We start from the raw sequence: 65,501 nt of genomic DNA on the forward strand, positions 1-65,501 counted from the left end.
TTACTATTTTCTACATTGTAAAATAATAATGAAGACATCAAAACTATGAAATAACACATATGGAATCATGTAGTAAGCAAAAAAGTGTTAAACAAATCTAAATATATTTTAGATTCTTCAAAGTAACCAGCCTTTGCCTTGATGACAGCTTTGCACCCTCTTGGCATTCTCTCAACCAGCTTCACCTGGAATACTTTTCCAACAGTCTTGAAGGAATTCCCACATATGCTGAGCACTTGTTGGCTGCTTTTCCTTCACTCCGCGGTCCAACTCAACCCAAACAATCTCTATTGGGTTGAGGTTGGGTGATTGTGGAGGCCAGGTCATCTGATGCAGCACTCCATCACTCTCCTTATTGGTCAAATAGCCCTTACACGGCCTGGAGGTGTGTTGGATCATTGTCCTGTTGAAAAAACAAATGAGAGTCCTAAGCGCAAACCAGATGGGATGGCGTATCGCTGCAGAATGCTGTGGTAGCCATGCTGGTTAAGTATACCTTGAATTCTAAATAAATCACAGACAGTGTCACCAGCAAAGCTCCCCTACACAATCACACCTCCTCCTCCATGCTTCATGGTGGGAATTACACATGCAGAGATCATCCGTTCACCTACTCTGCGTCTCACAAAGACACGGCGGTTGGAACCAAAAATCTCAAATTTGGACATCAGACCAAAGGACAGATTTCCATCAGTCTAATGTCCATTGCTCATGTTTCTTGGCCCAAGCAAGTCTCCTCTTCTTATTTGTGTCCTTTAGTTGTGGTTTCTTTGCAGCAATTTGACAATGAAGGCCTGATGCATGTAGTATCCTCTGAATAGTTGATGTTGAGATGTCTGTTACTTGAGCATTTATTTGGGCTGCAATTTCTGAGGCTGGTACCTCTAATGAACGTATCCTCTGCTGCAGAGGTAACTCTGCGTCTTCCTTTCCTGTGGCGGTCCTCATAAGAGCCAGTTTCATCATAGTGCTTGATGGTTTTTGCGACTGCACTTGAAGAAATTTTCTAAGTTCTTGACATTTTCCGGATTGACTGACCTTCATGTCTTAAAGTAATGATGGACTGTTGTTTCTATTTGCTTATTTGAGCTGTTCTTGCCATAATATGGACTTGGTATTTTACCAAATGGGGCTATATTCTATATACCATCCGTATCTTGTCACAACACAAACGATTGGCTCAAACGTATTAAGAAGGAAAGAAATTCCACAAATGAACTTTGAACAAGGCACACATGTTAATTGAAATGCATTCCAGGTGACTACCTCAAGAAGCTGGTTGAGTGAATGCCAATAGTCTGCAAAGCTGTCATCAAGGCAAAGGGTGGCTACTTTGAAGAATCTCAAATATAAAATATATTTTGATTTGTTTGGTTACTACATGATTCCATATGTGTCATTTCATTGTTTCGATGTCTTCACTATTATTCTACAATGTAGAAAATAGTAAAAATCAAGAAAAACCCTTGACTGAGTAGGCATGGCCAAACTTTTTACAGGTACTGCACATAATTTCAAACATACACAAAACTATTTACATGTGCTTTCTTTTGATAAAAACAGACCACTATTATTTTCAAAAGTGTATACCGCTTATAGTTTAGAGTCCAAAGAGTATCTCAACCTTGTTTTGATCTAAAGCCATTTTCAATAATTATTCAGTGCCTGAGCACTAAGATGACTAGTTCTTGTCATTTAGATATGAATTGTAATGGATTGAGCACAGAGTCCTCCTCTTAGAAATGGCTCACTAAATGATGAGGTGAGCTTGATACAAATTAATGCTATCTAGGTGGGCAAAGCAAAGGTCAAATGTCAAACCTAAAAGGTCAAATGACATGAAGACTAATCATTGTGCAATACCCAGTCATGGGTGCCATTTTGTCATGGGGTGGCCCCATACTTGGTTTGGGAGGGGGGGTTAGAGGGCAGGTTAAGGTGCAAAGATGAGGGTAATCTCTGACAGGCCAGCTGTCCTTACGTCCCCTTCAAAGGTTAATACTTCAGATGTCCTGCCCCCTCAGGGGTCTGTGCTTCTCTGGCCCTGCCCAGTCACAAAAATACCTGTCTCAGGTCCCCAGGAGAAGTGATGGTGTTACATTGTGGACACAGCTTCTTAGCCCCCTAGGACATAAACACTGCAATTTGAGACTGCTTTGGGCTCAACAAACATCTGTATGAAATTTGTGCGCATTACATTGTGTTGTATGAAAAAATCTAATGGGCTGTAACAATCAGTCAAACTTTATTGTCCCCTGAGGGAAATGTGGGAAGAAAGCAGGGTTAATGTGATAAAAATACAATAGAGTCATGTGTATTATAGCTTTATAGCATTATTTGACAAACATCTTACCAGAGTGCGGAGCCAACACTCCTCACAGTGGGCATGCCAGCACTGGATGGAGGTGAGGGGTGTTGTGTAAGTGTCCTACAGAGAGCGAGAAAAGAGAGGGGAGGGGGGGGGTGGAGACAGAAGATGTAAAGAATGAAAAACGACCCATATGGATGACATTATAGGGCCTCATGCAGCAACACACAGTGAAACAGATTCCACATTGTGTGTTAAATGTATCGATTGCATGAAAGTCTGTTGTCACTAGATGGTGCTAAGTGCCTGTATCTGCTGTGTCAGTGCAGCTGGAGAGGATAGGTGAGACAAGGACCTAGGAGACCTATGATACCTAGCTGTGGGACATTCCGCAACAGGCCAGATTTAATCAAATGTTCAAAATGTTTCTATTTGTTTGCTTTGGGGCTTCGTTTTACCCATACTGAAATTCAACTATTCATAACTATGCTTATTGATAGGTTGAATGAAAAGGTTCTGTGTGGCTCAACTGGTACAGCATGGCACTTGCAACACCAGGGTTGTGGTTTTGATTCCCATGGGGGACCAGCACAACAGTATGTGTCCAGTCTCTACTATAAGACACTCTGGATAATAATGTAAAATTCTTAAAGGATACACTGCAGTATTTCTATTGAATTAGCTTGATTCCCGTGCAACTATCTATACTCACTAGCCCAGTACCAGACCTGTTAGAGTTCTTCCCAACTCCATTGCTCATTGTCAAGGTAAACAATGAAAAGGAGTTGGCATGACAGCACAAACAGACTGGGACTCAGGCTATACACTCACCCTACAGATAAGACAGTTGTGTCGGTCTCCTCTGGACAGCTGCTTCTCTAGGTCCCGTATACGACTTCTTAGTGAATCCAACGTCGTCAGCCCAGAGACCCTGAACATATGCACCACACACACACACACACACACACACACACACACACACAGGAGGGGAGTGAGGGGGACAGGAGAAGAAGATGCCAGAGAGTTAATCATAAATCAAAGACAGATTAAATGATTTGTTGGCCAACATGGACATGGAGCATGACATTTAACTGTACTCACATAGGCAGCATCCACTGTCTCATTCATCATTGGAAGAGGAAGGTGAGCTGAGAGAGTGGAGGGCAAGTAACCCCACACACCACAGGCTCACTACAGGCACACCACAGGCACACCACAGGCTCACTACGGGCTCACTACAGGCTCACCACAGGCACAACGCAGCCACACCACAGGCACACCGCAGCCACACCACAGGCTCACCACAGGCATAAAGAGTCGTCCTGTCTGAGTTGAGCAGGACTTATGCCTAACTCGTTCATTGGTTAACTCTTGAGGTTTCCAGGGTCTCCACCGTGCTAGGTAAATCTGATTCGAGTTTTAATTCAGGATATTGCTGGACCAAAGTTCTAAATACATTTAATCTTGATGTTCTGGTGCCGTTACGGCAATTTCAAGTATTGATTGGGGACTTCTTTTAGGAGGATTGTAACGGTTTTGCTGGGTGATTTGTTATGTCTTACTTGTGCTTCCCATGATAGTTTGTGTATAATGTGTATATTATGTTGCATATACAGGACACATATGCAAAAGAGACCTGGGTCACATAATTAAAATAAATATATAGCTGAGCTTTTTTGTAAATATATGTATAGAGTGCATTCAGAAAGTATTCAGACACCTTGACTTTTTCCACGTTCTGTTACGTTCTAGCCTTATTCTAAAATGGATTAAATAGTTTTATTTTTCTTCATTAATCGACGTTATAGCCTTATTCTAAAATGGATTAAATAGTTTTATTTTTCTTCATTAATCTACACGTAATACCCCATAATGACAAAGCAAAAACATGTTTCTATAAATTTGTGCAAATTTATAAAAAATGTAAACTGAAATATCAGATTAGCATAAATATTCAGACCCTTTACTCAGTACTTTGTTGAAGCACCTTTGGCAGCGATTACAACCTCAAATCTTCTTGTGTATGACACTACAAGCTTGGCACACCTGTATTTGGGGAGTTTCTCCCATTCTTCTCTGCAGATCTTCTCAAGCTCTTTCAGGTTGGATGGGGAGCGTCGCTGCACAGCCATTTTCAGGTCTCTCCAGAGATGCTCGATCGGGTTCAAGTCCGGACTCTGGCTGGGCCACTCAAGGACACTCCGAGACTTGTCCCGAAGCCACTCCGGCATTGTCTTGGCTGTGTGCTTAGGATCGTTATCCTGTTGGAAGGTGAACCTTTGCCCCAGTCTGAGGTCCTGAGCGCTCTGGAGCAGGTTTTCATCAAGGAACTCTGTGGACTTTGTTCCGTTCATCTTCCCTCGATCCTGACTAGTCTCCCTGAAACCGAAAATCATCCCCACAGCATGATGCTGACACCACCATGCTTCACCATAGGGGTGGTGCCAGGTTTCCTCCAGATGTGATGCTTGGCATTCAAGCCAAAGAGTTCAATCTTGGTTTCATCAGACCAGAAAATCTTGTTTTACATAGTCTGGGAGTCGTTTAGGTACCTTTTGGCAAACACCAAGCCGGCTGTCATGTGCCTTTTACTGAGGAGTGGCTTCCGTCTCGGAACTCTACCATGAAGGCCTGACCTGGTGGAGTGCTGCAGAGATGGTTGTCCATCTGGAAGGCTCTCCCATCTTCACAGAGGAACTCTGGAGCTCTGTCATAGTAACCATCGGGTTCTTGGTCAGCTCCCTGACCAAGGCCCTTCTCCCCCGATTGCTCAGTTTGGCCGGGTGGCCAGCTCTAGGAAGAGTCTTGGTGTTTCCAAACTTCTTCCATTTAAGAATGATGGAGCCCCTGTGTTCTTGGGGACCTTCTATGCTGCAGACATTTTTTGGTACCCTTCCCCAGATCTGTGCCTCGACACAATCCTGTCTCGGAGCTCTACAGACAATTCCTTCGACCTCATGGCTTGGTTTTTGCTCTGACATGCACTGTCAACCGTAGGACCTTATATGGACAGGTTTGTGCCTTTCCAAATCATGTCCAATCAAATGAATTTACCACAGGTGGACTCCAATCAAGTTGTAGAAACATTTCAAGGTTGATCAATGGAAACAGGATGGACCTGAACTGTAACAAAATGTGGAAAATGGTTAAGGGGTCTCAATATTTACTGAATGCACTGTGTATATATACTACCATTCAAAAGTTTGGGGTCACTTAGAAATGTCCTCGTTTTTGAAAGAAAAGTGCGTTTGTGGTGATTAAAATATCATAAAATTGATCAGAAATACAATGTAGACATTGTTAATGTTGTAAATGACTATTGTAGGTGGAGACAGCAGATTTCTTATGGAATATTTACATAGGTGTACCAGAGGCCCATTGTTAGCAACCATCACTCCTGTGTTCCAATGGCATGTTGTGTTAGCTAATCAAAGTTTATCATTTTAAAAGGCTAATTGATCATTAGAAAACCCTTTTGCCATTATGTTAGCACAGCTGAAATCTGTTGTACTGGTTAAAGAAGCAATAAAACAGACAGGCGGCTCCGGACAGACGGGCGACTCCGGCGGCTCAGGATAGACGGGAGACTCCGGCGGCTCAGGACAGACGGGAGACTCCGGCGGCTCAGGACAGACGGGAGACTCCGGCGGCTCAGGACAGACGGGAGACTCCGGCGGCTCAGGACAGACGGGAGACTCCGGCGGCTCAGGACAGACGGGAGACTCCGGCGGCTCAGGGCAGGAGGAAGGCTCTGGCAGCACTGGACAGGCGGGAGCACCTGTAGGCAGAAGACAGGGAGACAGCCTGGTGTGGGGGGCTGCCACCGGAGGGCTGGTGCGTGGAGGTGGCACTGGATAGACCGGACCGTGCAGGCACACTGGAGCTCTTGAGCACCGAGCCTGCCCAACCTTACCTGGTTGAATGCTCCCGGTAGCCAGGCCAGTGCAGCGAGGTGGAATAGCCCGCACTGGGCTGTCCTGGCGAACCGGGGACACCATGCGTAAGGCTGGTGCCATGTACGCCGGCACAAGGAGACGCACTGGAGACCAGATGTGTAGAGCCGGCTTCATGGCACCTGGCTCGATGCCCACTCTAGCCCGGCCGATACGAGGAGCTGGAATGTACCGCACCGGGCTATGCACACGCACTGGGGAAACTGTGCGTTCCACCGCATAACACGGTACCTGCCCGGGCCCTCTCGCTCTCCGGTAAGCACGGGAAGTTGCCGCAGGTCTCCTACCTGGCTTCGCCACACTCCCCATGTGCCAACCCCCAAGAAATTTTTGGAGCTGCCTCTCGGGCTTCCAGCCGCTCTGCCCTGATAGCTCCTCATAATGCCGCCTCTCTGCTTTCGCTGCCTCCAGCTCTGCTTTGGGGCGGCGATACTCCCCTGGCTGTTCCCAGGGTCCTTTGCCGTCCAAAATCTCCTCCAAAGTCCTCCAAATGCTGGCCTTCTAGGCAGAGTTGCAAGAAAAAGCAATTTTTTCTACACCTGATGTATTCGGTGCATGTGACAAAAAAAATGGATCTTATTTTATTTTGTTGTTTTTAGTCCTACCCTTCAGCTCCACTCAAACCCTCCCATCAATCTCTTAACACCATCCATTTGTACATATATTTTTGCCATATATTTTTTAACTGTGCTGTGATGTTCTGAACCTTTCCATTCTCATAGTTTTCTACAGATTGTAAATTAAAAGATACAACATTTTCTTAAAGTATTATTATTTTATTGATTGACTATGACATTTCAAATCACCCAGCAGTGCATTTTGTAATTCTTCAGCCATTGCTGGACCTGCGACCAAAAAAAGCTACATAAGGACAGTCCCCAAACAAATTCTCTAATGATTCTGTCTCTTTGCAGCAAAATCGGCAGAGCAGGATGGTTGTATCCCCCATAATATATAACATTCTACTGGTTGCAAGAATTTTGTATAATCATTTTAATTGAAAACATCTACGTTTTGAATCTGGCGTTGTTTAACATATATCAGTTCATAAACCATGTGCCATGGAATCAGTGCCATGTGCCATGGAATCAGTGCCATGGAATCAGTGCCTGGTGCCATGGAATCAGTGCCAGGTGCCATGGAATCAGTGCCAGGTGCCATGGAATCAGTGCCAGGTGCCATGGAATCAGTGCCATGGAATCAGTGCCTGGTGCCATGGAATCAGTGCCAGGTGCCATGGAATCAGTGCCTGGTGCCATGGAATCAGTGCCAGGTGCCATGGAATCAGTGCCAGGTGCCATGGAATCAGTGCCATGGAATCAGTGCCATGGAATCAGTGCCTGGTGCCATGGAATCAGTGCCAGGTGCCATGGAATCAGTGCCTGGTGCCATGGAATCAGTGCCTGGTGCCATGGAATCAGTGCCTGGTGCCATGGAATCAGTGCCTGGTGCCATGGAATCAGTGCCTGGTGCCATGGAATCAGTGCCAGGTGCCATGGAATCAGTGCCAGGTGCCATGGAATCAGTGCCATGGAATCAGTGCCATGGAATCAGTGCCATGGAATCAGTGCCAGGTGCCATGGAATCGGTGCCATGGAATCAGTGCCAGGTGCCATGGATTAGTTGGGAAATCTCTTCAACTTTTTTGCAATCTATATGGCACAGATGTAAATGTGTTGGTCCTTACATGAAACCGGGATACTTTTTTATTCATCACAAATTTCTTTAAACAATTTTGGTCTTTAATGCAGGGCCGACAGACAAGTTCCTTACTTTTTCCCCCTTCCACTTGCATCTTCCATTTTTGCAGTAATGCTGTTGGTTGTAATTTTGGGTAGAGCAGACATTTCCATATATTTGTATTAGCTGAATGTGTGATGTAACTCCACCAGTCATATTTATGATATCATTTACAAAGATTATACTTTTTTTTTTCTCCCCCAAATACATATTTTTTTGATCAATTAGTATATTTGACTTTAACCATAATATTTGTTGTATTATCTGTTCTGTCTTTTCTGTTGGATTAAAATTGAAACTGCAACCAACTTTCTATGGCTTGTGTTAAAAATAGCAATATTTTGGAGATGGTTCCATTTTCAAATCACCAAAAGTGAGAGGTAGTAATCTGAATAAAGGGAAAAAGGCCATTCTTGAATATGGTGTGAGACATTCTTATTAATAATACTATAAAACTGCACAGCGTATGTGATCAGAACTAGATTAAGCATACGACACAATTAAACAGACCAATAACAGCAATAAAACAAACATACCAAAACAAGAGAAACCTATATTCAGCAAGGTGAATCATTTTGATTCTGAACATTCTGCAATTAGTTTGGATTTAAGTATAACTTTTGTATGACTGAAGCCTTTAGTAAGAGGTTTAATGCTTTAATATTTAATCATTTCTGCCCTCCGAATTCATCTTCATTATATAAATAGGCCCGTTAAATTTTGTCTGGCTTGCCGTTCCAAATAAAATTGAATAATTGTTGCTCATATAATTTAAAAAACCAGGTCGCTAGGTGTAGGCATGGCCGTAAGCAAATGGGTAAACTGGGATATGACTAAAGAGTTAATCAGGGCGATTTTTTTCACAAATAGACAGGCATTTTCCTTTCAATGTTAGAAAGATGTTCTCTATTTTTGCAAACTGTCTATTCACATTTACAGTAGTGAGATCCTTTCTTTCTTCCGGGATATGAATACTGAATACGTCCACATCACCGTCAGACCATTTCATTGGTAAACTACACGGTTATGTAAAATATGTATTTTTTTTATGATCCAATACGTAATATAGTAAGTAGTACACGTCATTTGGTTGTAATCCAGAGGTTAGAAAAAGGATCTAGATCCTCCATGAGGCTGTGGAAGGATCCAACACATAATAAAGGGTGTACATTTATCATAATGTGGTTGTAATCCAGAGGTTAGAAAAAGGATCTAGATCCTCCATGAGGCTGTGGAAGGATCCAACACATAATAAAGGGTGTACATTTATCATAATGTGGTTGTAATCCAGAGGTTAGAAAAAGGATCTAGATCCTCCATGAGGCTGTGGAAGGATCCAACACGTAATAAAGGGTGTACATTTATCATAATGTGGTTGTAATCCAGAGGTTAGAAAAAGGATCTAGATCCTCCATGAGGCTGTGGAAGGATCCAACACGTAATAAAGGGTGTACATTTATCATAATGTGGTTGTAATCCAGAGGTTAGAAAAAGGATCTAGATCCTCCATGAGGCTGTGGAAGGATCCAACACGTAATAAAGGGTGTACATTTATCATAATGTGGTTGTAATCCAGAGGTTAGAAAAAGGATCTAGATCCTCCATGAGGCTGTGGAAGGATCCAACACGTAATAAAGGGTGTACATTTATCATAATGTGGTTGTAATCCAGAGGTTAGAAAAAGGATCTAGATCCTCCATGAGGCTGTGGAAGGATCCAAATTGTGGATTTAAAGAAAACATGAATCATCAGCGTCCAATGACACCTTTGTTTTTAAGCCCTGGATTTCTAGCCCCTTGATATTATTGTTGGATCGGATTTTAACAGCTAACATTTAGATGGCAATAATAAATAGATATGCCGATAGTGGACAACCTTGTTTTACTCCTCTTGACAGTTTAATACTTTCTGAGATGTATTCATTATTTAGTATTTTACACCCAGGGTTACTATACTTAACTTTAACCCATTGATTCTCCAAAATTGAAATATTCGGGGCATTATATATAAATTCCAGTCATACTTTATCAAAAACGTTTTCAAAGTCAGTTATGAGTACCAGGCCTGGTTTCCAAGAGTTTTCATAGTGTTCCATTGTTTCCAGTACTTGTCTTACAGTATATTATATCCAATGTATCCAATGTCCATGTAAAAAAAAAACTGTTTGATTAAGAGGAATAATATGCGAAAACACATTTTCAATTATATTTTTGGAAAGGTTTACAGTATCATGAAGTCAATGGTAATGCATAAATATTCAGACCCTTTACTCAGTACTTTGTTGAAGCACCTTTGGCAGCGATTACAACCTCAAATCTTCTTGTGTATGACACTACAAGCTTGGCACACCTGTATTTGGGGAGTTTCTCCCATTCTTCTCTGCAGATCTTCTCAAGCTCTTTCAGGTTGGATGGGGAGCGTCGCTGCACAGCCATTTTCAGGTCTCTCCAGAGATGCTCGATCGGGTTCAAGTCCGGACTCTGGCTGGGCCACTCAAGGACACTCCGAGACTTGTCCCGAAGCCACTCCGGCATTGTCTTGGCTGTGTGCTTAGGATCGTTATCCTGTTGGAAGGTGAACCTTTGCCCCAGTCTGAGGTCCTGAGCGCTCTGGAGCAGGTTTTCATCAAGGAACTCTGTGGACTTTGTTCCGTTCATCTTTCCCTCGATCCTGACTAGTCTCCCTGAAACCGAAAATCATCCCCACAGCATGATGCTGACACCACCATGCTTCACCATAGGGGTGGTGCCAGGTTTCCTCCAGATGTGATGCTTGGCATTCAAGCCAAAGAGTTCAATCTTGGTTTCATCAGACCAGAAAATCTTGTTTTACATAGTCTGGGAGTCGTTTAGGTGCCTTTTGGCAAACACCAAGCCGGCTGTCATGTGCCTTTTACTGAGGAGTGGCTTCCGTCTCGGAACTCTACCATGAAGGCCTGACCTGGTGGAGTGCTGCAGAGATGGTTGTCCATCTGGAAGGCTCTCCCATCTTCACAGAGGAACTCTGGAGCTCTGTCATAGTAACCATCGGGTTCTTGGTCAGCTCCCTGACCAAGGCCCTTCTCCCCCGATTGCTCAGTTTAGCCGGGTGGCCAGCTCTAGGAAGAGTCTTGGTGTTTCCAAACTTCTTCCATTTAAGAATGATGGAGCCCCTGTGTTCTTGGGGACCTTCTATGCTGCAGACATTTTTGGTACCCTTCCCCAGATCTGTGCCTCGACACAATCCTGTCTCGGAGCTCTACAGACAATTCCTTCGACCTCATGGCTTGGTTTTTGCTCTGACATGCACTGTCAACCGTAGGACCTTATATGGACAGGTTTGTGCCTTTCCAAATCATGTCCAATCAAATGAATTTACCACAGGTGGACTCCAATCAAGTTGTAGAAACATTTCAAGGTTGATCAATGGAAACAGGATGTTTTCAACGTTTTCAAAGTCAGTTATGAGTACCAGGCCTGGTTTCCAAGAGTTTTCATAGTGTTCCATTGTTTCCAGTACTTGTCTTACAGTATATTATATCCAATGTATCCAATGTCCATGTAAAAAAAAAACTGTTTGATTAAGAGGAATAATATGCGAAAACACATTTTCAATTATATTTTTGGAAAGGTTTACAGTATCATGAAGTCAATGGTAATGTAGAACATTTTCAACATTTAATTCAGAACTTACATATCAATGTCACTATTTTTACAGGTCCTGTGTAGGGAGGCTATGCTGTTATCCAGTTTGTTGCTCTCTCCGTTGCTAGTGGATGGACTTCCTGTAGCAAAAGAGGACTATAATTTTAGATCAGGACATCCACTCTTAATATCCAATTAATGAAGTATGGCGGCAGGTAGCCTAGCGGTTGGAGCATTGGACAAATAACCAAAAAGGTTGCTGGTTTGAATCCCCGAGCTGACAAGGATGTCGTAGGGCACTCAGTCTGGCTTTCAACTTACTCTTCAAAGTTGTAATGGTAGAATGCACAAGGTGTCATTTCAAAATGTGGGTAGTGTATCATCAGAGAACTATGTATAACTTGTCAGAAATGTCCAGATCAAATAGTCGAAGTCAGTTTATGTTTCTTTAGTTCGTTAGCCTTAGATTTTGTTGTAATGTTTGAGTCACTCAAATATGACATGAATAAACATTAGACATGGCAAAATGTATAGATTTGCAAGAAAATGTGCTTCAAAATTGCAAAATTGTATCTGCACCTCATGACAAAAATGTATAGAATTGCAGGAAATAAGCTTTATAACTGCAAAACTGTCTGTCGCCAACAAGAGAGGTGTGAACCATTTTTGTCATGAACAGTGCTTGTGACTATAGAAATAGACATGGGGCGCGGGATGTTCCCCAATGCCTTGAGGGAAAAAGTTTGGGAACCCCTGTTGTAGGGTGTCTCAAGGTGTCGCAGATTGGACAAATATAAGCACCCCAAAAAATATATTATAGGTACTAAATATTAATTAATTAAAACTCAGTAGCTGTTCTCACCCTCATTTGTCCATTTGGAATGTTCCAGAGTTACTCTGTTGGACAGTGTACCACCACTGAGAAACAAAACCAATGACACAGTTAATGCAGACATTGCTAACCACACAGGCATGACGATTTGTTGTGTAGTGATGGAACACAGAAACAGGCCATGGGACTACAGGGTGTGGTTCGTACTTTAAAACCGCCCCCCTCAGTGTTTCCCCCACCTCCCCAGGATCCTTCCCTGAACAGGGGATGTCTGCCTCCGTACATCTGGATCACCATGTTAAGGAAACATAAGGACTGCATGCAACCATGTACAATTATATAGTACTGCCATATTGGTGGATCCTTACAATGATGTGGAGAACATAGGATTCATGATTAGATCTTATAAAATCTGATATGTTTTAAAGGATACTGTACTCTTCCATACTGCAGAGTGTCATCTCCATCCACGTCCAGGTCAGCGTCACTGTCACCACGGCCTTCCTTAGATGTGCTGCTGCTCACAAACACCGACCCTGAGGACGTCATAACACTTTGTGACTTATATTCATTCAATATACCTTCACTCTCCCCATACCTTCACTCTCCCCATACCTTCACTCTCCCCATACCTTCACTCTCACCTAGAACATTCTCACATAGTGGGCAGTGTTAACTGACTATCGAGTGTTAAGGGCAGATGTTTAAGGCCTTTGAGAGGTGAGACTTTTTTTTGCTAATCTGAGGCCATTGAAAGGTGACACTTCCAAATGTGTGGAGTGATTCGTGTCACCTATGCTGTCAAGCCAACTCATTGTCACTCATTGTCATTGTTTGGCTTGACATGTACCATATGTCTCCCTTTCAAGGGTTGAAAAATTCCCTTAACTTTCTCCAAATTCCCAGGTTTTCCAGACATCCTGGTTGGAAGAAAATAAGATTTCTGGAATACCTGAGCATTTTGGGAAAGTTATAAGAAATGTATAACCCTATCATAATCAAGGCAGAGCTTTGCTGTTGGTAAGGGAAAGCAAAACAGCCTTATAGGTAGGCTAATAGAGTATACTGTGTTTTATGTTCAGGGCCTTTCTAACTGCCACTCAGACACATTATCCACCCCATTGCACCAGATCCAAGACCCAGTCAGAGGGTCTGGTACGGGGGATGTGTTTTACCTTCACACCCTCCCAGTATGGATGTCATCCGTATCCTCCTCCGCTCACTCCACTCCTCCCCCCCCAGGTCCAACAAAATGTCCTGAAAACACACAGACACAGGCAGGATGAAGCCATGCAGCCACGCGCACATACTCACACACACACTTTTCTATGTAAATACATATCTTATAGCCCTTGGTTGTTACTGATGTGTCTCCGAGGCGTAACCTGAGGTACGGTAACCTGAGGTACGGTAACCTGAGGTACGGTAACCTGAGGTACGGTAACCTGAGGTACGGTAACCTGAGGTACGGTAACCTGAGGTACGGTAACCTGAGGTACGGTAACCTGAGGTACGGTAACCTGTAAAAGCAGGCCCTCTCCACATGGACACACTGAGCCTAATGGGCAGAAAACAATACCAGGAGTTTAATCACAGGTGGCCACAACATGCTGTTAACCTCTGATTATTTCAGTAGCCCTGTTTCCAGACCAATCCACCTGCTCTATCCATCATCACTCTCTCTAAGACATCCAGTAGAGTATACAGTATGAGGAATAGCTAGGCTTGCTGTCGTCTACAGTACAATACAACGGCAGTTTCTATTTAGGAACATACCTGGCCCACGTAAGGTCTCCTCCTCTTCAGCTTGCCGATCCTGACTGAAAGAGAACCCACACAAAGAGACGGACAGGGAGCAGAGAGGGTTAGCTAGAATATATCTGTAGAGCTAGGTAATAGCTAGGTAATAGCAATTGGCTGTGCAACTCCCCATTGGGAGTAAATGTACAATACATGGTACTGTAGTGTAGACACAGCCATGCAGTAAGACCCAAAGGAAGGAGTTAAAGTTGAAGGATGTTGCTTCTGCTTTGTGACAATGGGGGTAAATGTGACAGCGTTGTTGGCTACTGTGTATAAAAACAGACCGGAATACACATGAATGCATACACACACAAGCCTGCACACACACAAGCCTGCACACACACACACAAACAAACGTAACACCAACTGTGAACTTTCCATCTTGTCCCTGACTGCATCCTGCCTGTGTTGTCCCTGACTGCATCCTGCCTGTGTTGTCCCTGACTGCATCCTGCCTGTGTTGTCCCTGACTGCATCCTGCCTGTGTTGTCCCTGACTGCATCCTGCCTGTGTTGTCCCTGACTGCATCCTGCCTGTGTTGTCCCTGACTGCATCCTGCCTGTGTTGTCCCTGACTGCATCCTGCCTGTGTTGTCCCTGACTGCATCCTGCCTGTGTTGTCCCTGACTGCATCCTGCCTGTGTTGTCCCTGACTGCATCCTGCCTGTGTTGTTCCTGACTGCATCCTGCCTGTGTTGTCCCTGACTGCATCCTGCCTGTGTTGTCCCTGACTGCATCCTGCCTGTGTTGTTCCTGACTGCATCCTGCCTGTGTTGTCCCTGACTGCATCCTGCCTGTGTTGTCCCTGACTGCATCCTGCCTGTGTTGTTCCTGACTGCATCCTGCCTGTGTTGTTCCTGACTGCATCCTGCCTGTGTTGTTCCTGACTGCATCCTGCCTGTGTTGTTCCTGACTGCATCCTGCCTGTGTTGTTCCTGACTGCATCCTGCCTGTGTTGTTCCTGACTGCATCCTGCCTGTGTTGTTCCTGACTGCATCCTGCCTGTGTTGTTCCTGACTGCATCCTGCCTGTGTTGTTCCTGACTGCATACTGCCTGTGTTGTTCCTGACTGCATCCTGCCTGTGTTGTTCCTGACTGCATCCTGCCTGTGTTGTTCCTGACTGCATCCTGCCTGTGTTGTCCCTGACTGCATCCTGCCTGTGTTGTTCCTGACTGCATCCTGCCTGTGTTGTTCCTGACTGCATACTACCTGTGTTGTTCCTGACTGCATACTACCTGTGTTGTTCCTGACTATATACAGAGGAGAGTGTAGTTTCCTCAACAAAACCAACACTCACTGGAGAGATAGAGGAAGAGGAATGGTATGTTTCGCTACTGCCTACTGGACAAAGCACTGATTCAAGAGTAGCTACTAGGTTATACACGATGTGCAAAGGTAAGATAACACAGGTAATATACAAAGGTAAGATGCACACATACGTTGTGCACAGGAAAGATGCACAGGAAAGATGCACAGGAAAGATGCACAGGAAAGATGCACAGGAAAGATACACAGGAAAGATACACAGGTAAGATACGGCGAACTATCAGCAGACTACAACCTACAAGGTATGAAATAATTTTGTGTCAAATTCATTGATAGGAGGATGTTCTATCATAAAACTAAGTCTGTTCTCCAAAATATATAACGTATAAACTAAATAGTCAGTGAGTGTAGTCTGTGATAATGGGTGGGAAAAGTACTCAATATAAGTATTGGGGTGTACAAGGTCGCCCATATAGTGTCTTGTGTCTCTTACCAATTCTTTGGCAGTCTGGGGTTAGGTGACTTAAAAGAGCGGGTTTGGCGTGGCACCAATCATCGACTGTTAACATATCAAGAGGTTAAAGGTCAAGGGTTAGTAGATCCTCTGCTCATGTGGGTGCTAGGTCAAAAGGTACCGTGCTCTCAGTGACAGGGGTCACAGGGGTCACAGTCAGGCTAGTTTATTTGAATGATCTTCAATGCAGTTGAGGGAGGATAGAAGCTCCCATTTTCATTCCTCCCTTGAAAATGTCCTCCATAATATATCGTAGCTGTAGATAGGCCTTTGAATATAATTTTACAGTCAATTACTCCAATGCAAAAGCAATAACCCAACTAACCCACCCATCTGAACAAACAACAGATCTGTCTTTGAAATCGTATGTATTTCTGAACACATACCATTCAGTCTTGCATGTCTGTTTGTCCTCACACGCAGAAACGTCTGTGGAAAAAGGAGAGTTGAAGGACCTTCAAAGAAGTGTGTGTGTGTGTGTGTGTGTGTGTGTGTGTGTGTCTTTGTAGTGAAGAACCTACCTGGTATCTGTCTGAGTGGGGCTCTTCAGGAGGGCAGGAGAGAAAGGTGGGGGACCCACCCTCACATTTAATGTGCAGTGATAGTGAGAGGGTCTGTGGACAGAGGAGAGGGACAGAGTCAAAGAAAGATGTGTGTGTGTGTGTGTGCGTGTGTGTGTTATTATTTACCTTCGTAGCTCCTAATGGATGGTTCCTCTGCACTGAATTAGTACTGTTGAAAGAGGAAACACTTAAAGGGTGTCAGGAAACTAATACTACAATATTCACACTGTTTATTGTTGTTTAGTGTTGTTTGTTGTTTAGTGTTGTTTAGTGTTGTTATTGATTATTGTTTGTTTTTATTGTTGTCTAGTGTTGTTTAGTGTTGTGTGTGTGTGTGTGTGTGATTTGTAACTGTGTCAGTCTGCTATTCCCCTGCTCAGATCTGTTCTAAACACCTACCTGATTTGTAACTGTGCCAGTCTGCCCATCTCCTGCTCCATGTGCTCCTGTAGCTCACCTGGTGGTAACACAGCATGGCACACTGGACACACTGGGGGCAGGGAGTCATACAGGACATTACCCTTACCTACTGACACAGAGAGGGGCAGGGAGTCATACAGGACATTACCCTTACCTACTGACACAGAGAGGGGCAGGAGAGGACATTACCCTTACCTACTGACACAGAGAGGGGCAGGGAGTCATACAGGACATTACCCTTACCTACTGACACAGAGAGGGGCAGGGAGTCATACAGGACATTACCCTTACCTACTGACACAGAGAGGGGCAGGAGAGTCACTGACACAGAGAGGGGCAGGGAGGACATTACCCTTACCTACTGACACAGAGAGGGGCAGGGAGAGGTACCATAGGGGCAGGGAGTCATACAGGACATTACCCTTACCTACTGACACAGAGAGGGGCAGGGAGTCATACAGGACATTACCCTTACCTACTCATACAGGACATTACCCTTACCTACTGACACAGAGGGGCAGGGAGTCATTACCTACTGACACAGGGGCAGGGTTTCATTAGGACATTGTCTACTGTCAAATAAAGTCATACAGGTTTACCTACTGACACAGAGAGGGGCAGGGAGTCATACAGGACATTACCCTTACCTACTGACACAGAGAGGGGCAGGGAGTCATAGTCAGAGTTTCATTAGAATTGTCTGTGTCAAATAAATATAAGGTTTGCACACACGCACGCACACACACACACACCCCACTCCCCCTCACACTCAGCACCACCCTGTCAGTGAGCCTGCATCATAGCCTGTCAATGGGAACATTAGCCAGGCCCACCCGGCCCATTGGGTTTCCCTTCTGGATTATTGCCATAAGCAGACAGCTAGGATGGGAGGTATGCTAAATAAACATTTCACCAGGTAGATGAGGTCATGTACTCCTGAAAGCCATCAATCACATGTAGAGAAGTAAGACCATCTGTCTACATCATATCTCTCTCTGTATCTCAACACAATCAGACAAGAACCTCATATAGCCAACGATGACGGACTACACAGCATGGTCAATATCAGTGATGTAAAGAGAAATGAATACATTTGACAGGAATAAAAACAAAGGCTCATTAGCCTACTCATCACCATTAAAAACACTGAAACAGTTCAAGTATCACAGGTCTACACTAGCTATTTCTAACCTGAGAGCCTAGGGACCCCGAAGCATGAAGTCTAGTACCCCACTGTCTCTTCTGTCCTCAGGAAGCTATTGTCCAGCACACCAGCCACACTCATAAAGGCCAAGAGACATGCGGTGCAGCATGCTGGGAGCAGGTTGGCATCCCCTCTCACATCAGCAGAGTTATGAGCGACTAATGAGGACTCAAATGGGGACAAAATGGCAGCTAAATAAGACATGGCAGCAAATCGCAAAAAGACGCTCAGTGTCCTTGGGGAAGAGACAGGTCGTTCCGTGTTCCTCGCAGGTTTTTTGCATCCCCCATCGAAGCCTTAATGAGTTTTACCGACACGCATCAAGTGTTCTCGGGCCTTCAGCGCTCCCCGGCCCGAAACACACGGAGTCAGTAAACAATGAAATCTCGGGTCTGAAATTGAATTCATAAGCACATTACCTGGAGAGATAGGTGTCTCTGAATGGCGCCGTGATAAAAGGAATGGGATTAGATTTGCAGGTGGTTTATTGTCCCTGTTTTTAGAACCTCTCTCTGCCCCCGTTTCAGTATCCTGACACCTGTGTCTGGCAGGCCACTACCAGGCAGCCTGCAGTAGTAAGGGCCAGATTCCCAGACCCAGAATGAGTCTTTATCTGTACTAAATGCACTTTTAATGGCTGAGAATTGAATACGAAAGTGTGTCAATGTGTGTGTGTGTGTTTGTGTACATCCTCCCCCTCCTTCTCTCCCCTGCCCAGACACAGATGAACTCTGTCAGCATCAGTCAGCCTCAGCAGCGCTCCAGCCTGGGGGGTCTCACACGAATAACGCGCTAAAGAAGGAATACGACTGGTCTTCTTTAGACTAGTTGAGTATCTGGAGCATCAGCATTTGTGGGTTCGATTACAGGCTCAAAATGGTCAGAAACAAAGAACTTTCTTCTGAAACTCGTCAGTCTATTCTTGTTCTGAGAAATGAAGGCTATTCCATGAGAGAAATTGCAAATAAACTGAAGATCTCGTACAACGCTGTGTACCACTCCCTTTAGAGAACAGCTCAAACTGGCTCTAACCAGAATAGAAAGAGGAGCGGGAGGCCCCGGTGCACAACTGAGCAAGAGGACAAGTACATTAAAGTGTCTAGTTTGACAAACAGATGCCTCACAAGTCCTCAATTGGCAGCTTCAATAAATAGTACCCGCAAAACACCAGTCTCAACGTCAACAGTGAAGAGGTGACTCCGGGATGCTGGCAACTACAGTGTAGAGAATCATTGTACCACTTAAACGCATGTGTATTATCTTTTCCATAATAAAAAATATTGTATTTTCAGCTCTTTAAAACTGGTAAACAAAAACAAAAGTCACAAAAACAAAACTTAAGAACCAGAAGCAAAGAAATAGCAGGTAGCCTAGTGATTAGAGCATTGTGCCAGTAACCGAAAGGTTGCTGGATCAAATCCCTGACCTGGTGAAAATTTGTCGTTCTGCCCCTGATCAAGCCGGTTAACCCACTGTTCCCCAGTAGGCCATCACTGTAAATAAGAATAACTCTCTTGACTAGTTTTAAAAAATGTATATAGTGCACATAGAATAAATATACCACTTTCAATGAGAATGACAGATCTACAACTCTCATTTCTACATGAATTTGTTCAGGTTGCCCAAAAAGTTACTGCAGATTTAATTCTTTAGAATCTAAGACATTGGGGGGAAAGGGGTTGCTTAGCTGAAATATGGAAATGTTTTATGATGGTCATATGGATCATTTAATTATTTCAATTTGAATTTTAGGACCCCTTTAGGTATCAGAAAAGATATATAGAAAACTGATTTGATAACATATAGATTTTGGCTTTCACTACTAAAGCCGATAGAAATGCATTGAATAACACATTCCTCAACAGCAAAAAGTTCAGTCTAATAATGTATCATAAGAAACAAGTTTTGAATTGTCTGTTCTAAATCTAGGAGATATAAAATAAAATAAACTTTAAAACCGGTACTGGTTACCTTCAGACGAGTCCCATGACAGTTGCGGGGGTTGTAGAGTAAAACGGAACACACCTTCGTGTTCGTGACGATCTCCCCTTTCCACAGGGGGGTCATAATAGTATGTCAAACCATTCGGACGCTAGACATTTTCATGAGAAGACTGATTTCCAGGACGTCTCATGGTCTGACAAACACCGCTCTAGCTCTGCCCCCTTTCATTGCAGATGAGGAAGTGCGACACTGGCGGATGTGGTGGATTGAGACGCATCCAATGCAAAAAAACATATCTCTAGCTTCAACTGATGGATTAGTATGGGGATTGTATCTTAGATTGACACACCGGTGCATCAATAAACTCTAGTGGGTTAAATACACTAATGCTCTATTTGAGGGAAATCCTTATTGGTGACGGACAGAACTGTTGATATTGTAGACTATGGGATCCTGTTAGCATAGGAAGTGCTTAAAGTCATACTGTATGTAGGGGATAATAAAACCTCTCTCATATGCCACTCCACCAATACAGAGAAATCAGACAACCACACAAACACATCCTTGAAAACACCATAGTCACCCTGTGGGCTGATGCCAGCACCAATATGACAGGTGCCAGTACTGTAGAGACAAACAGAGCTGAGATGGCTGATGTGACTTTCATAGAATGTCACACGTCACCCTGGGACATTGGGCTTGATGTCACCCTGGGACATTGGGCTTGATGTCACCCTGGGACATTGGGCTTGATGTCACCCTGGGACATTGGGCTTGATGTCACCCTGGGACATTGGGCTTGATGTCACCCTGGGACATTGGGCTTGATGTCACCCTGGGACATTGGGCCAGAAAATGAACAAGGCTATAGGAACACGCTGTAAAGAATAACCTGCCGTAACCGTGGTATAGCTATGATTGACAGACATGGGCATCTGTGTCTTTCTGTATGGCAATCTTGCGATGCTGTCCTCGTTCATCAGTCATCACTCGGCTACTGGAAGGAAGGAAGGGGGGGGAGGGTAGGATTGTGTGGGCTGTAGTTGGCAAGCGTTCAGAGGAGACCTGAGTCATATAAGTCATTGGATCCCACCACACCTGTGCCTGCCCTTTCCAGTCTCCCACAGCAACCTGCTTCCTATTGAAAACATCACATCAAGGATATTAAATGATATTACTCAGCGCTTCTCTTCCAACATGCAGCACAGGCTGTGTCCTATAGTGCACTACCTTCTACCGGAACCGTATGGATCATGGTCAAAAGTAGGGCACTATGTAGGGAATAGGGTGTCATTTAGAACAAATACACACTCTCTGAAGTAGAGGGGGAATAATGTTTTTATTGGGGGAATAATGGCCTATGCTATTTAATGAACAGTACCATAGGCATGTCGCTACTAATTAACATAATAGGCCATGTTGTTACTAATTAACATAATATACCATGTTGCTACTAATACATTAAAATAATAGACCATGTTGCTACTAACACATTAACATAATAGACCATGTTGTTATGCCTACATTAACATAATAGACCATGTTGTTATGCCCACATTAACATAATAGACCATGTTGTTATGCCCACATTAACATAATAGACCATGTTGTTATGCCCACATTAACATAATAGACCATGTTGTTATGCCTACATTAACATAATAGACCATGTTGTTATGCCTACATTAACATAATAGACCATGTTACATTAACATATGCATGTTGTTATGCCCACATTAACATAATAGACCATGTTGTTATGCCACATTAACATAATAGACCAACATATGTTGTTATGCCTACATTAACATAATAGACCATGTTGTTATGCCTACATTAACATAATAGACCATGTTGTTATTCCTACATTAACATAATAGACCATGTTGTTTGTTATGCCTACATTAACATAATAGACCATGTTGTTATGCCTACATTAACATAATAGACCATGTTGTTATTCCTACATTAACATAATAGACCATGTTATGCCTACATTAACATAATAGACCATGTTGTTATGCCTACATTAACATAATAGACCATGTTGTTATTCCTACATTAACATAATAGACCATGTTGTTATGCCTACATTAACATAATAGACCATGTTGTTATGCCTACATTAACATAATAGACCATGTTGTTATTCCTACATTAACATAATAGACCATGTTGTTATGCCTACATTAACATAATAGACCATGTTGTTATGCCTACATTAACATAATAGACCATGTTGTTATTCCTACATTAACATAATAGACCATGTTTTTATTCCTACATTAACATAATAGACCATGTTGTTACTAACACATTAGCATAATAGACCGTCATAACAACATGGCCTAATAGATCTGCTGAGGAGAGTCACTTCCCTTCTCCGTGATTTTTAAAAGTCTGGTCGTTTTTATTTTTACATCATTTTTATTCATCTCAGAATTCCCCGGGAATACAGTACAAAACAAAACCCTTCCGTAACTGGACAATTACCGTCATACACACATCCTCCGAGTCCCAAATGGCAACCTACACCCTATTTAGTTGACTACATTTGACCAGAACCCCGTGGGCCCTAGTTCCCAGTTTCACCTCACACTGCCCAATCCATTGTGCATAATGTCCTAAGGATACCCCACCACCACACTTACTCACTGCCTTGAATCAATGTCTCATCAGGACTGTAATGATTATTCATTGATTAATAAAGGCTGTATTAAGTAATTGTTGAAGGGCCTTATGTCTACATTGTACATTAGAAGTGCACATGGAGGACCGCAGATGGAAGTCACAGTAAGGAACCAAACAATAGCAAGTAAAACTGTGTTTGTGTGTTTATACTGTAGGCCTACAAGGTCAAGTGTGTGTGTGTGTGTGTGTGTGTGTGTGTATGTGCGCACGGGTGCATATGTTGTGGGTGTGGAAATGCATCTAAGCAACTTTTTGCTTTGAGCTGAGCAGCTGTGTTCCCTTTTTCAACTTGAATTCGACCTCAAATCAGACCTCAAATTGACTCATTGTGAACCACCTCAGCCCCATAGCCCTTCTCTGATGACGCCAGATCAATAATAAGGCCTTTTGACCACGGGTCAATCGGAACAAAGACCTCCAACCAATATTACAAATTCTCTCTCTTCTCTGTCTCTCCCTCATCTCTGTCTGTCTCTCTCCCCATCTCTCTTCTCTGTCTCTCCCCCTCATCTCCGTCTTTCTCGGTTTGTCTGTCTGTCTGTCTCACTCTTCTCTGTCCCTCTCTTCTGTCCCTCTCTTCTCTGTCTCATGTCTGTCTGTCTGTCTCTCTCTCTCTCTCTCTCCTCCGTCTCTCCCTCATCTCTGTCTGTCTCTCTCCCCATCTCTCTTCTCTGTCTCTCCCTCTCATCTCCGTCTTTCTCGGTTTGTCTGTCTGTCTGTCTCACTCTTCTCTGTCTCCCTCTTCTCTGTCCCCCTCTTCTCTGTCCCCCTCTTCTCTGTCTCATGTCTGTCTGTCTGTCGCTCTCTCTCTGTGTCTGTCTCTCTCCCCATCTCTCTTCTCTGTCTCTCCCTCATCTCGGTCTGTCTGTCTGTCTCTCTCTTCTCTGTCTCTCCCTCTCATCTCCGTCTTTCTCGGTTTGTCTGTCTCTCACTCTTCTCTGTCCCTCTCTTCTCTGTCTCATCTCTGTGTCTCTCTCCCCATCTCTCTTCTCTGTCTCTCCCTCATCTCGGTCTGTCTGTCTCTCTCATCACTGTCTTTGTCTGTCTGTCTGTCTGTCTCTCTCTGTCTCTCATTGGTGTCTTTCTGTCTTTGTCTTTCTTTCTCTCTCTGTCTCTCCCTCTCATTGCTGTCTCTCTCTCTCATTGCTGTCTCTCTCTCTCTGTCTGTCGGTCTCTCTGTCTTTCTCTCTGCATGTCCATGTCTCTCTCTCGCTCTCCTTTTATCTTCTTCATTACAGGTCACTTTAGTTCCATCAGCTGTGTCCACGGCCGTGCACGTCCTTAGCCAATCATTTCTCTCTATCCATAAATGAGGACAGTGACCGCCATGTCTCAACCGCCAGGCTCTCCTCTTAGACCATGTTCACCCTGAAGGCAATGAATTAATTCTGCCTCTAGTCTTCTAACTGTAATCAATCTAGCCTCATTGAAATACAGGCTTAATGATGTTTGAAACCGATCTAGAAACCAGTAAAAAAAGGGAAAGGACAGTGTCAGTTGGGTTCGTTACCACAGCCAGAAAGTTAGAAAGCTACCAATCACATGAGGCAGTGTGATGTGTGATGACGCTTATGGTTTGTGGGAAACAACCAATCATACGAGGGAGTTGGATGACGCGCATGCCGACCAGATTGCAGGGGCCGTCGAGAGACATGCTTTTCTTTTATCTAGTGATCCATCAATGTTTTGGTTATTTCCTAGATGTAATATAACCAACCGTTCTAAATGCAGTGGTAATCAGATGTCTTATTCAAACTCAGACTGCAAGCTTATCATGATGTTTGCCCTTAGTCAAAGTTACTCCACTATCTGCATTGTTTACAAAATGGCATGTAGGTAAACAAATTAACACAAATCCACAAGTAAAATGTACAGTTTCACAGATTGGTATTTATTTATTATGGGTGGATTACTACAGTCATGTATTTATCTAATACAACATAGCCTTGCAGTTCACCTTTTTGGTATTTATTAAAATAACAACTGACTGGACTTACAGTATATGGAACTTTCTAGACACCCAAAGCTCTTCACAGTGCAAGGGGTAACTCACCAGCCTAACACCACTCTATAGAGGGGAAACTCACCAGCCTAACACCACTCTATAGAGGGTTAACTCACCAGCCTAACACCACTCTATAGAGGGTTAACTCACCAGCCTAACACCACTCTATAGAGGGTTAACTCACCAGCCTAACACCACTCTATAGAGGGTTAACTCACCAGCCTAACACCACTCTATAGAGGGTTAACTCACCAGCCTAACACCACTCTATAGAGGGTTAACTCACCAGCCTAACACCACTCTATAGAGGGTTAACTCACCAGCCTAACACCACTCTATAGAGGGTTAACTCACCAGCCTAACACCACTCTATAGAGGGTTAACTCACCAGCCTAACACCACTCTATAGAGGGTTAACTCACCAGCCTAACACCACTCTATAGAGGGGAAACTCACCAGCCTAACACCACTCTATAGAGGGTTAACTCACCAGCCTAACACCACTCTATAGAGGGTTAACTCACCAGCCTAACACCACTCTATAGAGGGTTAACTCACCAGCCTAACACCACTCTATAGAGGGTTAACTCACCAGCCTAACACCACTCTATAGAGGGTTAACTCACCAGCCTAACACCACTCTATAGAGGGTTAACTCACCAGCCTAACACCACTCTATAGAGGGTTAACTCACCAGCCTAACACCACTCTATAGAGGGTTAACTCACCAACCTAACACCACTCTATAGAGGGTTAACTCACCAGCCTAACACCACTCTATAGAGGGTTAACTCACCAGCCTAACACCACTCTATAGAGGGAAACTCACCAGCCTAACACCACTCTATAGAGGGTTAACTCACCAGCCTAACACCACTCTATAGAGGGTAACTCACCAGCCTAACACCACTCTATAGAGGGTTAACTCACCAGCCTAACACCACTCTATAGAGGGTTAACTCACCAGCCTAACACCACTCTATAGAGGGTTAACTCACCAGCCTAACACCACTCTATAGAGGGTTAACTCACCAGCCTAACACCACTCTATAGAGGGTTAACTCACCAGCCTAACACCACTCTATAGAGGGTTAACTCACCAGCCTAACACCACTCTATAGAGGGTTAACTCACCAGCCTAACACCACTCTATAGAGGGTTAACTCACCAGCCTAACACCACTCTATAGAGGGTTAACTCACCAGCCTAACACCACTCTATAGAGGGTTAACTCACCAGCCTAACACCACTCTATAGAGGGTTAACTCACCAGCCTAACACCACTCTATAGAGGGTTAACTCACCAGCCTAACACCACTCTATAGAGGGTTAACTCACCAGCCTAACACCACTCTATAGAGGGTTAACTCACCAGCCTAACACCACTCTATAGAGGGTTAACTCACCAGCCTAACACCACTCTATAGAGGGAAACTCACCAGCCTAACACCACTCTATAGAGGGAAACTCACAGGGTTAACCTAACACCACTCTATAGAGGGTTAACTCACCAGCCTAACACCACTCTATAGAGGGTTAACTCACCAGCCTAACACCACTCTATAGAGGGTTAACTCACCAGCCTAACACCACTCTATAGAGGGTTAACTCACCAGCCTAACACCACTCTATAGAGGGGAAACTCACCAGCCTAACACCACTCTATAGAGGGTTAACTCACCAGCCTAACACCACTCTATAGAGGGTTAACTCACCAGCCTAACACCACTCTATAGAGGGTTAACTCACCAGCCTAACACCACTCTATAGAGGGTTAACTCACCAGCCTAACACCACTCTATAGAGGGTTAACTCACCAGCCTAACACCACTCTATAGAGGGTTAACTCACCAGCCTAACACCACTCTATAGAGGGTTAACTCACCAGCCTAACACCACTCTATAGAGGGAAACTCACCAGCCTAACACCACTCTATAGAGGGGTAACTCACCAGCCTAACACCACTCTATAGAGGGTTAACTCACCAGCCTAACACCACTCTATAGAGGGTTAACTCACCAGCCTAACACCACTCTATAGAGGGTTAACTCACCAGCCTAACACCACTCTATAGAGGGTTAACTCACCAGCCTAACACCACTCTATAGAGGGTTAACTCACCAGCCTAACACCACTCTATAGAGGGTTAACTCACCAGCCTAACACCACTCTATAGAGGGTTAACTCACCAGCCTAACACCACTCTATAGAGGGTTAACTCACCAGCCTAACACCACTCTATAGAGGGGAAACTCACCAGCCTAACACCACTCTATAGAGGGTTAACTCACCAGCCTAACACCACTCTATAGAGGGGAAACTCACCAGCCTAACACCACTCTATAGAGAGGTAACTCACCAGCCTAACCCTACTTACACTCTTAATGTATTTATTTTATTGGCCCATCCACCCCCCTCTTAGGAGGACAAAAGTTACTTTTACATTTTTACAGATATTTTGTTACATATACATTATTTATACACTCGTTTAACCCGTTTAAAAAAACCGTTTAAAGCCCCAACTTTTTGCATTTTATTGAGGAACATTCCATTGTTAGTTAGTAATTCAACATTAATCAAATGAAATGAATGTTGTAAACGTGTATGGAATGAATTACAGTGATCTGTCTTTGAAAGTACTGCCTTCTTGTTCATTTCAGCAGCATATTTCTCTTTGGCTTTTGTTTGTCTGTCTTCCCCCTCTGGTGGCATTCATACATCCCTGTGCCCACAACATGAAACTGATCACCATTCAATTGAAAGCTTTTACTCTCCCAACTGAGCTTGTTTTTCCTGACAATCTGTTGAAGGTCAAGAATATGATCTAGTACTATTAGAATGAAAGTGTTGTAGGGAAACTAATAACGTTGCTCTATCAAACAGAATAACTCCTCTGTGCTGGGAACGTATTCCCTTATGCTAGCTAGTTAGCTAGCTCATCTTAGCTAAGAGTAGCAACAGTCAGCTACAGTGACTATTCACACCCATTATCTTTTTCCACACTTGGTTGTGTTATAGCCTGAAATAAAAATGTATGACATTTTTACAAATTAATAAAAAATGAAAAGCTGGAATGTCTTGAGAAAATAAGTATTCAAACCCTTTATTATGGCAAGCCTAAACATGTTCAAGAGTAAAAATGTGCTCAACAAGTAATTTAATAAGTTGCATGGAATATGTGTGCAATAGTATTTAACATGACTACCTCATTTCTGTGTCCCACACATACAATTATCTGTAAAGTCCCTCAGTCGAGCAGTGAATTTCAAACACAGATTCAACCACAAAGACCAGGGAGTTTATCCACTGCCTTGTTAAGAAGGGCATCTACTGGCAGATAAGTGAGAGAAAAAGAACAGACACTGAATATCCCTTTGAGCATGCTGAAGTTATTAATTACACTTTGGATGGTGTATCAATACACCCAGTCACTACAGAGATACAGGCGTCCTTCATAACTCAGTCGCCAGAGAGGAAGGAAACCGCTCAGGGATTTTACCATGTTGCCAATGCTGACTTTAAAACAGTTACAGAGTTTAATTAATCTAACAGGAGAAAACTAGAGGATAGATCAACAACATTGTAGTTACTCCACAATACTAACCTAATGAGAGTGAAAAGAAGGAAAACAAATATTACAAAACGCACACCCTGTTTGCAACAAGGCACTAAAGTAATACAGCAAAACATGTGGCAAAGCAATTCACTTTTTGTCCTGAATACAAAGTGTTATAGGACTTTCGCCTAACATACAACACATTGTACCACTCTGCATATTTTCAAACATAGTGGTGGCTGCATCATGTTATGGGTATGCTTGTAATCATTAAGGACTGGGGAGTTTTTCAGGATAAGAACATGTATGGAATGGAGCTATGCACAGGCAAAATACTAGAAGATAACTCAGTTCAGTTTGCTTTCCACCAGACACTGGGAGATTAATTCACCTTTCTGCAAGACATTAAAATACAAGGCCAAATCTACACTGGAGTTGCTTATCAAGAAGACAGTGAATGGTCCTGAGTGGCCAAGTTACAGTTTTGAATTAAATCTACTTGAAAATCTATGGCAAGACCTGGAAATAGTTGTCTAGCAATGATCAACAACCAATTTGTCAGAGCTTGAAGAATAATGGGCAAGAGTTGCACAATCTAGGTGTGGAAAGCTTAGAGAATTACCCAGGAAGACTCTCCGCAGTAGAATGGCCTTTCTGAAGAGCTAAATGACTTTCAACGTGGCACTGTCATAGGATGCCACCTTTACAACAAGTCAGTTCATCAAATGTTTGCCCTGCTAGAGCTTCCCCGGTCAACTGTAGGTGCTGTTATTGTGAAGTGGAAACGTCTAGGAGCAACAACAGCTCATCCGCAAAGTGGTAGGTCACACAAGCTCACAGAACGGTATCACAGAGTGCTGTAGTGCGTAGCTTGTAGAAATTGTCTGCCCTCGGTTGCAACACTCGCTACCGAGTTCCAAACTGCCTCCGGAAGCAATGTCAGCACAATAACTGTTCGTCGGGAGCTTCATGAAATGGGTTTCCATGGCCGAGCAGCCGCACACAAGCCTAAGATCACCATCCGCAATGCCAAGCGTCAGCTGGAGTGGTGTAGAACTGGCCGCTATTGGACTCTGGAGCAGTGAAAACACATTCTCTGGAGTGATGGATCACCCTTCACCATCTGGCAGTCCGACGGACAAATCTGGGTTTGACAGATGCCAGGAAAACGCTACCTGCCCCAATGCATAGTGCCAACTGTAAAGTTTGGTGGAGGAGGAATAATGGTCTGGGCCATTTTTCATGGTTTGGGATAGGCCCCTTAGTTTCGGTGAAGGGAAGTGGAAGCACAATTCTGTGCTTCCAACTTTGTGGCAACAGTTTGGGGAAGGCCCTTTCCTGTTTCAGCATGACAATGCACCCGTGCACAAAGAGAGGTCCATACAGAAATGGTTTGTCGAGATCGGTGTGGAAGAATTTGACTAGCCTGCACAGAGCCCTGACATCAACCCCATCGAACACCTTTGGGATGAATTGAAATGCCAAATGCAAGCCAGGCCTAACCGCGCAACAGTGTCCGATCTCACTAATGCTCTTGTCGCTGAATGGAAGCAAGTCTCCGCAGCAATGTTCCAACATCTAGTGGAAAGCCTTCCCAGAAGAGTGGAGGCTGTTATAGCAGCAAAGGGAGGGGACCAACTCCATATCAATGCCCATGATTTTGGAATGAGATGTTTGACGAGCAGGTGTCCACATCATTTTGGTCATATAGTTTATAAACTGGTTGACTGTCTGAGCGCTAACAGCTGTCCCAGGCTAGGTGACAGTTATGGGACATACGCTGACTAGTGTTCACCTGGGGTCTGTAACTCAAATGCTTTACACTTGCACTCGTGTGACAGTAAAGGAGATTGAAAGGGAAATCAAATGTAGCATCTGATCATAGATCCTGCAGTGACAGTTGGATTCTGCTGTCTACTCTACCATCTGGCTATAAAGCATGGTCAACTCCTCTAGTTATCTGAACTGTGAGTGTCCCAGTCGATGCACCTAAAAGAAAGACATTTCTCTCTCGGCAATAAAGTGTGTATGTGTGGCCTGAGTGGGTCTGGATTAGATGGGCTCTTAAAATACAGATCACCCTCTCTCTAATTAATTAAGGGTCTTTAGTGGCATGGGAAACATATGTTTACATTGGCAAAGCAAGTGAAATAGATCATAAATCAAGTGAAATTGACAATTAATAGTAAACATTACAATCACAACATTTCCAAAGCAATAGGGACATTTCAAATGTCATATTATGTCTATATACAGTGTTGTAACGATGTGCAAATAGTTAAAGTACAAAAGGGAAAATAAATAAATATGGGTCATATTAACATTGGTGTTTGTTCTTCACTGGTTTCCCCTTTCTTGTGGAAATGGGTCACAAATCTTGCTGCTGTGATGGCACACTGTGGTATTTTACCCAATAAAAATGAGTTTATCAAATTTGGATTTTATTTTGAATTCTTTGTTGGTCTGTGTAAAATGAGGGAAATATGTGTCTCTAATACTCACTCACTGCTTAATGGGGGGAAATGAAAGGCTCATTCTACAAAGCTGATTGTATCAAGCACTTTGGCCCTGAACAATCACATACAACGGGACTAGATTGCAGGGGACCTCGAGTTACAGATGCACAACTGCACAAATACATGAACGCATGCAGACACACACACACACACACACACAAGCACACACACACACACACACACCTGTCCTCCATACACCACAGGTGTGAGGGGGTGGAAACAGTAAAACAGGACTAATATGAACCCGCAGTAGAAAGACCACACATAGCCCTCAGTGATCCTGCTTCCTCTCCTCATACAGATAGCATCAGAAACTGTCTCAGTCACGTACCACTGCTGCGGGTATGAGGGACATAGTATAGAACGACCTGGACCCGTATTCATGAATCGTCTTAGAGTGGTGATCTAGGATCAGCTTTTTAACTCTAGAATCATAATGAACAAGATCACATGGACAGGGGTCCTGATCAGTCTGTCTGTCTAACTGTCAGTCTGCCTAACTGTCAGTCTAACTGTCAGTCTGCCTAACTGTCCGTCTGCCTAACTGTCCGTCTGTCTCACTGTCAGTCCGTCAGTAACTGTCAGTCCGTCAGTAACTGTCAGTCCGTCAGTAACTGTCAGTCCGTCAGTCCGTCCGTCCGTCTGTCTGCCTGCCTGCCTGCCTGCGTATCAGTCCACCTGTCTGTTTTCTCATTTAGCGGGCCAGAGGGACTGAACATAGCAGTGGTTGCCTTATTCAGGACTAGGTAGTCAGCCAGCCAGCCAGACAAGACAAGACACACCGACCCAGCACTATCACTGGGATAAGGGCTGCCAAGTAAACAGAGCCTTTATAACACAGTGGAGAAACACAGTGGCTGATGTTCTGTGCCAGCGCGTGTGTGCGCGTTTACACACATGCAGGCGTTCGACCGCATGTGTCTGTAGCCCTGGTGAGCTTGATCCTGTGTGGTGCTCATCAATACCCCCCAGCGATACTCCCTCCCGGTCTGCTAACACTGAAGAACAATGAGGTCTGGCAGCGTCGGCCAGTTATAGATCCTCACCGCTCTGTTTTTGTTCAATCAGGTCATGCTGTGGTGCTGTAGTGAGGACACTTTCAGTTCAAAGTTCAATCACCTATGAACATGGCTTCAAAAGAGAGGCTTGAGCATGCGCTAATGAGGCAGGATCACCTCCAGTTAGAAGCTAGACCCAGCGGCAGGTTGGTTCTAGCCCACCCAGACATAGGGATAGGACCCTGCGATAATACTGACTGTCCTGGGATTCTGGACATATAATAGTGCATAATTCTGTATAACATTCTCCGCTTTACAATGTGCCTGGCTGGCACAGAATATAATGAATCATTTCCGTGACACCCACAGCTGCTAAATCTGCTGATCGTTTTAGATTTTTTTCTTAGAGAGACAGCTTGACTGAGGAGTAAACATACCCCACATCAAGAGGGGTCGATAAAGGTCACTTCAAATTCTTTTAGGAATTGTGAAAGTGTGGATTATTTTATGACATGGATTTCATTATGGACTGACCTCTTCATTTTCCTGCCCCTAACCAGGCTTGTACTGTCCAGCACAGCTTGTATGTTCTATGGGAGTCAATTAGTGTCATCTCCATACGAACGACTTATGTAACAGAGAGTCTGTGTTACTGCGATGAGTGGCTATTGAGATGGCTTCAGATCGCTTATTCAGTCAGGGTAACCCATCCACTATCCAGCCTCCTCAACCCAGTCTTCTGCCAGAATAGCCTTGACACAAACACACACACACACACTAGTGGTGCCCGGGTCAGCTGTTTGTTCAGCCACACCTGCCCACAATTGCTAATAACCCATCCGCACACGTCCGACTATACGTAATAAAGTGGAAATCTGTGGCTACTATGGCCAATTTATTGCCTGTATATAGACTTTTCTATTGTATTATTGACTGTATGTTTGTTTATTCCATGTGTAACTCTGTGTTGTTGTTTGTGTCGCACTGCTTTGCTTTATCTTGGCCAGGTCGCAGTTGTAAATGAGAACTAGTTCTCAACTGGCCTACCTGGTTTTAAATAAAGAACAGGGACAGAACAGGGGATGTGTTCAGTGATCCAAAACCGCAGCCCCAGCCCCCTTCACCCTATTCCCAATATAGTGCACTCCCCCACACAAGGCTCTGGTCAAAAGTAGTTACTATATATGGAATAATAGGGGACCATTTGGGACACAGTCTTCCCTACATCCAGCCACCCAAAGCCCCCCCGCCACCCTCCATCTCCTTCCACGGGTCTTTGAAGTGAGATCAGAGAGAGAGGCGTTCAGACCATGTGATGCGTCAGGACCATCAGGTGCAGGGAGACAGAGGCTCTGTTGAAGCAGACTTGTTGTTTTAACAACCCCTGGTGCTCTCTCATAATCGCTCTGTCCTCTCTCATAATCTCTCTCTGTCCTCTCAGTCTACACTGCTGTTCAATAGGAGGAGAATGCAGAAAGATAAGATGCACACCATTAGGAATAGGGTGCCATTTAGGACGAAGCCTTACCCTCTCTCTCCCCATGTTACTGTAAAATTCCTCCTTTAACTGGGCTCCTTTTAGACCTGAATGAGGACATATGGATTCCATGTCACTTGCAGACAACCCCCCTTGTGTCTATACACTGAGTGGGTGTGTGTGGTTGCTGGTTGAGGATATGGGCACTACAGACGACAGACCGTACAGTGAATGTTACTTGGGAGTATAGAGGTTGGTTGGAGTGGGAGCCAGTCTAGGGCAGACAGTTACGAGGCAGTCTAGGGCAGACAGTTACGAGGCAGTCTAGGGCAGATGTGGTGTAAAGAGGTTGTTATGGAAGGATAATGTATCAATGTGCTGTGTGGGTGTTATGGAAGGATAATGTATCAATGTGCTGTGTGTGCGGGTGGGTGTTATGGAAGGATAATGTATCAATGTGCAGTGTGGGTGGGTGTTATGGAAGGATAACTTCTACCACTTCCACACACTGCTGCTCCTGGCCAGACAAGACGAAGGGAACGAGAAAGAAAAAGAGAATAACAGCCCCCCACCCCCCCCGCCAGGATGAAAGCTCCCCACTTAAGAGTACATTAGAAGAACAAATTACTGCCACGACAGGAGGGCAACAGTCAAACACGACCCTCGAACATCAAACACAGTCACCATCTCATTCATATGCTTCTTCTTCTCTCAGACAATGTGTCTGAAATCCCAAAGTGCAGTCTACATGGTCCAGACATTCTCTTCCTCTACAGTATGGTAACACAGCTGTCAAATGGATCGTACCATTAGAAGATCCCTTTGATTTGGGGGATGTTTGGCTTGGTTATTCTATCTCTTTCTGATCTTAACCCCCCTCAGTCTAATGCTAAATTATGTGTGTGGCAAAGAGAGGGGAGATCTCTGTAGCAGATGTACAGTAGGTTCACTCACTCACACCATGACTCGGAAACTCTGCAACTTGGGTTAATGCTTCCTTTTCTCAGTCACTTGAATTGGACACAAATATGGGGGAAATCTTCCTTATCGGGATGGGTGGCAAAATCTGCTGTTGAGGGACTGTGGGAATTCTATGGGATAACTGGATAGAAAACAACTAAATCCTCCACTGATGGGGAAGCGAGGCCCAGGGAAGTTACCCGAATGGGAGAGGGGAAACATTTGAGCGTAACACTCCAAGGCTTTGGTTCACCAGATGTGTTCAGTGTTTAAGAGTCCTCTACGGTCTGTTATACACGGCTGTTATGGAACTCAAGGGAACACCAAACCTGACTGTACAGAATCAATATCCCATAGATTAATGGTAGGCTACATTCTAAATGACAATGTGTTCCCACAGTAGTGCACTGCGTAGGGAATAGGGGGCCATATGGGACACAGGTGCAGACTTGCCACAGGGATTCATTCTCATGTGATGCTTTATGGGTTTAGTTGGTTCCAGACACAGTTTCCGTGTGTGTGTGTGTTCTTTCAGAGCAGCTGTCCAGCTGAGGGTGTATTGATTGAAGTCTCCTGTAAGACATACTGTTTACATCTAACAGAGGAGGAGATCAATAGGAACCATTCCATGTTCATGCAAACACATCTATCGGCTCTTTATTTCCAATGCAGTCTCACACACACACACACACACACACAGAGACAGACAGACACAGAGACAGACAGACACACACACCACGCACAGACACACACACACAGAGACAGACAGACACACCACGCACAGAGACAGACAGACACACACCACACACAGACACACCACGCACAGACACCACGCACAGACACACCACGCACAGACACCACGCACAGACACCACGCACAGACACCACGCACAGACACCACGCACAGACACACAGACACCACGCACAGACACACAGACAGACAGGCAGGCACAGAGAGACAGAGACAGACAGATAGACAGAGACAGCTACACCTTTGTCTGATGGCTTTACTTTGCTACAGAATTATTTTCTCACCTGCCCACATTTACTATTCATACAACTGGACACACCAATCAGAACTCTCCCTTACAGTAACTCGACACCATACGGTGTGATAACAACACAGGGATTTGAAGGGAAGATCACCACAGTCTGTCTGTCTGGAAATCTGCAGTAGACAATGTTTTACCATTCTCTTCCTCTGTTTTTGTATCCTTTTAGTTATACAGCTCAACCCCTAGAAGTTTGAAACATCTCCCTGAGGAAAATCAGCATGATTCGCCTCGCTGGAGACATCTGCCCTTTGAAAGAGAGGAGCCGTTTAAACAGCTGTCACATCTGTTCGTCTGCATATCTTCAGATAAAACGTCTGGGGCCATAATGCTGATCTACTGTAAGGATCAGGCCCTACCTCTGCCCATGTAGTTTTATTCATTGTGATGTAAAAAAGCAAATCTGATCCTAAATCAACACTCCTACTCTGAGACGATTGGCCCATACAGCCCCTGGGGTAATGTTGTGTTTGGATACTGGAGAAGAGAAGGGAGACATCATGAAGACATATAAACAAACACTGTGTCAGACAAACAGCCAGGATAGCCACAACAAGCCTGTCTAACGAGAGCACATAGAACCGTTTTTAACTCTTGATATACTCACACAAAATGTGCCAATTCACAGTGAGCTCCTGTAGATAGCATACAGTCTCCAGTTGAAATCTAATGAATGTATCCCTAAGTGCATAGATGATGGGTAAATCCGTTTGAATTCCATCCTTTTTTGACAGCACCCCTTTTAATTTGAATGAAACCTTTCATACATTTTTGCCCGTTGTAGAAGTGGTCATAAAGGTACTTTTTGGACCTTAAGGCCCAAACATTCAGGAGATGCTCAAAGTTGACCCATATCACATGCAACACAACACAATGTATCATGGTACAGTGGGGTAACATCCATGTCTTCATCACTGGAAAAGATAAAAGGTTTAGATCGGTAGCATTTTAAAGCTTACAAACAGGGTTTCATTTTACCTTCATTCAACTAGGTAAGTCAGTTAAGAACAAATTCTTATTTTCAATGACGGCCGAGGAACAGTGGGTTAACTGCCCTGATCAGGGGCAGAACAACAGATTTTTGGGGATTCAATCTTGCAAACTTTAAGTTACAAGTCCAGAGCTCTAACCACTAGGCTACAGTGCCTTGCGAAAGTATTCGTCCCCCTTGAACTTTGCGACCTTTTGCCACATTTCAGGCTTCAAACATAAAGATATAAAACTGTATTTTTTTGTGAAGAATCAACAACAAGTGGGACACAATCATGAAGTGGAACGACATTTATTGGATATTTCAAACTTTTTTAACAAATCAAAATTATTCAGCCCCCTTAAGTTAATACTTTGTAGCGCCACCTTTTGCTGCGATTACAGCTGTAAGTCGCTTGGGGTATGTCTCTATCAGTTTTGCACATTGAGAGACTTAACATTTTTCCCATTCCTCCTTGCAAAACAGCTCGAGCTCAGTGAGGTTGGATGGAGAGCATTTGTGAACAGCAGTTTTCAGTTCTTTCCACAGATTCTCGATTTGATTCAGGTCTGGACTTTGACTTGGCCATTCTAACACCTGGATATGTTTATTTTTGAACCATTCCATTGTAGATTTTGCTTTATGTTTTGGATCATTGTCTTGATGGAAGACAAATCTCCGTCCCAGTCTCAGGTCTTTTGCAGACTCCATCAGGTTTTCTTCCAGAATGGTCCTGTATTTGGCTCCATCCATCTTGTCATCAATTTTAACCATCTTCCCAGTCCCTGCTGAAGAAAAGCAGGCCCAAACCATGATGCTGCCACCACCATGTTTGACAGTGGGGATGGTGTGGTCAGGGTGATGAGCTGTGTTGCTTTTACGCCAAACATAACGTTTTGCATTGTTGCCAAAAAGTTCAATTTTGGTTTCATCTGACCAGAGCACCTTCTTCCACATGTTTGGTGTGTCTCCCAGGTGGCTTGTGGCAAACTTTAAACAACACTTTTTATGGATATCTTTAAGAAATGGCTTTCTTCTTGCCACTCTTCCATAAAGGCCAAATTTGTGCAATATACGACTGATTGTTGTCCTATGGACAGAGTCTCCCACCTCAGCTGTAGATCTCTGCAGTTCATCCAGAGTGATCATGGGCCTCTTGGCTGCATCTCTGATCAGTCTTCTCCTTGTATGAGCTGAAAGTTTAGAGGGACGGCCAGGTCTTGGTAGATTTGCAGTGGTCTGATACTCCTTCCATTTCAATATTATCGCTTGCACAGTGCTCCTTGGGATGTTTAAAGCTTGGGAAATCTTTTTGTATCCAAATCCGGCTTTAAACTTCTTCACAACAGTATCTCGGACCTGCCTGGTGTGTTCCTTGTTCTTCATGATGTTCTCTGCGCTTTTAACGGACCTCTGAGACTATCACAGTGCAGGTGCATTTATACGGAGACTTGATTACACACAGGTGGATTGTATTTATCATCATTAGTCATTTAGGTCAACATTGGATCATTCAGAGATCCTCACTGAACTTCTGGAGAGAGTTTGCTGCACTGAAAGTAAAGGGGCTGAATAATTTTGCACGCCCAATTTTTCAGTTTTTGATTTGTTAAAAAAGTTTGAAATATCCAATAAATGTCGTTCCACTTCTTGATTGTGTCCCACTTGTTGTTGATTCTTCACAAAAAAAATACAGTTTTATATCTTTATGTTTGAAGCCTGAAATGTGGCAAAAGGTCACAAAGTTCAAGGGGGCCGAATACTTTCGCAAGGCACTGTACCTGCCGCCCCAAAATATAATTTATTGATAGAATAGAGGGGGACATAGAATGCCTGTGAACACACTTGGTGTTTTGTAGTGTGTTTTGTGATGTATGGGTTGCGCAATATGGGTCATACTGTATGAGTCGTATGGTATGGATCATGCTGTATGGGTCGTACCGTATGGGTCGTTGCGCATGGGAACTTTGAGCTACATAGCACCAGCCACTTTGGGTTCGGCAGCCCTATTCCATGCCCCCTGTCCATCCATGCCTGTATTTTCATCAAATTATTCTCTGTTTGGAGGTAATATGAGCACAGACACACACACACACATACACAGGAGTGCACACTCGCTTGCGTAATGAACACATAGACAAACACACTCACAGGGTGTCGCTCTCGTAATAAGCCTATGAACACACTCACACACACCTGTTTGGCATCTTCCCTTTCCTGTCACTGTTAGGTTTCATTATTGGGATTCCTGCCTGTCATTCACCCGACGGCATTTCAAAACCAGGAAGTTCCACAAAACCAGACACTCACAGGCTTGCACACACACACACACAATCCGTTTCTTTTGTTAAGACAAGGCATCCCAGCTCCAGGCCTTGATGTGGGATGAAAAGTATCTTTGTTATATGGATATCACAGCTCTCAGCTCCCCCCTCTCATTGTCATTATTTTCAACATGGCCCTCCCCTGATCTACCGAGGATTGTGGGCCCTCTCTCTCTGGGGACTTTCATCTGTCAGGCACCACCTTAGCGGCCGTGCGGGGGTTAGTTTTCCCATCATGCCTTGTGCTGGAGTGTCTGCCTTCCTTCCCACTCTTTGGAGGTGGAGGCAAGACGAGGGCAGGCGAGTACCGTTGTGCCCCCGCGCCGTCGGGCAATTATCCTCTAGCGTAATGAGGAGCTGCTCTCGCCCCGTCGCTCTGACTGACACCTCTCTCCTTCATGTTGTCAACACAACAGATGGCTCATGATTGCGTGGGTGGCCATATTGAGTTGAGGATGTAATTTGTGGAGCCGAGAGCTGCGTCATTTCTCGTCGCATGGCTGCCTTGCTCGCTCTGTCACCTTGTTATCTCTGAATAGGGTGTTTATCACTCAAACTTCCTCTCCTCTTATGTTTGTCTTCCACCTTATTGAAAAACTATACATTCAGTGGTAGTACTAATGGTAATCCGTGACCAATTACCAGAAACATGGACGAGTGGCCATTTTTTGTCAGCTCATGTCAAGTCCAAGAGAGTGTCACATTCTTTGCACAAGCAGGAAAAGATTTGGGTTAAGATTGTCAAAGAGTAGAAAGGACACAGTCCATAAAGACACACATTAAAAATTCCAGATGTAGGCCTTCCATAACTGTCAATGATTTCATCGATTGAATTGAAACCATGGATTTTAAAAAAGCATACAATTCCTGCTAGCCTGGTATGAGGATTTTGCTGCGTGTCTTTAAATCACACTGTATTACTGCCACTATATTACCACCCATATAGATATGCTTGGAGAAGTATATATACAGAGGATACTCACAGTGTTCTTTACGGTCCTCAGGACTAGACGAGGCCTCTCTGTTCGACAGCAGCCCAGACACCGTAAACAACTTCCTCCCAGAATCCTCGGCAGCCTTGAGTGATCCCGGTGAGCCAGAGAGGAAACACCCTCCTCCAAAATCATACTCCTTCCCCTCAGAATCTGTGTAGCAGCCCTTGAGTCTCTTAGCAGGGGTGAAGGCTGACTGATAACCCCTGGTCTCCTTCTCTTCAGGCGGGGAGGAGAAGGGTCGGAAGGCCCCTACCCCAATGTGGTTGAGCATCCCCAGGGAAGGGCAGTCCAGTTTGTTAGGGTGAAACTGGAACTGAGGATGGAGGTGGAGCAGGGAGGCAGGGAAGTCTCTGGCAGGGAAGGAGCTGTGGCTGGAGATAGGCCCCTGACGGTTGTACATGGAGGCAAATGTGTAGGAGCCGGAAGGGAAGGGGAGGTCCTTCTCAAAGATTGGGGCCCTGAAGGACCTCGGGGCCTGGCAGGGGACGGAGGCATCACGGCCTGTCTTGGCTGTGGAGGCCAGCACCATCAGGGCTGGGGACGCCAGGGGACCGGGCAGGTAGGAGGAGCTGTCCATCTTGAAGGTGGGCCAGTGGAGGTCCATCCAATCAACCCTCCAATCAATCCAATCAATCCTCGCTGTCCCTAAAGCGAGAGGGGACTGGTCAATAGGGGATGGGCTTAGTAATGGCGTGGTTTGGAGACAGATGAGGTTGATGCTGAATGACTTCACTGTGAGTCCATCCTCAGAGTCGTTGAGCCAGTAACCAAAATGTCACTGGTTCAGACGAAAATCTATCGATGGGGCCTTGAGCAAGGCACTTAATCATTGCTCTGCTAAATGTACAGTAAATGTAAGACATCTTGATAAAATATTGTCAGAAATGAGGGTGATATAAGAAAGAGATATGGGGGATGAAAGAGAACTGTGACACAATTAACTAATTTAAAAGTTAAATAATAACTTTACCAAAAATAAGAAATTTCCATAAGGAATGTGCAATCTGGACAGAAAATTATGTTAAGAATGGTAACACACTTTCATAGTCTAAGTAACTAAACTGGGAAAGGAAAAGCTGCGCTGACTTGTATTAGTAACTGAGAATGTGCTGTTAAATTCAATTGAAAGTTACATTAAAAAAAACATACAAACATACAATAGAAAATAAAGTAAAACGCATATATTTCCATGTACTTGACATTACGTTTTATCAAATAGATATTTGGGTGAATATCATTTTTTTGTGTGGTCTGCATAAAACGTTAAAATAATCCCAATATTGGCGTCTAATTCTAAAATGTAAATCTACAGATATTGAAGAGGATTATAAAACGAATCGTTTCTGTTTCCTCAATGTTAAAGTTTCTGAAATTAACCTATTTATAGGCTACAAATGATCAATTAAAAATGATGTTCCTTACAGGTTTGGTTATGAAAGAGATAGTTTTGCTATTGATCATCTACACTTATAGTGAACTATGATAGATTTATTAGATGTTTTGTTTTTACATATGAATGTGCAAATTAAAAACTTCCGTTCAACAACAACAACAAAAATTACATGAAAGAGGTCGCATGTCTTCTGCGTTCTCTCGCCCCAAGTTACTTTTTTAAACACTACTCAGTCTACCAAAATCTACTATTGTGTACCTTAGCAGCGCTTCCCTTCCTTATTGTTTTTCTACTCGATACTCATTCTAATGTGAGAGCGTAATAACATCCCTTAGACTCCCTGCAAGAGATTTTTTTCAGTTGTGTTTGTTTTATGTATTATATAGGTCTATTTAGACTTAACACGCCAGGCCTATAGATTAGAAACATTTCAAGCCATCCCATGTGTTTGATATATCCCAGAGATGACACACCTTACGCAACTGGTCAACTAATCATCAAGGCCTTGATTAGGTGAATCTGGCGAGATAATTCAGGGCAACAACAAAATTGTGAAACGTCTCAGGGTCCCCAAATGAGCGGTTTAAGAACGTAAGAAGTTGGACAACGGAATTCCCAACAAACATCTTGAAAAGTAGGCTATTCAAATGTAAAACAAACCCTAATTTGCGAGTAAAAAAAATAATAAAAAGCGTAGCAGTCTTCAAGAGCAAATACCTGATAAAACATTTATCCAGATAATTATACAAAATATATTAATAGGATATTGCATATAGGGCCGACAAGAAGCCAACAAAATGTAGAATAGGCTACACAATAAGGCTATACATGTGCTAATTTAACCCATAACCCCTAGGTTACCATAACAATTTAACAGTTAAGAAGAAGAAGTTGCATATAGGGCTAGACGTAGGCTACTTACCGAGTTAAAGCGTAGCAATGGACCTTTGTTAACCGCACAAAGAACACTTTCTCAAGTTAAGATGTCAGAGATCGTTGGCACCTTAAAAAAAACACGCGCTTGCGATTCTTTCCAAGTAATAGAGCGGTATTTGTCACGTGGACGGACCAATTATAATTGTAACAGAGGAGGTGGTGAATTTGTGAGGTTAAAGCGACGCTGGTTCAGGCTGTTGTGGCTACTGCTGCTCAGATGCTTGTCCACGCTTCGAGTGATGATCCCCTCTCCCTCTCTTAGCCTACCTTTCCCCTCCGAGTCACTCTCCCCGAAGAGGGTCTGAGAGCTACATTTAGAACGTTCAATCTGTTATCCTCAGTGCTAGCCTCTATCCTGAACAACAACAAACATTATACTAAAATGTGATTAAGCCATATCCAACTGCTTTAAAAAATAATGTACCTCTGGCAAAGGCACAAATAAGTAGCATACATTACCATTTAAATCCTGATAACAACATGCTTTAGTCCTGATTGTAAACGTTTTATACCAAACACAGATGTTCAGGCATAGATATTGTCTCACTTCAACTCAACATTGAGATTTTACATTTGGCATTGTTTCTTTCCATAAAATAAACTGCACTTTTTCTAATGGCAGTGTAATGAACTACTAGGCTACCTAAGTTTAAAGGTAACAGTATAGGCTGGGGACTGAGGACAGGGGATAACCTTGAAAAGGACCAACACTGGACAGTACAAGGCCCAGGCTTAATAACATGCCTAATGGGGTCAGTCTCACGTGACGGAAAGCTTTATAAAATGTGAAGTGCTTGGGACTGAGTTGTCTTCCATTCCTCTGTTCAGTAGAGAATTGCTTAGGTTGATGGCCATGTCCTGTGCTTTTGATTCAGGGAAAAGATGCTGTTGCTGAGTTAGAATGCAAATGATCATTTAATGCTGAAATTGTGTCTATTGGGTGGTTGATCTTCTTGACTCGGAGGGATTCAGACATTTAACACTGTTTGATGGATAACACGAGAAAATCACAAATCACTCTTAATGTGTTTTTATCAGAATTTGTATAGTTTAAAGACTTTTTGGGAATAATGTTATTGAAATAATGATGTCTCCCCTGAGCCATTCCAGAGGTTCTGTTGGGCTAATCTAATGTGACACGTAATTTCCATGTCTCCAACGGTACTATATTTGCTTCCCCTCAGGTCTCTGTCTGTAATTGTAACGGTTTTCGTCCTCCTCTTCTGAGGAGGACTAGGAAGGATTGGACCAATGCACAGCGTGGTAAGTGTTCGTCATATTTTTAATCAAAACTGAACACTACACAAACTGAAAACGAAACAGTTCTGTGTGGAAAACGCAGAAAACAATCACCCACAACCAAAATGGGGAAAACAGGCTACCTAAGTATGATTCTCAATCAGAGACAACGATCGACACCTGCCTCTGATTGAGAACCATACCAGGCCAAACACAGAATACAACATAGAAAAAAGAACATAGACTACCCACCCCAACCCTCCACAGCCCTCCACAGCCCACCACCCCAACCCTCCACAGCCCACCACCCCAACCCTCCACAGCCCACCACCCCAACCCTCCACAGCCCTCCACCCCAACCCACCACCCCAACCCTCCACAGCCCACCACCCCAACCCTCCATAGCCCACCACCTCAACCCTCCACAGCCCACCACCCCAACCCTCCACAGCCCACCACCCCAACCCTCCACAGCCCACCACCCCAACCCTCCACAGCCCACCACCCCAACCCTCCACAGCCCACCCCAGTTTGTGTGGGGAAATAGGAAGGCAGACAGCAGATGCAGAAATGTAACGGGAATATAAACAGGAGACATGAGACTGACTGGCTAGCTCTGTCTCACCTCCAGACTTATGTGACAGGCCTTGGTGTGGGGTCTGACATAGGATGGTCATTATTTCAGTAAGTGAATTGCGCTAGCTGGCTTGTGACATTGTTTAAGGGTTAGATTCAGTGAACACACACCACTGGAGCAACAGGCTGTATATAAACAGGCATTCCAGTGTCAGCTCATCTTGTCGACCTCTATAAGTCTTGCAAAAATATTTACAAGCACCTCGAAATTCCAGTTTGTCCCTTGGCTAGAATCCCCTGGTTAGTGAACATCCAGACAGACACACAGCAGACACAGTCCTGTTAGCAGCTAGCTTATGTCCCTCCCTCCTATGATCCCCTTCCACAGGGACGAACTGGGAGCAGAAATCGGCCCAGCTATTTCTAACACACCAGCCCATTTGTTTTCCTCAAGGTCCCCATACCGGCTCACAACTTTCCTCAAGGTCCCCATTATTTGACCAAAAAAAGGATCATTCTGCATACAAACTAATTTACACAATGGGATTGATGGACCAGCCCACCTGGCATTTGTCTGAGTTGCCCCATGGCCAGTCTGTTTCTGCCCTTCTATCCTTCACAGAGAACTGGTGGCTCTGCGTAGTAGTGGTGGTGGTGATGTTTGCCTTGCGTGTCCTCCAGGCCCACTCAAGTGTTAATGATGTCCCTGTCTTTGCCTGGTTATGGAACAGTAGCACCGGGCCCTGCGCTGTATTGGCCGTGGGTCTACTGTACTGACTGGCGGCCAGAATAAATTGCCACCCCGAGCCACAGTATCTCAGTCAGCAGCATCTAATTACCGGGCTGCCTGGGCAGCTGATGATGATGTGATGTGATGTTGATTGGACGTATTCCTTGGTGGCAGGACATGAGTCATCTGAATGTCTTTTTGTTGGCCTCACACTCATTCCTAAATGACTGAATCATCCTAATTAGTTGGAACACATACTTGTGTTGTCTCCAATACCTTCACACCTACATTTTGAATAATGGCTCTTATAGTTTACATGATGTGGTATATATTCCCAGCAACTTCTACAGTATAAACCCGATAGTCATATAAATGAACATGAGCCATTAAGGTAAAGTCAGTTTATAGAGTAACAACATAGAGTGTAACAATATACACTAACAACAGACAGTGTCCTAACAAGATTTTGTCATGTTCTTAACGTTTTTTGTAAATCATTCTCTCATTTTGGTCATTCTAATTTCATTTCAACCAGATGAATACATTCATCTCTCTCATTAGGTGAATTAAATGGATGTTCGATATGAGGTCTTTACTACTTTATTACGATGCCAGAGATTATTATTAACCCTATAAATTAATCATGTAAGTCTTTTAACTTTCTCACTTCCTAATTGGAGAGATTTTTAATATTTATTTATTTATTTCAATTCCAGCCCACGTCCCCGTAGGAGGCCTTTTGCCTTTTGGTAGGCTGTCATTGTAAAATAAGAATTTGTTCTTAACTGACTTACCAAGTTAAATAAAGGTTAAATGGCTCTCTATTTCCCATATAGTACATCCATTTTGACCAGAGACATATGGGCCCTAGTCAAAAGTAGTTCATTATATAGAGAATGGGGAGCCATTTGGAAGACATCCTATGTTCCTTCCCTCATTCATCCTCAGGGCCAATAGTAAACCGTGTTACAGCAATCATCTCCACACACTCCCTAGAGGAAATTAAGGCTGGTGTAGACTTCACCAGGAGCACAGAAGTTCCATAGCAATACAAATATTCAGCAAAACACATCTTACCTTGAATGTGAATCACGTGTGACTATATTTAGCGTTGCCGCAGAGTTTACTGATAGTAAAAAAGGCTAACTTTAATATCGAAACAAAGATGGAGAAATAGTGGTCATGTTTGGACAGAGAGAACCAGAGACTGGCAGTGGACCACAGGGAATCCAAACGCACACTAGCCAGAGCTCAATATGTTAGAGACAGATGGGTAGTGGGTAGTTGTATGACTGAGTCCTACAGTACTCAGTATATTAACATAGAGACAGTCAACTAGTACTGCCATGGAAAGAGAGGCTAGCCACTATATTAACATAGAGAGAGGCAGGGCTGAGAGAGAGGCAGGGCTGAGAGAGAGAGGCAGGGCTGAGAGAGAGAGAGAGAGAGAGAGAGAGGCCATCGACCAGATATCTACAAGATGGAGTGTGTGTACCAACAAGTGTGCGTGTGTGTGACAGCTCCCAAAGCAGCCAGCGAGCATGAATGTGAGGAGTTGCAGGGAGGTGCATTATGGTCCCAATCATTGATCGCTTCCTCCCAGGACTACTATTTTGCTTCGACCCCCACACTCACACGAAAGGTTAACCCCTGTCGCATCCTGCAGCGTGCTCTGTTTTTACATCCACAGCACTCTCATTCTCTACCATTGGTCCAATACATGCAACCCAACCTCTAGATGAAAATGTGCTCTGGAAACATTTTCATCTGGACATTGTGTTGTACATCTGATAGTAACCTACTTTGGAAATGGCAAACTTGGACATATAGCAGTGAGAAGGGATTTTAGGTACAATGGAAATGGAAAATAATAAAGACTAAATCTGAATCAAAAATAGTACATTATCTCTGGAGGGGAACTGTGATGTTTAACGGACAGGAGAAGAAATCTGATCTCTGAGAGATAATGTTGTCCATTAATTCCGTATCTGCCAGTCTTTTGCTCTCAATGTTGGGCAGTCAAGTGGCTAACAGTGAGGAGCAGTGACAGGCTATCTCTTCATATCCCCCTAATCCACCAACACACACCCCCTGCCAAACCCCTGTCCCCCTTGCAGCCAGAGGCTGACACTAATGTGACACCCTCAGGATAATTAGAAACAAATGCACTGCTGACTGAAACAGTTCTCATCTCACAGTGGGCTGTTTCTAGTCATTAGGACCACAGAGAGGACAAGACCACAGAGAGGATCACAGAGAGGACAAGACCACAGAGAGGACCACAGAGAGGACCACAGAGAGGACCGCAGAGTGGACCTCAGAGAGGACCACAGTGAGGACCACAGAGAGTACCACAGATAGGACAGGAACACAGAGAGAACAGGACCTCAGAGGGGACCTCAGAGAGAACATGACCTCAACGAGGACCACAGAGAGAACATGACCTCAAAGAGGGCCACAGAGAGAACAGGACCTCAAAGAGGACCACAGAGAGAACATGACCTCAAAGTGGACCACAGAGAGGAAGGGGAGGGAGGGGGGCAAATTACCCTAACATTATCTTTACTGATGGGAGAGGGGGAAGGACCCTACCATTATCTTTACTGACCGAGGGACGGGAAGAACCCTTCCTTTATCTTTACTGATGGGGGAGAAGGACCCTACCATTATCTTTACTGATGGGGGAGAAGGACCCTACCATTATCTTTACTGATGGGGGGAGGGGGGAAGGACCCTACCATTATCTTTACTGACCACAGTGAGGACAATGTTTTGGTTTTTACCCTAACACCCACAACCAAAATGGGGAAAACAGGCTACCTAAGTATGATTCTCAATCAGAGACAACGATCGACACCTGCCTCAGAGCTACACAGTTGCCTCAACTACACAGTTGATTCAAATTATCAATGCCTGATGAGGGCACAATCGCTGAGTAAATGTAGCCTGCCATAAAGGTGATTATTTTTCAAAATGCAAGATAGGCTACAGAAGTAAACAATATTTTACACCTGCATTTGGAGCTGAAAGTCATTCACGTTAGCAGCCAATATCAACTAGGGATGTATCGTGTTACTTCTCTGGAGTCCAGAGCAAAAAATACATACGGAAGTTGCAGGATCGGATGGCGAGTGCGTTGTTCTGCACAATGCCATGCCTTTGAAAGGCAAGCCTACCTGCAGACTGACTGCTCGTTGTCAGCCCAGTAACCCAGTTCTTCATCACAAACATCATAATAAATTCGCCAGAATATGTTACATCTTCGTCCCATAATATTGACGGCAGTGCAATGCTTCAGCTGCTTATCTTTAGACATGTAACCAGTAGCCATCCAATCTAGACCAATCTGAAATCTGGTAAGTATCAATCACATCGCCAGGTAACCCATTATTGTAAGAAGTATATTGCTAAACTGTATTTTATATGAATGATAAACGTAGGTTTTTCCAGGCAAAACCGGAAGACATTAAACAACTTCATTATGGTTACTAATCTGGACATGCGCACACCCTCCTTTTCTCACCAATGTCATTGGTCAACAATCAAGATGCACAACTTTTTGGTTCTGAAGCATGTACTGTATGAGACTACTGGTGGACACTGGGATCAGAAGAAAACGAGACAAAAAATGTATAAAAAACACAATACATTCTGGGTAATTATACCACCACCGAAAAGGGGACATTAGAGACTGGAAGGGACATGTGCTCTGCACAGGTAGAGCCCTATCTGTGCACATGCCTATCTGAGACCAGGCTACACAAACCCCTCCTGTACACTCTTTTTCCTCTCTCTCTCTGTCCATTTTATGACTAGTAGCCTTGGGGACCAAGGCCTTTGCCATTCCAAGCTTATCATTTGACACAAGCACTTCAAATCAAATCGTATTAGTACATTTTACAACAGGTGTACACCTTACAGTGAAATGCTTACTTACAAGCCCCTAACCAACAATGCAGTTTCCAAAAAATTGTCTGGGTAGCCATTTGACTAGATGTTCAGGAGTCTTATGGCTTGGGGGTAGAAGCTGTTTAGAAGCCTCTTGGACCTAGACTTGGCGCTCCGGTACCGCTTGCTGTGTGGTTGCAGAGAGAACAGTCTATGATGGTGGCTGGAGTCTTTGACAATGTTTAGGGCCTTCCTCTGACACCGTCTGGTATAGAGGTCCTGGATTTCAGGAAGCTTGACCCCAGTGATGTACTGGGCCGTTCGCACTACCCTCTGTCGTGCCTTGTGGTCGGAGGCCGAGCAGTTGCCATACCAGGCAGTGATGCAACCAGCTCTCGATGGTGCAGCTGTAGAACCTTTTGAGGATCTGAGGACCCATGCCAAATCTTTTCAGTCTCCTGAGAGGGAATAGGTTTTGTCGTGCCCTCTTCACGACTGTCTTGGTGTGCTTGGACCATGTTAGTTTGTTGGTGATGTGGAAACCAAGGAACTTGAAGCTCTCAACCTGCTCCACTGCAGCCCCGTCGATGAGAATGGGGGCGTGCTCGGTCCTCTTTTTCCTGTAGTCCACAATCACCTCCTTTGTCTTAATCACGTTGAGAGAGAGGTTGTTGTCCTGGCAGCACACGGCCAGGTCTGTGACCTCCTCCCTATAGGCTGTGTCATCGTTGTCAGTGATCAGGCCTACCACTGTTGTGTCATTGTCAAATTGAATGATGGTGTTCCAGATGGTGCAAAACAGTCATGTAGCTTAGCATCTGCTTCATCTGGCCTCTTTTTTATTGATCTCGTCACTGGTGCTTCCTGCCTTAATTTTTTGCGTGTAAGCAGGAATCAGGAGGATAGAATTATGGTCAGATTTGCCAAATGGAGGGCGAGGGAGAGCTTTGTATGCGTCTCTGTGTGTGGAGTATAGGTGGTACAGAGTTCATTTTCCTCTGGTTGCAAATTTAACATGCTGATAGAAATTTGGTAAAATGGATTTAAGTGTCCCTGCATTAAAGTCCCTGGCTACTAGGAGCGTCGCCTCTGAGTGAGAATTTTCTTGTTCGCTTATGGCGGAATACAGCTCATTCAATGCCATCTTAGTGCCAGACTCTGTCTGTGGTGGTATGTAAACAGCTACAAAGAATACAGATGAAAACTCTCTCGGTAGGTAGTGTGGTCTACAGCTTATCATGAGAAACTCTACCTCAGGCGAGCAATAGCTCGAGACTTCCTTAGATATCATGTACCAGATGTTGTTTACAAAAATACATAGTCCGCCACCCCTTGTCTTACCAGACGACGGTGTTCTATCCTGCCAGTGCAGCGTATAACCAGCCAGCTGTATGTTGATATTTGTTAGTAGAATGGAGGGAAATGGGGGTTTATTCGATCACCTACAAATTCTCAGAAGACCTTTGGTCCCTCTTTCTCCGCCTCCTATTCACGCAGATCACAGGGATCGGGGCTTGTTCCCGAGGAAGCAGTATATCCTTCTCGTCGGGCTCGTCAGAGTCATGAAAGGAAAAAAATAATTCTGCTAATCCGTGGTGAGTAATCGTAGTCCTGATGTCTAGAAGTTATTTTCTGTCATAAGAGATGGTAGCGGCACATTATGTACAAAATAAGTTTAAAAACAAGTTACAAACAATGAAAATAAACAAACAAAAAACTAAATCGGCTGGGCCGCGTAAAATGTCTGCCTTCTCCGGCGCCATCTTACTTTATATCCTTTTACCAGTTCTGGCATAGCAAATATTACAATTTATGCTTCCATTGGCCAGGATAGTCTGATTGGTACCTTAACCTCAGATTGGTATGTAAAACAGCCAGACTCTCTGAGAAAAACATGAAAATGTGGAATCTAATTCCCCTATGATTCTGTGTAATGATGGCTGCAATTGTGCCAGTATGGATGTATGAGGGAAATATTATGGTGTGTGTGTTCATTTTGCTGAGGACAATAAGACCAAAGCTCAATAATCTTCCATAATCACAGGGAGCTTCAATATCCAAAGTTTTAATCTGTGTGAGAGAAACCTCAGGCTGGTGAACGCAAGTCTTTAATAACCCCAGAGGGAGTTGCAGTATTACACATCTGTTCTTCCCACACAGACCTGGCCACAGCTCTAGTTGAGCTACCACAAATACCCCATTACTGAACTTCAGTATGCATTAGGTATGGTATCTATGTTAAGACAGTCTCAGTCAGCCTCAGTGTGAACGGTGTCCATATTAGGACAGTCCAATCTCAACACCGTAATTATGTATAACTTATGAATGTCTTGTTAGGAAGTCCTTATGTCACAGGTGCGGCTGCCCACAGGAGGGAACACAGACCAGAGGTAAGGTGGTTTTCCAGAGAATGGGGTGAAATGTGCATGTTTGTTTCTTTGATTGTTTGTTAGTGTCATTTTACATTGCATGGTTTGTATATGTTCTTGGGCCAGTGGGATAGGCCCCCACTGAAAAGGTCAACTTTCCCTGTTATGTATTAAATGGTGGAACAAATCATTTGTGTTTTGTCACTACTTCACTCTGCCAGCACAACACAGACTCTAAGAACCTGTCACTTTCCACCACCTGACACTCATGTACTGGTTGGTACAAAGACTTACCAAACTGTTCTCTATCCCAACAAGCTTGATGGGCTCAGAACAAGAACAGTTCAGGTTAGGTATCACTATGTCACAGGAACAAATGGAGAACCACTTGTCACTGGAGCTGAGACCGGAGAGAAGAGAGAAGAGAGAGAGAAAGAGAGAAAAGAAAGAGAGAAAGAGAGAAATAGAGAGAGAGAGAAAGAGAGAGACAGAGAAAGAGAGAGAGAGAGGAAGAGAGAGAGAGAGAGAGAGAGAGAGAGGGAGAGAGAGAGAGAGGGAGAGGATGGGAGAGGGAGCGAGAGAGAGAATGGGAGAGGGAGTGGGGAAAAGAGAGAAAGAGAAGAAGAAATGGAGAGATGAGTTAGGGAGAGGGAATGAGAGGAAAGGAGAGGGTTAATGAGGGGAGAGGGGAGAGGGAGAGGTGATAGAGGAGAGAGAGGGAGAAGTCAGGAGAGGAAAAGAGTGAGAGGAGATGGACCATGAAACTACAGTGTGTAACATTGACACCCATCCAGGCTCAGTAAAATATGCCTATTCACTCTCAGCCAGGGCTTACATGCATGGGTTTTAAATGCACTAAGTCCCATGATGGTAGTAGTGACTGCCCATTACTGCTTATCACTTATTAACCATTATTTATTCATATTACTTTACTTTAATAAAATATTTCAGATGTTGTGTATATTACATCTTGTTTTATTTGATGACTTTATTATTTCATTCCATGTCATCATCTCATCTCTATAGAGCTGTTGCCTATGCTCTCTGACAAAATCCCTATTTTCGTAGTTCTTCAAAGTAAATAATGCAAATTTTATGACTGCTGGATACCAACTATCAATCACTTAGATGATGTGTTTTCAGGTAGAGTCATAAAGCAACTGCTTTCTATCCCTGTCGTATGTTCTCTTAATTACCACATTGTATGAGTTAAAGTCTGTAGAATAGTGGACTGTTGAAGACTACAACTCCCAACTACATCGCACAGGTCAGACTTCATCTGATTTATCTCTACAGAAACTGAGCATCAAGCTCACAGAAAAAAAATGAAATGAAATGGAATTCAAATAATTTAATCTATGAAACATGTTGGTTAATCGCTGGGCATTATTACCAGATAAAGGGGGCTATGCAATGAGCAGTGGAATGAGGCGCAATCGCCTCTCATCACCTGACTTTAATGTAATTTTGTGTGTACACACACACACACACACACAGACACACACACACCATCAGGTAAAGGTCTCCCATTGGTGATCTGTGAGTGGCCTCAGTTCAAACAGATCAATATGACACTGGCATGTCCCTCCCCCCGCCAACCAGGAGAAAACAATTAGAAGCCATTGATCCTGTGCCAGTCCCCTCCATAAATATGCATGTGTCCTTGACCTTCCCTTGGAGAGAAAATATAGGCAGAGAGAGAGAGACCAGAGAAAGAAAGAAAGAAAGAAAGAAAGAAAGAAAGAGAGAGAGAGAGACCCTTTGAGACCAGAAACAGGCCAGAGAAAGAAAGACCAGAGAGACCAGAGAGTGACTAGAGAGAGAGAAAGATCAGAGAGAGAGAGACCAGAGATAGACCAGAAAAACTAGAACGAGAGAGACCAAACAGAGACAAGGGACACCAAAGCGAGAGAAAAAGAGACCAGAGAGACTAGAGAGAGACCAGAGAGAGACCAGAAAGAGACAAGAGAGACCAAATAGAGAGAAAATGAGACCAGAGAGAGACAAGAGAGAGAGCGACTAGAGAGAGAGACCAGAGAGAGAACCCTCCCCCCCCACACACACACAGAAGGACATACCCACAGAAAAACACACCGAAACACACGCACAGCCCATCCCAGACACTACATCCATCCTGCGGCCCAAGCCGAAGGGCGTAATAGAACAACCTTGTGTCTCGTCACCACGTCACATAGTATTAGTACGCCCAGGAGACAGCTAATTCAGATGACAGCTGTCAACAGCCTGGCTTAAATAGCCACTCCATAAAATACATAGCTGGAATTGTATCAAAGCCACTATGGCGATGGATATGTTTACAGTTTACGTGTTTGGGTTTGTTAAAAGAAAATCTGTCCAAGTAAACAATTGAGGAAATGTGTTGTAAGTGGAGGTGTGTGTGGTGGTAGGTGTGTTTAGTGGTAGGTGTGTGTGGTGGAAGGTGTGTGTTGTGGTAGGTGTGTGTCGTGGTAGGTGTGTGTGGAGGAAGGTGTGTGTGGTGGTAGGTGTGTTTGGTGGTAGGTGTGTGTGGTGTGTGTGGTGGTAGGTGTGTTTGGTGGTAGGTGTGTGTGGTGTGTGTGGTGGTAGGTGTGTGTGGTGGTAGGTGTGTGAGGTGGTAGGTGTGTGTGGTGGTAGGTTTGTGGGGTGGTAGGTGTGTGTGGTGGAAGGTGTGTGTGGTGGAAGGTATGTGTGGTGGAAGGTGTATGTCAGGTCAGTGCCAACCAGCCATCTCTGCTCTTGCTGCTGCTCAGAGTAAACATCCCTGAGTTGACACCAGCCACAAAGCTGTCCTCATCCCACAGATTGTACCGTGGAAAGCTGGGGCTGGACAGGCTGGACTAGCTGGACGGGCTGGAACGTCACTAACCGGGTAACAAAGCATTTACCTTGCTGACAGCATTCCAATTAGTCCAGGGAATGTTGTCACATTTACCTTGTTGACAGCATTCCAATTAGTCCAGGGAATGTTGTCACATTTACCTTGTTGACAGTATTCCAATTAGTCCAGGGAATGTTGTCACATTTACCTTGTTGACAGCATTCAAATTAGTCCAGGGAATGTTTTCACATTTACCTTGTTGACAGCATTCCAATTAGTCCAGGGAATGTTGTCACATTTACCTTGTTGACAGCATTCCAATTAGTCCAGGGAATGTTGTCACATTTACCTTGTTGACAGCATTCCAATTAGTCCAGGGAATGTTGTCACATTTACCTTGTTGACAGCATTCCAATTAGTCCAGGGAATGTTGTCACATTTACCTTGTTGACAGCATTCCAATTAGTCCAGGGAATGTTGTCACATTTACCTTGTTGACAGCATTCCAATTAGTCCAGGGAATGTTGTCACATTTACCTTGTTGACAGTATTCCAATTAGTCCAGGGAATGTTGTCACATTTACCTTGTTGACAGCATTCCAATTAGTCCAGGGAATGTTGTCACATTTACCTTGTTGACAGCATTCCAATTAGTCCAGGGAATGTTGTCACATTTACCTTGTTGACAGTATTCCAATTAGTCCAGGGAATGTTGTCACATTTACCTTGTTGACAGTATTCCAATTAGTCCAGGGAATGTTGTCACATTTACCTTGTTGACAGCATTCCAATTAGTCCAGGGAATGTTTGCACATTTACCTTGTTGACAGTATTCCAATTAGTCCAGGGAATGTTGTCACATTTACCTTGTTGACAGCATTCCAATTAGTCCAGGGAATGTTGTCACATTTACCTTGTTGACAGCATTCCAATTAGTCCAGGGAATGTTGTCACATTTACCTTGTTGACAGCATTCCAATTAGTCCAGGGAATGTTGTCACATTTACCTTGTTGACAGCATTCCAATTAGTCCAGGGAATGTTGTCACATTTACCTTGTTGACAGCATTCCAATTAGTCCAGGGAATGTTGTCACATTTACCTTGTTGACAGCATTCCAATTAGTCCAGGGAATGTTGTCACATTTACCTTGTTGACAGCATTCCAATTAGTCCAGGGAATGTTGTAATTATAGTGAATATAACACATAACACATTTCTGTGGTTTTCATCCATAGTATCTCCATCAACAGTCCTGTGCTGCTCAGCGCTACGCTGTCGGTAGTTCATCCGTGTCACTTACCTAGTTCTGAAGTGAACTCTCCTATCCTTTATTAAACAATGCCATAATACAGAACACACCCAACTCATTCTCACACACTATTTGTTGTATTGAGAGAGTGTATGTCTCCTGGTACTGATGAGGCAGTCATTGTCTGTAGCCAAAATGACACCATATACCCTATATAGTGCACAACTTTTGACCAGAGCCCCAGGAGGGTCAGTAGTGCCCTATATAGGGAAAATGGTGCTGTTTGGGACACAGCCATAGGGTTCCTCTCTTATCCCCTGTGGGTGGTAGCCCACCTGTGACAGATACTCAGTTCCAAACCAAAAAGAATAGAAGATTGGCCCTGAATTGAGATAAGTAGTGAATGAACAGTAGACTGGCTCTGTGGTGGGGTCGGTGGCGGTGCTGGGGCCTGCTTATCCCTTCTGGCTGAGGCTGTTACAGGAGACACCAGAGTGGCACAACGACAACATCAACAACCTCTGGGCAACAGCCAGATGTTCCACTGTTGCACTATTGATATGAAACTCCAACGGTTTGATACTCAGTGATTCCCACTGTAGCACAGGGCTACCGTGTCCATATTAGGACATCCTCAGTCTCAGCCGGAGTTCAATATCTGAGGTGTTTCAGAGCTTGGCTAAACAAAAGCCTAGACATTATGTGTCTCTAAGGGACTGCAGTTGGCCAAATGTGCATCAAGGTGGTTGTAGACCAGGGTGGTGGTAGACCAGGGTGGTTGTAGACCAGGGTGGTGGTAGACCAGGGTGGTTGTAGAGTGATGATATGTTATGCAACCCAAGCCCTTACCTTTTCTCCACTCTAGAGGAGGAAAGGATCCAACCACAGAACTAAAATGAGAATCATTTGAATTCTATGGTTACAACCCCCCTGCCCAGTTCAGTCATAGTGGATTGTCCAAGAGGAAGAGAAAGGGCCATACTCTCTACTCATACCTCTCTTGAGTCTGTGCTGCAGATGTGAGTGAGAGCTCCACTAAACTAACCTTACTGTTCATCACCACCTCCCCTGATGCCACAGCTGATCCTGGTCAGACCAGAGGACAAGACATTGACGCTGTGTGTGTGTGTGTGTGTGTGTGTTTATAAACATAGCTGGAAAACTGACCTAAAATAGAAATCTATACGTCTATGTGACCTGTAGCAGACATCAACATCATCATCTTTATCCATCTATCAGGATTGACACAGGTGCACCCTTTCCAAGGGTGTCTCAGGGGGAGTGGAATACGCAAAAAACTATCTCCAATTCGCACATGCGTTGAATACACATTTGTAAAATGTAAGCACCCACCTAATTATTATTATTATCATTATTAATATTATTGTTATTATTATTATTATTATTATTATTATTATTATTATGTGCTGTCAGCCTGGAGCTGACAGCACATAGTTAGGTTAGGGTTCCATGCTGACCAGACCGGACACGTCGTGTGCGCGAGCGTTGCAAAATACATTTAGAAATCCATGTTATTCAATTATTGCACCCACACTACTCGCGAGCGCCAACGATTATCTGTGATGAAAGGGCTAAAATAGAAATGCATTCTATTTCTGACACAGATCGCGCTGAAAGTCCTGCCTCTTCCATCTCCTTATTGGTTTATGGAAGCAGGTTCACACGTGCCATCTCCTCATTGGTTATACCCACGTGGGTGATTGAAAGATGAAATGTTTTGCCGGTTGTCGTGGTAAAAGTGTAGATGCCAATCACCATATAAGTTCAAAGATGAAAAAGCCTGGAAGGAGGAGAGATGACTAGAAACTATTTGGTTGGCCGTTTTATGTGTGGATTAATTGTCGGAGTAGAGGACCTTGTGCATTTCAGGTAAAATAACAACTCAATGTTTATATCCCAGGACAATTTAGCTAGCAACAGCAAGCTAGTTAAATAGGACAAATTAGCTAGCAAGTGCAAGCTAACTAGCTAAATTGCTTTACATGTTTAATGCTTTTTGACCTGTCCCCAAATTAATGTCAATGGTCCGGAGTTTGTTTTGATATTTTAACCTGCGTGTCGTGATCGCGTTTGGTGAGAGAGACAAAATAAATTTATGCACGATGGCGCACGCGCACAGCCAATCTGGGTTCCGTGTTAAGGACACACAGAAGGTGAATAATACCCTTGGGCCTCCACAGTGGAATGGAGAAAGTCTCCTGGGTGGATATGTTGACTAGCTGGAGCATGTTGTCATTCTGTTCGGTCTCTCTATCTCTTGTCGTCTATTACATTGTTCAAGTGGTCCTCCAGACTAATGATGGATTTTCTCAAATACACAAAATCTGATTTGCAACATCCGACACACACACACACACACACACACACACACACACACACACACACACACACACACACACACACACACACACACACACACACATGCACACACGCACACGCAAACACGCACACGCACACACACACAAACACACACACACAAACACACACACACGCACACATGCACAAACACGCACGCACACACACACACACACAAACACACACGCGCGCACACACACACACAAACACACACGCACAAACACACACACACAAACACACACACACAAACACACACAAACACACACACACAAACACACACGCACAAACATACACAAACATGCATAGAAGCCTTAGAAGCCTCCCTAAGTTTGATTTATTCACTGCCCTAGCACACTCTGCCAACCCGGTTTTCCTAGCCGTGTCTGAATCCTGGCATAGGAGACCACCAAAACCCCTGAAATTTCCATCCCTAACTATAACATTTTCCGACAAGATAGAACTGTCAAAGGGGGCGGAGTTGCAATCTACTGCAGGGATAGCCTGCAGAGTTCTGTCTTACTATCCAGGTCTGTACCCAAACAATTCGAGCTTCTACTTTTAAAAATCCACCTCTCCAGAAACAAGTCTCTTACCGTTGCCACTTGCTATAGACCACCTATAGACCACCTTCTGCCCCCAGCTGTGCCCTGGACACCATATGCAAACTGATTGCCCCCCATCTATCTTCAGAGCTTGTGCTGTTAGGTGACCTAAACTAGGACATGCTTAACACCCCGGTCATCCTACAATCTAAGGCTCTCAATCTCACACAAATTATCAATGAACCTACCAGGTACAACCCCAAATCCGTAAACACGGGCACCCTCATAGATATCATCCTGACTAACCTGCCCTCTAAATACACCTCTGCTGTCTTCAACCAGGATCTCAGTGATCACTGCCTCATTGCCTGCGTCCGTAATGGGTCTGCAGTCAAGCGACCACCCCTCATCACTGTCAAACGCTCCCTAAAACACTTCAGCGAACAGGCCTTTCTAATCGACCCGACCTGGCCTGGGTATCCTGGAAGGATATTGACCTCATCCCGTCAGTAGAGGATGCCTGGTCATTCTTTAAAAGTGCCTTCCTCACCATCTTAAATAAGCATGCCCCATTCGAAAAATGTTGAACCAGGAACAGATACAAGCCCTTGGTTCACCCAAGACCTGACTGCCCTTGACCAGCACAAAAACATCCTGTGGTGTACTGCATTAGCATCGAATATCCCCGCAATAAGGCTAGCTTTTCAAACTAGCACTAACTCCAAAACGTTCTGAGACACTAAGGTTCTTGGAGAATAAGAGCACCTCCTCCCAGCTTCCCACTGCACTGAGGCTAGGAAACACTGTCACCACCAATAAATACGCAATAATTGAGAATTTCAACAAGCATTTTTCTACAGCTGGCCATGCTTTCCACCTGGCTACCCCTACCCTGGTCAACAGCCCGGCACCCCTCACTGCAACTTGCCCAAGTCTCCTCCATTTCTCCTTCACCCAAATCCAGACAGCTGATATTCTGAAAGAGCTGCAAAATCTGGACCCCTACATATCAGCAGGGCTAGACAATCTGGACCCTCTCTTCCTAAAATTATCTGCCGAAATTGTTGCAACCCCCATTAATAGCTTGTTCAACCTCTCGTTTGTATCGTCTGAGATCCCCAAAGATTGGAAAGCTGCTGCGGTTGTCCCCCTCTTCAAAGGGGGAGACACTCTAGACCCAAACTGCTACAGACCTCTATCTATCCTACCCTGCCTTTCTAAGGTCTTCGAAAGCCAAGTTAACAAACAGATCACCGACCATTTCGAATCCCACCGTACCTTCTCTGCTTGCAATCTGGTTTCCAAGCTGGTCATGGGTGCACCTCAGCCACACTCAAGGTCCTAAACGGCATCATAACCACCATCGATAAGAGACAATACTGTGCAGCTGGCCAAGGCTTTCGACTCTGTCAATCACCACATTCTTATCGGCAGACTCAAGAGCCTTGGTTTCTCAAATTACTGCCTCGCCTGGTTCACCAACTACTTCTCTGACAGAGTTCAGTGTGTCAAATTGGAGGGTCTGTTGTCCGGACCTCTGGCAGTCTCTATGGGGGTGCCACAGGGTTCAATCCTCGGGCCGACTCTTTTCTCTGTATACATCAATGATGTCGCTCTTGCTGCTGGTGATTCTCTGATCCACCTCTACGCGGACGACACCATTCTGTATACTTCTGGCACTTTGGACACTGTGTTAACTAACCTCCATACGAGCTTCAATGCCATACAACTCTCCTTCCGTGGCCTCCAACTACTCTGGACGGTTCTGACTTAGAATATGAGGACAACAACAAATACCTAGGTGTCTGGTTAGACTGTAAACTCTCCTTCCAGACTCACATTAAGCATCTCCAATCCAAAATGAAATCTAGAATCGGCTTCCTATTTGGCAACAAAGCATCCTTCACTCATGCTGCCAAACATACCCTAGCAAAACTCACTATCCTTCCGATCCTTGACTTTAGCGATGTCATACCAAATAGATGCAGTCTATGACAGTGCCACCCATTTTGTCACCAAAGCCCCATATACCACCCACCACTGCGACCTGTATGCTCTCGTTGGCTGGCCCTCGCTTACTATTCGTCGCCAAACCCACTGACTCCAGGTCATCTATAAGTCGTTGCTAGGTAAAGCCCCGCCTCATGTCAGCTCACTGGTTACCATAGCAGCACCCACCCGTAGCATGCTCTCCAGCAGTTGTATTTCACTGGTCACCCCCAAAGCCAATTCCTACTTTGGCCACCTTTCCTTCCAGGTCTCTGCTGCCAATGACTGGAACGAACTGCAAAAATCACTGAAGCTGGAGACTCATATCTCCCTCACTAGCTTTAAGCACCAGCTGTCAGAGCAGCTCACAGATCACTGCACCTGTACACAGCTAATCTGTAAATATCCCATCCAACTACCTCATCACCATATTGTTATTTATTTTACTTCTTAGCACCCCAGTACCGCTACTTGCACACTCATCTTCTGCACATCTATCACTCCAGTGTTAAATTTTTCTATACTGTAATAATTTTGCAACTATGGCCTATTAATTGCCTCATCCCCCTTATCCTACCTCTTTTGCACCCATTGTATATAGACTTTCGCTATTGTACTATTGACTGTATGTTTGTTTATTCCATGTGTAACTCTGTGTTGTTGTTTGTGTCGCACTGCTTTGCTTTATCTTGGCCAGGTAGCAGTTGTAAATGAGAACTTGTTCTCAACTAGCCCACCTGGTTAAATAAAGGTGAAAATATATATATATTTTTAAACAGACACATATACACACACGCACGCACACACACACACACACACACACACACACACACACACACACACACACACACACACACACACACACACACACACACACACACACACACACACACACACACACACACACACACAGCACACACACACACACACAATGCATTTGTTCAATTCCCCATGTAGCAGTCAAATAATGCATTCTTCTCAGAAGAGGGGGATGTCAGTGTGATAATGTCATCCCCCAAATCCCTGCTCATCACAGGATGTGTCTCAAATGACACCACATTCCCTATATAGTGCACTGCTGCTGACCTTTTGACCAGGGCCCACAGGTCTATGTAGGGAGCCATATAGGGAATATGGTGCCATTCAGTATGCAGACACCGATTGAAATGTCCATTTGGAGAGTATTAGCAATCGCTCTTTTCATTTTTTTTTTGTTGGAGCTTATCATCAGATTTCTCTGTCAAACTATTGTGACAGGCCAAACTGTTGTGACAGGCCAAACTGTTGTGACAGGCCAAACTATTGTGACAGGCCTGTCACGGACACAAAGATAGTCAACCTCAATCTGATAGGCTTTGGTCTTGTTCCCTCTATTGCTGATTCCTGCCCAAGCCAGTGAATATGTCCCGCTCCTCGTCACATTGGTTTGTGTGCGTGTTTTTCGAGCTAGGAAAAGAAGCCACTTAAACCTGTTGTAACAGCCCTCTCCTGCTCCTCCTCGCCTTTTCCTTCTCCTCTTCCCCCTCTCCTCCTCGCCTCCTCTTCTCCTCTCCTCCTCACCTCCTCCTCCCCACCTCCTCCTCCTCCTCCTCCTCACCTCCCTCCTCCTCCTCCTCACCTCCTCCTCCTCTCCTCCTCTCCTCCTCCTCCTCACCTCCTCCTCTCCTCTCCTCTCCTTTCCTCCTCGCCTCCTCCACCTCATCTCCGTCACATCTCCTCCTCCTCCTCCTCATCCCCTCCCCTCATCTCCTCCTCCTCCTCCTCATCCCCTCCTCTTCCTCCTCCTCCTCCTCACCTCACCCCCTCCTCTTTTGCACCCCCTTCCAAACGGCAATGTTGTCCTCCTCCTGTTCCATGCATCCTTCTTACCTCCTTCCTCCATTCTTCTGCTTCTTCCAGACATCATCGCGTCGCCATGTAGAAAATCCTATTTAGGCCCTCATTTAGGTGGCTCCCTGTCCCGCCTGATAGCAATCACACTCTGTAATTGTGTGTTGGGCCTTTCAGAGCGGGCCTCAGACAACAGGGAGACGGAGAACGAAGGAGGGAGAGAGAGCGAGGAGGATGAAAAGAGAAAGAGAGAGAGAGATCTGACACCACATCCACATAGGTACCTATATTAATCGGTCGTTCCAGTTTTAATACACAGAACATTAATTGGGAGGAGAGATCATGTTAAGTGAATCATTTTGATTTATGACACAATCCCTGTCAGATATTACACATGTCCTTCCTGATTTAAAGACAACAACTAACCAGTCCTCTATTAATCAATATTTACACATTTTCCATGTCAAAATAGTTAACTACTTTAGTATTTTATGACTTTTTTCCCCAGGCAAACATTTCTGAAGATCTGACCGTGTATGTGTGTGTGTGTGTGTGTGTGTTTCCAGTGCTCCTAGGCCAGTGGATACTGGCTGTCTAATTGACTAATTTAAACGCTGTTTGTCTACAGGAGGGCCTTTGCGTTAAATGTTTGATTGCCCTCATATAAAACATAGTTACTCCCATCGTCTCTTAATAAGAACTTTATGAGGTTTTCCTACTCCTCATCTCCCTTCTCTCTCTATTCACCTTGCATAATCAAGTAGAATATTCAAAAATATGGAAATTAAGAAGCTCTCTGAATTTGCATAATGGTCCTGATACCATGGTATGCATTTTTTTCAGTTTGGTTTATGTGAGCAGAAGCAAGTTTTCTATGTGTTCTTCCCAAATGACACCCTGTTCACTTCATAGTGCCTTGGGCCCTGGTCCAAAGTACTGTACGGTAGGGATTTGTTTGGCATTTGAGACACAACATTGGTCACGGCTCATCTAGTGTGGCTGCTCTCTGCTCAGTCAGTTAATGAATCCTTGAACCAAGCCCAGTTTTACGACACTGTAGGAAACATTACATTACAATAGTATCGATCGGTGGAACAACAATTACCTGTCCGTTGCCACATGATAAGGTACGACCAGTGAAGCATTTATTTAATTTTGTAAATACAACCAATATTTATCTTTCTATTTATTTTCAATTTTGTACTTTAACTATTTGCACATCGTTACAACACTGTACATAGCCATAATATATCATTTGAAATGTCTCTATTATTTTGAAACGTTTGAGAATGTAATGTTTACTGTTCATTTCTGATTGTTTATTTCACTTGCTTTGGCAATGTAAACATGTTTCCCATGCCAGGAAAGCCCTTTGAATTGAATTGAGAGAGAGAGCGAGAGAGCGAAACAGAGAGAGAGCAGGCTAGAGGTCGTGATCAGATGAGCTCCTGCATTTTTCAGCATTTTCTTAAAAAAAGATAGATTTAGAGTTAGATAAACTTGGATTTTTTGTCAGGAACATATACAGCATGCTACCCTCTACAACATAACCCTCACTTCAAATCAAAACTCAAAACCTACAAGCTGATTTTGGATGGAATTACAGAATCACCTGGAAGGTTTACAACTACCAAATATTATTATTCTATACAGCAAATTCTCTGGAAACAACAGAAACCTGAAAACACCACCCAACCTGGAACTGAGTGAGTAATGTTTAGTCTGAAACTATATTTTATTTCCAAAAGCCAAGAAGAAAAATACACTACATTACTTTATAAGGACTGAATTCTAACATAAGTCTGCCAAGCTTGATACAGCTTCAATTAGCACTGACGTGTCAAGTGAGAGGTTTCAAAGCCCTTTAGCCCAACAATGGCAGGAGAGTCAAACAGTCTCCAACCAAATGGAGAGGCCTTAGAAGCTGCCTCCTGCTGTTCAGAGGTAACTAAAATACAGTACCCTGTGTATGTAAAGAATGATAAGGCAAGACACGATTACAAAATGAAGCTTCTTATGGAAAATCAAGAGACACTTTTTGCTGACTATTACAAAAATGGGAACATCAGCAACCTTATCTTCCACACAAACCATCCCCTGGCATGGCACAGTGCTATATTAGCACACTACACCTTTGTTAAGAGAGGGGGGGTTAACGAGGGGTGAAAACTCAGGATACTTGACAACGAGGACTCTGAGTCAGCTAATATAAATTTCTATAAGTCTGGAACAGCAATGGTACAGGGTAACCCCAAACAGTTTCAGCTGGACTTTCACCTAATCAAAAAATTAGCCCAGCAGGAGAAGCTCTCCCTTGAGAAAGATACCCCCACCCTGAGCGGGTCAGACCAGACCTCTTCATTGTATAACCCCACAGACGAGCCACCCCCAGCGGAAAGTCAACCTCCCAGCACAGAGTACTACCCTCTCATTGAAATGAAGGATACATTTACCCAGCTGGAGATAAGGCAGGTGGAGCTGGAACAGCAGGTGATTACACTCCAGTCAGCACAGACCCAGACAACAGTCCAGCACAACAACACTCTCTTAACCAGACCCGGAGAGCTGGAGGTGGAGAGAGACATATCTGCACTCTGGACTGTGGTGAGACAACTTCAACAGGAGAAAGAGCAGGAGCAGGAGAAGAACAGAGCACTAGAGGAGAGGATCAGACTGCTGGAGGAGAGGTTGAGGGGGATGGCATGTGACAGAGAACAACCCACTAGAGAGGTGGCCACCCCCGCAGAGAAGCCAGCAGAACAACCCACCTCAGCACCAGACAAAAGTCTCGACACCACAGCAGAACAGTCCACACCAGACCCTGACCATAGCGTTGACATCACAGCAGAACAGACAAATGAAGAACCCCAAGCCCAGCGGCTCTCACCCCCTCTGAGCACCCCCCTTGTCAGCCACCCTGATAGCCCTTCTGACAACCCCCCACACCCACTGAGGACATACACAAGACACAGATTGTTCTCCTTATGGACTCAAATGGGAAATATATACAAGAACAAAAACTTTTTCCCAAACACAGTGTGTCTAACCTCTGGTGTCCAAACACCCAACGTGCCCTAGACCTTCTGTCTGAGGACCAACTAGGTTCACCTAGCCACATAATAATACACAAAGGCACAAACGACCTGAGAGCACAGCAGGAAAGGGTGGCCACAGCACTGGAGGGAGTGATTGAAAAGGCTTCTTCTACTTCCCCAATGCGGTTATGTGGTTATCTCCACCCTGCTACCACGAAAAGACTTCCACCCTGCCACAATACAGCGGGTAAACGCAAGTATTTCCCGTGACTGTGCCTCAAAACCAAATGTTTTCCTGGCCCACCACTCCACCCTGGACTTGAACAGCCTCTATGACCAGGTCCACCTCTACAAGGTAGCAGTGCCCACCTTTGCCCGGACTCTAAAGGACATCGCTCTCAAACGTATCCCCAACACTTCACACAGGAGCAACAGATAAATAGACACCCCGCCCAGATCAGAGAGACACCCTCCCAGACCTGCGGGAGCCCCCCCGGACCTACACATAGAGGACCCACGCCAAGAGGACTTACACCCAGACCACAGCACCCCCAGCCACATCCACACCCCCACCCCAACCAATAAACACCACCCCACGTCAACCATGCCCACACCCCATTTATGCCCCCTCAGATCAGACCTATGCCTCTCCTGCCCACCCCATGCACCCCTCCCCCGCAAAGAGGGTCTCAACATGGAAGTCACACATACGCCCAGGTAGTGAGCGGGCAAACAGGCCCAACCCCCACTGTTACACTAGCCCAAGCCAATGGCATGTACCAGATGCTCAGCAGGCTCTGCTCACACTTACTGGCC

The 65,501-nt window shown here is 44.3% G+C and overlaps 1 protein-coding gene across 4 annotated transcripts; it reads right to left on the bottom strand.

Moving 5' to 3' along the window:
* Positions 1-362: 362 nt before the first annotated feature.
* On the bottom strand, positions 363-42,322 carry LOC112246685 (E3 ubiquitin-protein ligase RNF220-like). 4 transcript variants are annotated; one of them, XM_042322977.1, is made up of 16 exons: positions 42,030-42,322; positions 39,703-40,359; positions 17,002-17,128; positions 16,729-16,771; positions 16,561-16,653; positions 16,426-16,468; positions 16,019-16,084; positions 14,233-14,276; positions 13,632-13,713; positions 12,890-12,992; positions 12,664-12,741; positions 12,487-12,542; positions 11,674-11,764; positions 3,140-3,239; positions 2,354-2,428; positions 363-403 (listed from the first exon to the last, which is right to left on the bottom strand). In XM_042322977.1, the coding sequence occupies exons 2-16, from the start codon at positions 40,316-40,318 to the stop codon at positions 371-373; spliced, it is 1,650 nt and encodes a 549-aa protein (XP_042178911.1). In that variant the 5' UTR covers positions 40,319-40,359; positions 42,030-42,322; the 3' UTR covers positions 363-370. The 4 variants fall into 4 exon arrangements, with proteins under 4 accessions (XP_042178911.1, XP_042178910.1, XP_042178909.1 ...); XM_042322976.1 differs by lacking the exon at positions 363-403 and adding an exon at positions 1,435-2,124 and having other exon boundaries at positions 17,002-17,092; XM_042322975.1 differs by lacking the exon at positions 363-403 and adding an exon at positions 1,435-2,124.
* Between the last annotated feature and the right edge of the window lie 23,179 nt (positions 42,323-65,501).

The sequence above is a fragment of the Oncorhynchus tshawytscha genome, linkage group LG06 (assembly GCF_018296145.1).
Source record: "Oncorhynchus tshawytscha isolate Ot180627B linkage group LG06, Otsh_v2.0, whole genome shotgun sequence".
NCBI classification, from domain to species: domain Eukaryota; kingdom Metazoa; phylum Chordata; class Actinopteri; order Salmoniformes; family Salmonidae; genus Oncorhynchus; species Oncorhynchus tshawytscha.

Excerpts from the sequence above, each read along its gene's own strand:
- LOC112246685 (XM_042322975.1), bottom strand. The coding sequence starts at position 40,318 with ATGGACCTCCACTGGCCCACCTTCAAGATGGACAGCTCCTCCTACCTG. Across the intron at positions 17,129-39,702 it reads TGAGGACCGTAAAGAACACT|GTAAGGGTAATGTCCTGTAT; the intron begins GTGAGTATCCTC and ends CTGTGTCAGTAG. Across the intron at positions 12,993-13,631 it reads CATACTGGGAGGGTGTGAAG|GGTCGGTGTTTGTGAGCAGC; the intron begins GTAAAACACATC and ends TGACGTCCTCAG.